Genomic DNA, 70454 nt, shown 5'->3' with positions numbered 1-70454 from the left:
AGATAGGTGTAAGGGGCAGAAAGCCGGATGGAAGGTGCCATTTGGGAGATGAATTCGTTCAAGAATCAGAGAGAGAGAAAAACCTGGAGGGTTGATATCACTCCAGACCTGTCCCCTGGAGCTCACATCAGGAGGAAATCATCAGTGGCATGTGCCAGGTTGGCAACATAATAATTGCCTTTAGAAACTTTTGTAAGGAATCATGTACAACTTTGTATACCACATAAGTCAGACCAATCTTGGAGTATGCAAGATTGGTCTGATATGCTTACATTGGTATGACATGGAGCTTCAGGCTCCAAGCGCGGAGTCTGTTTAATCAAGTACAAGACTTGATTGGAGAAAGGTTCAAAGGTATGCGAACAGACCAGTAACCGAACTGATGGGTGTGACCTACGAGTTGAGACTACAGGAACTAAATCTCACGTCGCTGGAAGACAGGAGAATTAGGAAAGACATGATCACCACATACAAGATTCACAGAGGAATTGATCGAGTACATAAAGACAGTTTATTTAACACTGGTGGTACACGCACAAGGGGACACAGGGGGAAAATGAGTACCCAAATGAGCCACAGAGACATTATAAAGAATTTTATTTGTTTCAGAATAGTTAACAATAGAATGCATTAGGCAGTGATGAGGTGGAGGCAGACTTCATACACAGTTTCAAATGTAGATATAATAGAGCCCAGTAGGCTCAGAAACCTGTACACCAGTTGATTAACGGTTAATAGGCGGAACCAAAGAGCCGAAGCTCAACCCCCGCAAGATTGAGTTGAGCTTCGAAATAGAATAGGTCCAAGGACTGATCCCTGTGGGACTCCGCAGGTGATGCCTCGCCACTCCGAAACCTCCCCCTAACAGTGACTCGCTGTCTCATATTGCTTAGGTACTCCATTTCCAGTGGAATACCTTTCCTTTCACTCATGTCTGTATCTCCAGCTTGTGCAATAGTCTCTTATGTGGTACTGTGTCAAAGGCTTTCTGGCAATTCAAAAATATGCAGTCTCCCCCCTCCCCTCTCTTTCTTGTCTGATTTTTATTGCCTGGTCGTAGAAATCAATTAATCCTGTGAGGGAAGACTTGCCATCCCTGAACCCATTTTGATGCTGTGTTACAAAGTTCCTTCACTCCAGCTGTTCCACTAGCTTTTTTTCTCACAATCTTCTCAATTAACTTGCATGATATCCAAGCTAGGGACACTGGCCTGTAGTTCAGTGCCTCCTGCCTATCACCCTTCTTGTATATTGGGACTACACTGGTCGTCTTCCAAATTTTTGCCAGTTCTCCTGTTACCAGTGATTTGTTATACATCATGGAGAGTGGCAGGCACAGAGCTTCTGCTCCTTCCTTCAGTGTCCAAGGTGGAATTCCATCTGGGTCTATAGCCTTTGCCACATCCAACTCTAGCAGATGTTTCCTCACCTCCCCACTGGTAATCCCAAACTCCTCTAGTGGTGATTGGTTAGATATTTCCTCTCATATCTCAGGGACTTCTCTTTGATCTAATGTGAAGACCTTAAATTTCTTCTTGCGTTCCTCACACACTTCCTTGTCGTTTGTAGTGAATCTGTCTGCCCCTATCCTCAATTTCATTACCTGTTCCTTTACTGTTGTTTTTCTCCTGATGTGGTTGAGCAACAATTTAGGCTGAGTCTTTGCCTTGCTTGCGATGTTATTTTTTTTCGTATTGCCCTTCAGCCTCTCTTCTCATCCTGACATATTCATTCCTGGCACTCTGGTATCTTTCTCTGCTCTTAAGAGCCCTGTTATTTCAATCGTTTCTCTACGCCTTCTTAGTTTGTTGTTTTGTTATCTTACATTGATTAAACTCATCTAGTTTCTCATCTGCATTTCCTTTTTTTCCTTTTGTGTGTGTGTGTGTGTGTGTGTGTGTGTGTGTGTGTGTGTGTGTGTGTGTGTGTACTCACCTATTTGTGCTTGCGGGGGTTGAGCTTTGGCTCTTTGGTCCCGCCTCCCAACTGTCAATCAACTGGTGTACAGGTTCCTGAGCCTACTGGGCACTATCATATCTACATTTAAAACTGTATGGAGTCAGCCTCTACCACATCAATGCCTAATGCATTCCATCCGTTAACTACTCTGACACTGAAAAAGTTCCTTCTAACGTCTCTGTGGCTCATGTGGGTACTCAGTTTCTACCTGTGTCTCCTTGTTCGCTTCCCACCAGTGTTGAATAGTTTATCCTTGTTTACCCGGTCGATTCCTCTGAGGATTTTGTAGATTGTGATCATGTCTCCCCTTACTCTTCTGTCTTCCAGTGTCGTAAGGTGCATTTCCCGCAGCCTTTCCTCGTAACTCATGCCTCTTAGTTCTGGGACTAGTCTAGTGGCATACCTTTGGACTTTTTCCAGCTTCGTCTGGTGCTTGACAAGGTACGGGCTCCATGCTGGGGCCGCATACTCCAGGATTGGTCTTACATATGTGGTGTACAAGATTCTGAATGATTCCTTACACTGGTTCCTGAACGCTGTTCTGATGTTAGCCAGCCTCGCATATGCCGCAGACGTTATTATTTTTATGTGGGCTTCAGGAGACAGGTTTGGTGTGATATCAACTCCTAGATCTTTCTCTCTGTTCGTTTCATTAAGTACTTCATCTCCTATTCTGTATCCTGTGTCTGGCCTCCTATTTCCACTGCCTAGTTTCATTACTTTGCATTTACTCGGGTTGAACTTCAACAGCCATTTGTTGGACCATTCACTCAGTCTGTCTTGGTCATCTTGTAGCCTCCTTCTATCGTCCTCAGTTTCAATCCTCCTCATAATTTTTGCATCATTGGCAAACATTGAGAGAAACGATTCTATACCCTCTGGGAGATCATTTACATATATCAGAAACAGTATAGGTCCAAGGACTGACCCCTGCGGGACTCCACTCGTAACGTCTCGCCAATCTGAGACCTCACCCCTCACACTGACTCGTTGTCTCCTGTTGCTTAGGTACTCCTGTATCCAACGGAGTACCTTCCCTTTCACTCCAGCCTGCATCTCCAGCTTTTTCACTATCTCTTGTGTGGCACTGTGTCAAAAGCTTTCTGACAATCCAAAAATATGCAATCTGCCCACCCTTCTCTTTCTTGCCTTATTTTTGTTGCCTGGTTGTAGAATTCAAGTAACCCTGTGAAGCAGGACCTGCCATCCCTGAACCCATGTTGATGCTGTGTTACAAAGTTCTTTCGCTCCAGATGCTCCACTAACATTCTTCGCACAATCTTCTCCATCAGGTTGCATGGTATGCAGGTTTGGGACACTGGCCTGTAGTTCAGTGCCTCCTGTCTATCCCCTTTCTTGTATATCGGGACTACGTTAGCTTGTGTGTGTGTGTATTCACCTAATTGTGTTTGCGGGGGTTGAGCTTTGCTCTTTCCGCCCGACCTCTAAACTGTCAATCAACTGTTTACTAACTACTTTTTTTCCACACCACACACACACACACACCACAGGAAGCAGCCCGTGACAGCTGACTAACTCCCAGGTACCTATTTACTGCTAGGTAACAGGGGCATTCAGGGTGAAAGAAACTTTGCACATTTATTTCTGCCTGGTGCGGGAATCGAACCCGCGCCACAGAATTACGAGTCCTGCGCGCTATCCACCAGGCTACCAGCCCCCCCCCCCCCCCGTGTGTGTGTGTGTGTGTGTGTGTGTGTGTGTGTGTGTGTACCTCCACCGGTACACACTACCCCAGCGTGTGTTTATGATGTTGGCTTGCATGCGTGCGTGCGCCTGCGCGCGTGTTTGAGCAGCTTCTGGCAGCACCAGTGCGTTGGGATCATCAAGAGAGAGAGAGCGAGAGAGAGAGAGAGAGAGAGAGAGAGAGAGAGAGAGAGAGAGAGAGAGAGAGAGAGAGAGAGAGAGAGAGAGCACGTTGAGAGACGCGTCTGGCGTAGGTATAGCGATGAGGTAGGGTGGGGGTGGGGGTCAAACAGGCCCCATCCCCCCACTCCTCCCTGTGTGTTCGCGTTAAGAGCTCTGTAATCGAGGAGAATCAATAGCAAGCACAGGAGGAGCGTACTCACCAGTGTAACAGGTAGGTGACTCCGGGGGTCGAGGCCAGACGACGGTGGAGGACGACTTGGAGAAGGTCGACCTTCACTCCACGTACCTGGTGAGTCCTCCTTTCAAGAAGTCGCTGGTTACTACACCAAAAAAAAAAAAAAACTGCTTGGAATGTCCTGTTTTTTCTCTCTATTTCTCACTGTGTCTCTCTCTCTCTTTCTCTTTTTCTCTTTCTTGTATCTCACTCTGTAATCCCTCTCGAGGTGTCACTCATATACTGAACACTTGTCAAACACCTCCGAGGTTACCTGATTTCATACCTGGAAGGCTAACTCTTTATTTTATTAATTTTTTATTATTTTTTATTTATATTTTGGTATTATAATTAACACTTTCGTGCTTTACGCTTGACAATTGTTGTGCTCACTTGTGTTTCAGCTTAAGCGCGCAAACATAAGTTTGGGAAGGTGTTGTATGAGGCTTAGAGGAGCGTGGAGGAGCGGCCACCGCCCCCTGGTGAAGCAGAGGAGTTGTGTGACGAGGGCGCAGCAGGGGGTGACGGGACGGGGTGCAGAGACACCAGGGGCGTGTGTGTGTGTGTGCTCGGCTCGGGCCGTGAGCCTGTACTGGGGGCGGCGGGCCACTACACTCTCCCACGGCTCTCCCACACTCTCTCTCTCTCTCTCTCTCTCTCTCTCAGCAAGCATCATCGCCTGCTCTCACTCTGCCTACCTACCTTCCTACCTACACACGCTCTCTCTCTCTCTCTCTCTCTCTCTCTCTCTCTCTCTCTCTCTCTCTCTCTCTCTCTCTCTCTCTCTCTCTCTCTCTCTCTCTCTCCCCGCCCCCCTGGAAGCACACATACAGGTATATATGTGCGAGGGGCCGAGCCACGCACATATAGATGAGACACTAAAGAAGAGTTTAACAATTTTATTAAAAACACAACACGAGGGAAAAACACATAACTATGAGCACGACCTTTATTGGGTCGTCACTACCAGTGTCACTACCAGTGTCACTACCAGTGTCACTGCCAGTGTCACTACCAGTGTCACTACCAGTGTCACTGCCAGTGTCACTACCAGTGTCACTACCAGTGTCACTACCAGTGTCACTACCAGTGTCACTACCAGTGTCACTACCAGTGTCACCACCAGTGTCACTACCAGTGTCACTACCAGTGTCACTACCAGTGTCACCACCAGTGTCACTACCAGTGTCACTACCAGTGTCACTACCCGTGTCACTACCAGTGTCACTACCAGTGTCACTACCAGTGTCATTACCAGTGTCACTACCAGTGTCACTACCAGTGTCACCACCAGTGTCACTACCAGTGTCACTACCAGTGTCACTACCAGTGTCACCACCAGTGTCACTACCAGTGTCACTACCAGTGTCACTACCAGTGTCACCACCAGTGTCACCACCAGTGTCACTACCAGTGTCACTACCAGTGTTACTACCAGTGTCACTACCAGTGTCAGTGTCCCTACCAGTGTCAGTGTCACTGCCAGTGCCAGTGTCACTACCAGTGCCAGTGTCACTACCCGTGCCAGTGTCACTACCAGTGTCACTACCAGTGTCAGTGTCACTACCAGTGTCAGTGTCACTACCAGTGTCACTACCAGCGTCAGTGTCACTACCAGTGTCATTACCAGTGTCACTACCAGTGTCAGTGTCACTACCAGTGTCACTACCAGTGTCAGTGCCACTACCAGTGTCAGTGCCACTACCAGTGTCAGTGCCACTACCAGTGTCAGTGCCACTACCAGTGTCACTACAAGTGTCACTACTAGTGCCAGTGTCACTACCAGTACCAGTGTCACTACCAGTGCCAGTGTCACTACCAGTGTCAGTGTCACTACCAGTGTCACTACCAGTACCAATGTCACTACCAGTGTCACTACCAGTGTCACTACCAGTGTCACTACCCGTGCCAGTGTCACTACCCGTGCCAGTGTCACTGCCAGTGCCAGTGTCACTACCAGTGCCAGTGTCACTACCCGTGCCAGTGTCACTGCCAGTGCCAGTGTCACTACCAGTGTCAGTGTCACTACCAGTGTCACTACCAGTGTCACTACCAGTGTCACTACCAGTGTAGTGACAGTGTCACTACCAGTGTCACTACCCGCGCCAGTGTCACTACCCGTGCCAGTGTCACTGCCAGTGCCAGTGTCACTACCAGTGCCAGTGTCACTACCCGTACCAGTGTCACTGCCAGTGCCAGTGTCACTACCAGTGTCAGTGTCACTACCAGTGTCACTACCAGTGTCACTACCAGTGTCAGTGTCACTACCAGTGTCAGTGTCACTACCAGTGTCACTACCAGTGTCACTACCAGTGTCACTACCAGTGTCAGTGTCACTACCAGTGTCAGTGTCACTACCAGTGCCAGTGTCACTACCAGTGCCAGTGTCACTACCAGTACCAATGCCACTACCAGTACCAGTGTCACTACCAGTGTCAGTGTCACTACCAGTGACAGTGTCACTACCAGTGCCAGTGTCACTACCAGTGCCAGTGTCACTACCATTGTCAGTGTAACTACCAGTGTCACTACCAGTGTCAGTGTCACTACCAGTGTCAGTGTCACTACCAGTGCCAGTGTCACTACCAGTGCCAGTGTCACTACCAGTGTCAGTGTCACTACCAGTATCAGTGTCACTGCCAGTGCCAGTGTCACTACCAGTGCCAGTGTCACTACCATTGCCAGTGTCATTACCAGTGCCAGTGTCACTACCAATGTCACTACCAGTGCCAGTGTCACTACCAGTGTTACAACCAGTGCCAGTGTCACTACCAGTGCCAGTGTCACTACCAGTGCCAGTGTCACTACCAGTGTCAGTGTCACTACCAGTATCAGTGTCACTACCAGTGTTACTACCAGTGCCAGTGTCACTACCAGTGCCAGTGTCACTACCAGTGTCAGTGTCACTACCAGTATCAGTGTCACTGCCAGTGCCAGTGTCACTACCAGTGCCAGTGTCATTACCAGTTCCAGTGTCACTACCAGTGTCACTACCAGTGTCAGTGTCACTACCAGTACCAGTGTCACTACCAGTGTTACTACCAGTGCCAGTGTCACTGCCAGTGCCAGTGTCACTACCAGTGCCAGTGTCACTACCATTGCCAGTGTCATTACCAGTTCCAGTGTCACTACCAATGTCACTACCAGTGCCAGTGTCACTACCAGTCCCAGTGTTACAACCAGTGCCAGTGTCACTACCAGTGCCAGTGTCACTCCCAGTGCCAGTGTCACTACCAGTGTTACAACCAGTGCCAGTGTCATTACCAGTGCCAGTGTCATTACCAGTGCCAGTGTCACTACCAGTGCCAGTGTCACTACCAGTACCAGTGTCACTACCATTGCCAGTGTCACTCCCAGTGTTACAACCAGTGCCAGTGTCACTACCAGTGCCAGTGTCACTATCAGTGCCAGTGTCACTACCAGTGCCAGTGGCACTACCAGTGCCAGTGTCACTACCAGTGCCAGTGTCACTACCAGTGCCAGTGTCACTACCAGTGTCAGTGTCACTACCAGTATCACTACCAGTGTCACTACCAGTGTCAGTGTGCATGCACATCCGGTACATCGTCCACGGCTCTGTAGAAGAAGGTGGACGATGTACCGGATGTGCATGAAACATATTTGAACAATCTTCTCTCGTACATACAGCAATGAAGCGCGTTAATGACTGGGCAAGTACAACTCAAACCGAACTTGCAGGCATATACCTTGCCACTGATGTTTTAAAAGACAAAGGCAGTAGACTTATATACTGTGACTCGCAGAGTTCACTCCTGGCATTGAACGCACATAGTAGTTACACCCAAAAAATAGTCAGTGATATTCGAATGAATGTTTTAGCTGCTAAAGAAAACAGATTTGAAATTAAATTCCTATGGATACCATCACATGTTGGCATGTCAAGGCATGACACTGTTGATATGCTTGCAAAGACAGCCTGCAGAAAACTAGTGATAGAAATTGATATGGATGTTTCATTAGCAGTGACAAAGAGAATACTTAAACAAATATCTAATGAAGATCTCACAGACCTAACAAATTCACAAAGACCGGAAAGTTGTAGCACTAAATATTATGATAGATATCGTGAGGAGATATTCACATATGGGACTAATAGAACAAGAACCCGGCAATGTGATGTTATAGTGGCCAGAATACGCCTGGGATATAGACGTATCTAGCAGCTTTCTCAAAACCCAAATGTCGAGTACACAATGTGTCAACTTTGTGAAAGAGAAAACATGCACTCTCTTGAACATTATATTGTAGAATGTCCCATATTGACTGACTTTCGCCCTCCTGGGCTAAGGTATGCTGAACTCTGTAATTACTATATGAGTACTGGAACACTTTACGATACCAGTAATTGTACTGGTATCGTACTTGGACTTGTACCCAAGATTAACCATGTAATGTATCAATTATATAATGTATGTATGTGATGTAACTATATAACCTGAGCTTGTAAAAGCACCTTCATCACCTTCAGTGATTAAGTGCTTAATTGCACACTAGTTTCTCTATCAGCTATCTCACTCTGTCAGAGTAAAAGAGACAAATGTATGTGAATGCATGTGTGTGTGTATATATGTGTGTATACATGTATGTATATATGTATGTGACGTATATATGTGTGTGTGTGAATGAATATGCATGTGTATAAAGTATATATGGAAGCTGATCAAAATTACATTTCACCTTTGTAAGTGCACAGTAATGACACTATGTAAAAGACACATCGAACACTTTATGTAGGGCATACGTAAATCTGTGTATCTATGTATTTACGTATGTAGGTTAACTTAGCATTTTAAAAGCACCGAATCACCTTCTGTGGTTGATTGTTCAATAAACCCTTGAACTATATGTTTAACACATCTCTCACCCTGTCCATGGAGAACAGAAGGAAATGTATATATGCTGGTTAGCATTGTAAATGTGTGGCCACGTCTGTGGTAGAAAATAATAAAAAAGAAAAAAAAAAGAAAAACAAGTGTCACCACCAGTGTCAGTGTCACCACCAGTGTCAGTGTCACCACCAGTGCCAGTGTCACCACCAGTGTCAGTGTCACCACCAGTGCCAGTGTCACCACCAGTGTCAGTGTCACCACCAGTGCCAGTGTCACCACCAGTGCCAGTGTCACCACCAGTGTCAGTGTCACCACCAGTGCCAGTGTCACCACCAGTGCCAGTGTCACCACCAGTGCCAGTGTCACCACCAGTGTCAGTGTAGTGAGGAGATGACCACCTTCATCAACACCGCGTGAGTGTTTGCGTGTGCCAGCTGGCAGACTCTTTCTCCTCCCCCTCACACTCCACCTACTCATCCCCCTCCCCCTCACACCCCACCTACTCATCCCCCTCCCCCTCACACCCCACCTACTCATCCCCCTCCCCACCACACCCCACCTACTCATCCACCTCCCCACCACACCCCACCTACTCATCCACCTCCCCACCACACCCCACCTACTTATCCACCTCCCCCTCAAAACCCACCTAATCTTCCTCCTCATTCCACCCCATTCACATCCCCTACCACACATCCATCTCGAAATCACCTTAGGTAACCTCGAAGTCACCTTAGGTAACCTCGAAGTCACCTTAGGTAACCTCGAAGTCACCTTAGGTAATCTCGAAGTCATCTTAGGTAATCTCGAAGTCATCTTAGGTAATTTCAAAGTCACTTTAGGTAACTTCGAAGTCACCTTAGGTAACCTCGAAGTCACCTTAGGTAACCTCGAAGTCACCTTAGGTAACCTCGAAGTCACCTTAAGTAACCTCGAAGTCACCTTAGGTAACCTCGAAGTCACCTTAGGTAACCTCGAAGTCACCTTAGGTAACCTCGAAGTCACCTAAGGTAACCTCGAAGTCACCTAAGGTAACCTCGAAGTCACCTTAGGTAACCTCGAAGTATCTTGAAAGTATCATGTGGATGACTTCAAATGAGCCTTTGGGATTTTGATGAGAGAAGACAACATAGAAGACACAGCCAACTATCGTCAGATGCAAGTCAGCCCTGGCAATGGGGGCACAGAAAGATGTTTAATAAAGATGAGTTCCAGCTCCCGCAGTATGATAGCTAGAGCAGATAACAACTTTAAGCTTGTAGTAAGATAACAACTCTAAGCTTGTATTAAGCTAATAGTTTTAAGCTCTTTAACATGCATGTACACGATACAACCATTAATACTAATATCTAAGGGGGGCTCAAAGGAGACAGAGAGAATGACAGAGTGAGAAGGATGAAGAGACAGAGACAATCAGAGAGAATGAAAGGCAGAAAAGCAGATAAAAGTACATGGAAAGAGACAGACAAGGAGGCGCAAAAAAGAGAGAGAGAGAGAGAGAGAGAGAGAGAGAGAGAGAGAGAGAGAGAGAGAGAGAGAGAGAGAGAGAGAGAGAGAGAGAGAGAGAGAGAGAGAGACAGACAGACAGACAGGCTATTGGATCTCCGAAGGCATGTGTCTGTCAGGAGGGAGAGAGACGGGAGGCTTGAGGGATTAAGACGCAGGAGAGAAGAGCTTTTAAGAGGATAAGCCGGAGAGCAGGAGATGATAGATGCGTGGGAACTACCAAACCACTCCTACTTGTCTTGAGGTTACCGGGATGAGGGAGAGAGAGAGAGAGAGAGAGAGAGAGAGAGAGAGAGAGAGAGAGAGAGAGAGAGAGAGAGAGAGAGAGAGAGAGAGAGAGAGAGACAGACAGACAGACAGACAGGCAGACAGATAGACAGACAGACAGACAGACAGACAGACAGACAGAGAGACAGACAGACAGATAGACAGATAGACAGAGACAACATTACATAAATGTTTACAACACAATTTCATGTCAGTATGAGGCTGGTACCAGCCAAACAGTTCAGTTGTTGGACATTTGGCAACTTAACTTTTGTAGTGATCAATCCTTTATTGTTCTGAATGGTGTTAAAACTATATATAAACACACACTGTAGGCGGGACTAAAGAGCCGAAGCTCAACCCCCTCCCCCACGCAACTAGGTGAGTACACCATGGCTTCCACTATCTCATCCACTTTGACTGATCGGCACAACGTTGACCTTGCTTCTTGCAGGGTCGGCGTTTGAGTTTAATTAGCCCTAGTGGTTAGGTGTTGGCCCTACACTCCATGTTCATATCTCATCACTTTGTCATCATATCCCAGCTCCGTGGCGTCAATTCCCAGCTTATTTACATCAAATCCCGGCTCATTGTCCTCATATCCCACTCACTCACCTCATATTTCACCTCCTTGTACTCATATCCTAGCTCATTGACCTTATATTTCGGGATCCTTGTTCTCATATCCCAGCTCGTTTTCCTAAAATCCCAGCTGATTGTCCTCATATCCCTTCCAAGGGCAGGATATTCACACTGGCTCAGCGATTTTTTCTCATTTTGTTTGCTCCATTATTCGGTTTCTACGAAATTATTACGAAAGTAAACTTTGCCATTATTTTTCCCCTACTTCTATCCTGCCTGTGTCATATTGTCCCCCTAATTATCTCCGTCTTTATTAAGTCTCCTCAACATTTTCTTCCGGTTTTTCTGCCCCCTATCTTTATTATGTCTCTGCTAGTCCTTCCCTTCCTATGTCATAATTCTATTTCTCCTTTCATACCTCAATCTTATTTCTCTTGATTTCTTTCCCTGTGTTTTCGTATACCCCTTCAACACCTCGTCAAATGAATTCCTTCTTTTTTCTGATTTTTAATTGGAAGAGGATTTCGGGGGAATCCTCTTCCAATTAAACAGCAAGGGCACTAGTCAGAGGGATAGAAGCCCTAAACCAGGAAATAATCAACACGTTATGTGCGGTCATTTTCAATGAAATATGTCTCGATGAAAACCTGCTGCCAGTATCCCCCCAGTATATATATATATATATATATATATATATATATATATATATATATATATATATATATATATATATATATGATCGATGTTCCCTTCGGGAATCTTAATTTTAAGATGAATAGGAAAACCAGGGATATACTGAACATCTTGTATCAGAATCTTTACTTTAAAAAACATAACGTTTCGAATACTTCTCGTATTCATCATCAGATCTAAAAGAAAAAACAGAAATCACAATCAAATAACTGGTAAACAAAGAACTCATACTGAATATAATTGCCTATCAAAGAAAGGAAAATGCTTAAAAAACAAAACACTTAAGCGCACTTGAAGTGATCAATACAAATAAAACTTATTAACTGTCACATATATTAAAACTAATTTAAAATCCATTAAACTACAAGATGAAATTTATAACTACTAAAACAAACCATTCCATTAAACTTACGTGAAGTGATCAGAAGTGAAACTTGATACCTAACACATAGATACTAAACACTATAACAAATATTTATATAATGACTACAAATATACAAAAAATGTATGTAAAATACAAACAGAATAAACGACAATTATAAAGTACTAACCAAAATCTTATAAAAATCTCAAATATTAAATAAAATTAAATACCAAAAAATGTATTATATATCCTAAATAAAAGATTATATTAATGTACAATGTTAAGACTTGAAATAAGTAAGAAAGGGCAAAGACATGGTAAACTAAACAAAATTAAACTACCAAAATAAACTAAAAATCAAATTACAGGACCTACTGTGCACTATACAGTGTACAATTGAACAGCTGAAAGGTTGCTATTTAACAGAGGCCGCAGCTCCTTTATATATAAGGATTCCATTACTCTCAAATCTATTAGCTTGTAGCTAATACTCAAGAGTATTAGCTTTTCTGTAAGGAGTCGTTTGAGGAGACTGTTGCAGCAGTGTTATCCTCAAGTAGACTTTAGATTTATTTTTGTCAACACAAATACCATAGGCTCTTATTTTAAATTTAAAGATAAAGTGCCTACCCCCTTGTGCTCAAATGTCGTATATATGTATAATTGTTCCAGCTGTAATGCTGGATATGTCGGGAGTTCCATTCGGAACTTTAAGATTAGGATACTTGAGCACCGGGGATTATCTTTTAGGACTGGATTACCATTGTCTAAACCAGCATTTTCGGAGATTAGAAACCATTGTTATGAGTTTGATCATTCTCTGCTGGAATCTGATTTTAAAATTCTGGACACTTGTATGAATGGCCAGTCAGATTTGAGAGTAATGGAATCCTCTGGCTCTCTGTTGCTTATGCATTGTTAGTCGCCTAGAAAGAGACGTTGTTGTCTTGCCTATATACTGAGTTCTTTGGGGCTTACAGTCCCCAAGTGGGCATTTAAAGGCATAGACGACGTTGGTCTCCTTCAAAGCGTTCTGCTTGGTGTCTGGCAAGTTTTTATGAGTAGATTGGCCGTTTTTTTTTATTTTATAATAAATTATCAATTATATTTTCTCAATCAGAAAATCAGAAAATGCAATTGATAATTTGTTGTGTGTGTGAGTGTATATTTCTATATTCCTCATCATCAATATATTTTTGTTCTATTTTCCAATCCTTATCAGATTCTTCCCCAAATTTCCCTCCCCAAACTCCCCTGTAAAGTTTATCATATTTTCCTCAACTTTGCCAATATCTCCCCATTTTCTAGGGAATCCAATGGGTAGGGCGGGGACTAGTCCCTCCCCCACACACACCCTCCTTCCTCATGCTTGTTCATTTAAATTTGCAATTCCGCTTACGGAACCTGTACATCTTTTCTTAGCCATGGAAGGATGGGGTGTGTGTGTGTGGGTGGGGGGGGGGGGAGGGTAATGCATATGTATTTAACAGTGTGGGAGATGTGAAGGACTACGAGGTTAGGTGATCCTTGGGTCGAGGATCACCTGGCCCTGGTCGACCTGGTCGTGGTCGACCTGGCCCTGGTCGACCTGGCACTGGTTGACCTGGTCCTGGTCGACCTGGCCCTAGTCGACCTGGCCCTGGTTGACGTGACCCTGGTCGACCTGGCCCCTGGTCGACCTGGTCCTGGTCGACGTGACTCTAGTCGACGTGGCTATGGTCGACCGCTTGAGTGTACTTAGGTTTCTCCTCCTAATTACATGTTTGGTGGGTCTTGTTTCCCCTTGTGTGTAGCGCTAACATCCTCCGTGTTTGGCCAAGACCCCGGCGGCCCTCACTCCTGATGGAGATAGGAACAGTTAATTTAGAGATGTGCTGGAGATAGGAACAGTAATTTAGAGATGTGCTGGAGATAGGAACAGTAATTTAGAGATGTGCTGGAGATAGGAACAGTAATTTAGAGATGTGCTGGAGATAGGAACAGTAATTTAGAGATGTGCTGGAGATAGGAACAGTTATTTAGAGATGTGCTGGAGATAGGAACAGTAATTTAGAGATGTGCTGGAGATAAGAACAGTTAATTCAGAGATGTGCTGGAGATAGGAACAGTAATTTAGAAATGACCTGGAGAAAGGAACAGTAATTTAGAGATGAGCTGGAGATAGGAACAGTAATTTAGAGATGTGCTGGAGATAGGAACAGTAATTCAGAGATGCGCTTGTGGCAGGAACAACCAGTTCAAGGATGCGATGAAGACATGAAGAACATATTTAGAGACACGCTATAGAAAGGAACAACCAAGAATATATGATCTTCAGAAAGCAACACTCACAGGGAGACACGCTTAGTTATTGTTCAGTTATTGCTGTAAACAACCTATGGCTAGAAAGGCGGGATCCAAGAGTCAATGCTCGATCCTGCAAGCACAAATAGATGAGTACACTGCCAGGAGGATGGTCGAGCCTTGACTGTCATTGGTGGGGAATGGGGGAAGGGGGGGGGGAAGGGGGGAGAGGGGGGGGGAAGGGGAAGGGTTGTTGAAGGTATATTTTGAGGAGTGTTGTGGTGAGGGGGTGGGGAGGGGGGGAGGGGGGATCTTCTCAGATGGACGAGGCTTCGGGTGAGGAATGGCGTCTCACCTCTGAATAATTGGGCTGGTGGTGTTATCCGGCTCCCAATATCTCATCTCATGCCGGAGGCGGAGCCAGGGTGACAGATCCGGCCCAATCCCATCAGGCCCTGAGAGTCGCAATGTTCGGTCTTCTGGATTACGGGTCCTGTACATGATAAGATTTCCTGTTGCGTCGCCCAGAGTACTCAAGTTAACCAAAGACTCGCACAGTTACGAGTAATCTTTGATTTGTGGCACTGTAGCTGGGAGGCAGCCAGTGCCAGTGCCACCTGCACGTACACACAGTCAGGGCTTAGTGCCTGCTCATCCCGGATTGCCTCTTCTCTTGATGCCTGCTTCCCAACGTGAGCCACTCCAAGCTTCCAGAGAAGAGAGAATTCCGCTTTCCAACGTGATCATCCCGCAGCTGGAGACACAGATGAGGCAGGACAAGAGGACACGGGTGGAAGCAGGAGACACAGATGAGGCAGGACCAGAGGACACGGGTGGAAGCAGGAGACACAGATGAGGCAGGACCAGAGGACACGGGTGGAAGCAGGAGACACAGATGAGGCAGGACCAGAGGACACGGGTGGAAGCAGGAGACACAGATGAGGCAGGACCAGAGGACACGGGTGGAAGCAGGAGACACAGATGAGGCAGGACCAGAGGACACGGGAGGAAGCTGGAGACACAGATGAGGCAGGACCAGAGGACACGGGTGGAAGCAGGAGACACAGATGAGGCAGGACCAGAGGACACGGGAGGAAGCTGGAGACACAGATGAGGCAGGACCAGAGGACACGGGAGGAAGCTGGAGACACAGATGAGGCAGGACCAGAGGACACGGGAGGAAGCAGGAGACACAGATGAGGCAGGACCAGAGGACACGGGTGGAAGCAGGAGACACAGATGAGGCAGGACCAGAGGACACGGGAGGAAGCTGGAGACACAGGTGAGGCAGGACTAGAGGACACAGGTGGAAGCTGGAGACACAGATGAGGCAGGACCAGAGGACACGGGAGGAAGCTGGAGACACAGGTGAGGCAGGACTAGAGGACACAGGTAGAAGCTGGAGACACAGGTGAGGCAGGACGAGAGGACACAGTTGGCAGCTGGAGACACAGATGAGGCAGGACCAGAGGACACAGGTGGAAGCTGGAGACATAAAATGAGGCAGGACCAGAGGACATGGGTGGAAGCTGGAGACACAGGTGAGGCAGGACCAGAGGACACGGGTGGAAGCTGGAGACACAGATGAGGCAGGACCAGAGGACACGGGTGGAAGCTGTAGACACAGATGAGGCAGGACCAGAGGACACAGGTGGAAGCAGGAGACACAGGTGAGGCAGGACCAGAAGACACAGGTGGAAGCTGGAGACACAGATGAGGCAGGACCAGAGGACACAGGTGGCAGCTGGAGACACAGATGAGGCAGGACCAGAGGACACAGGTGGCAGCTGGAGACACAGGTGAGGCAGGACCAGAGGACACAGGTGGCAGCTGGAGACATAAATACGCCGGCGAGACGTATCATTAAAAACTTTTTTAACGCGAAGCAAAAGTAAATAGAACGGGTTGAAAGTGGAGCTCTTTTAGGCACATTCAATAAGCGGCGTCTAAAGCTTGTGTCTGTCCGAACACTGACTGTCGAGGCGCTGTCCGAACACTGACTGTCGAGGCGCTGTCCGAACACTGACTGTCGAGGCGCAACACATTTGCTGGTATTGACACTGCTGGGCGTGGTGCCTGACAGAGTGTGAGGAAGACCTTCTGCTTCTCGCTGAAAATCTAATCTTCGTGAGGTATATTCATCTTAATAGTGTGAACATACAAGCTTAAAAGTAGAAATGAAGGTCACCCGTTAATTTGCACCAGTTTTGTCCTCTCATGCGTTCTCTATATTAACATATTACACGAGATGGAGACACTCTCTCTCTCTCTCTCTCTCTCTCTCTCTCTCTCTCTCTCTCTCTCTCTCTCTCTCTCTGTCTCTCTCTCTCTCTCTCTGTCTCTCTCTCTCTCTCTCTCTCTCTCTCTCTCTCTCTCTCTCTCTCTCTCTCTCTCTCTCTCTCTCTCTCTCTCTCTCTCTCTCTCTCTCTCTCTCTCTCTTTTTAGAAGACAATTAGTGAAGCCAACTTTATATATATATATATATATATATATATATATATATATATATATATATATATATATATATATATATATATATATATATATATATATATATATATATATACATATATATATATATATATATATATATATATATATATATATTTATATATATATATATATATATATATATATATATATATATATATGTATATATATATATATATATATATATATATATATATATATATATATATATATATATATATATATATATATATATATATATATATGTCGTACCTAGTAGCCCGAACGCACTTCTCAGCCTACTATGCAAGGCCCGATTTACCTAATAAGCCAAGTTTTCATGAATTAATGTTTTTTCGACTACCTAACCTAACCTAACTTTTTCGGCCACTTAACCTAACCTAACCTATAAAGATAGGTTAGGTAGGGTTGGTTAGGTTCGGTCATATATCTACGTTAATTTTAACTCCAATAAAATAAAATTGACCTCATACATAATGAAATTGGTAGCTGTATCATTTCATAAGAAAAAAATTAGAGAAAATATATTAATTCGAGAAAACTTGGCTTATTAGGCAAATCGGGACTTGCATAGTAAGCTGAGAACTGCGTTCTGGCTACTAGGTACGACATATATATATATATATATATATATATATATATATATATATATATATATATATATATATATATATATATATATATATATATATACATATATATATATATATATATATCGCTCTCTCCATCTCGTTAACTCACGTTAGCTATCTTCATTTCTCTCGCTATCTCTCTCTCCTCTTCTCTCCTCCTCACTCTCTCTAACTCAGGCTGACGATGCCCGTGTCTCTCACTGTCTCTCTCTCCCCTTCCTCTCTTATATTTTAGCTGCAGCTTCATTCTCACAAAGATTTATCGTTGTTTCCGTAAAAGTTGTGAATCACAGCAACCTTCCCTGTGATCATGTTATCTTGACAGGACACCAAACACAGTGTTCTGGTCCCTTCTTCTCATCTCTCTCTCTGTCTTGTCTTGATCAGTCTTCCTCCTTCACGCTATTCATCTTGTCGTGAGCTATTTCCTCATCACTTGGGTCTTGTATAACATTGAGGAGATACGAGATATTGGTTTGGATATGTCTGTCTCTGCGTTTGTGAATTATTCCAGTAACTTATATCTGTGTGTGTGTGTGTGTGTGTGTGTGTGTGTGTGTGTGTGTGTGTGTGTGTGTGTGTGTGTGTGTGTGTGTGTGTGTGTGTGTGTGTGTGTGTGTGTGTGTGTTTGTGTGTGTGTGTGTACTCACCTAGTTGTGCTTGCGAGGGTTGAGGTCTGGCTCTTTGGTCCCGCCTCTCAACCGTCAATCAACAGGTGTACAGGTTCCTGAGCCTATTGGGTTCTACCATATCTACACTTGTGTGTGTGTGTGTGTGTGTGTGTGTGTGTGTGTGTGTGTGTGTGTGTGTGTGTGTGTGTGTGTGTGTGTGTGTGTGTGTGTGTGTGTGTGTGTGTGTACTCACCTACTTTGTACTCACTTATTTGTGCTTGCGGGGGTTGAGTTTTGGCTCTTTGGTCCCGCCTGTCAACTGTCAATCAACTGGTGTACAGGTTCCTGAGCCTACTGGGCTCTATCATATCTACATTTAAAACTGTGTATGGAGTCAGCCTCTACCACATCTCCGCCTAATGCATTCCATCCGTTAACTACTCTGACACTGAAAAAGTTCCTTCTTACGTCCCTGTGGCTCATGTGGGTACTCAGTTTCCACCTGTGTCCCCGTGTTCGCGTCCCGCCAGTGTTGAACAGTTTATCCTTGTTTACCCGGTCGATTCCCCTGAGGATTTTGTAGGTTGTGATCATGTCCCCCCTTATTCTTCTGTCTTTCAGCGTCGTAAGGTGCATTTCCCACAGTCTTTCCTCATAACTCATGCCTCTTAATTCTGGGACTAGTCTAGTAGCATACCATTGGACTTTTTCCAGCTTCGTCTTGTGCTTGACATTGTATGGGCTCCATGCTGGGGCCGCATACTCCAGGATTGGTCTTACATATGTGGTGTACAAGATTCTGAATGATTCCTTACACAGGTTCCTGAACGCTGTTCTGATGTTAGCCAGCCTCGCATATGCCGCAGACGTTATTCTTTTTATGTGGGCTTCAGGAGACAGGTTTGGTGTGATATCAACTCCTAGATCTTTCTCTCAGTTTCATTAAGTACTTCATCTCCTTTTCTGTATCCTGTGCCTGGCCTCCTGTTTCCACTGCCTAGTTTCATTACTTTGCATTTACTCGGGTTGAACTTCAACAGCCATTTGTTGGACCATTCACTCAGTCTGTCTTGGTCATCTTGTAGCCTCCTACTATCATCCTCTGTGTCATTCCTCCTCATAATTTTTGCATCATCGGCAAACATTGAGAGGAACGAATCTATACCTTCTGGGAGATCATTTACATATATCAGAAACAGTATAGGTCCAAGGATTGGCTGTGTGTGTGTGTGTGTGTATGTGTGTGTGTGTGTGTGTGTGTGTGTGTGTGTGTGTGTGTGTGTGTGTGTGTGTGTGTGTGTGTGTGTGTGTGTGTGTGTGTGTGTGTGTGTGTGTGTGTGTGTGTGTGTTGGTGTGTGTGTGTGTGTTTGTGAATGTTAATTTCGTCATGGGCCTTGAACGTGCATTCGATGAACTCTCTTTAACCTATTTTCATTTCTGTTATAGTTCTCCCTTCCTATTTATCTTTCTACCTATGTGATAAAACTTAATATATGACGCCCCGATGCTGTAAAGCATATATTCGATTTAAATATATATTTTCCTCTTTTTAAGTCATTAATATACTCGTATCTAACCTTCAGCTCCCCGGGCAAGCTCTCTCTCTCTCCCCGAGAGAGAGAGAGAGAGAGAGAGAGAGAGAGAGAGAGAGAGAGAGAGAGAGAGAGAGAGAGAGAGAGAGAGAGAGAGAGAGAGAGAGAGAGAGAGAGAGAGAGAGAGAGAGAGAGAGAGAGAGAGAGAGAGAGAGAGAGAGAGGGGGGGGGGAAGAGAGAGCACACAGTAAAGCGTAAGGGGAAGCCCACACTTCAGGCCCTGAACGATTGGGTGGTGTTGTTTCCTGCTCCATGGGATAGGGGAGAAGATGGGAGGGGAGGGCAGGGGAAGATGGGAAAGGAGACGAAGGAAGGGAAGGCGAAGAGAAGATTAAAGAAGAAAGATGAAAAGCGAAATGGAAAATAATGGAATGACGAGAAGGAAAAGGAGGAGCAAGTGAACAGTAGGAGCAGGAGGTGGAGGGAGAAAGGGGAAACGGAAGGAGGAGAAGGAGAAGGAGAAGATGGAGGAGGAGAATAAGAGGAGGAGGAGGAGGAAACACGATCGAGCTAAGTGGTGGGCAAGACAAATGGTTCTTAATGGAAGCCGGATTGTTTTGTCTCCCTTCTAATATATTTTATAATTGAGATCATTCTTTAATGTGTTTCTTATGTCTCATTCTTCCCTCCTTCGTCTCTGGCTGCCCCCTACCCCTGGCCCTTGTCTCTGGCTGCCTCCTACCCCTGTCTCCTTGTCTCTGGCTGCCCCCTACCCTTGTCCCTTGTCTCTGGCTGCCTCCTACCCCTGTCTCCTTGTCTCTGGCTGCCCCCTACCCTTGTCCCTTGTCTATGGCTGCCCCCTACCCCTGTCCCTTCTCTCTGGCTGCCCCCTACCCTTGTCCCTTGTCTCTGGCTGCCCCCTACCCCTGTCCCTTGTCTCTGGCTACCTCCTGCCCCTGGCCCCTTAATTGTCACTGGCTGCCTCTTACCATTGGCCACTTGTCTCTGGCTGCCCCCTACCCCTGGTCCCTTGTCTCTGTCTGCCTCCTACCCCTGTCCCTTGTCTCTGGATGCCCCCTACCCCTGGCCCCTTGTCTCTGGCTGCCCCCTACCCCTGGCCCCTTGTTTCTGGCTGCCCCCTACCCCTGGTCCCTTGTCTCTGGCTGCCTCCTACCCCTGTCCCTTGTCTCTGGCTGCCTCCTACCCCTGGCCCCTTGTCTCTGGCTGCCTCCTACCCCTGGTCCCTTGTCTCTGGCTGCCTCCTACCCCTGGTCCCTTGTCTCTGTCTGCCTCCTACCCCTGTCCCTTGTCTCTGGATGCCCCCTACCCCTGGCCCCTTGTCTCTGGCTGCCCCCTACCCCTGGCCCCTTGTTTCTGGCTGCCCCCTACCCCTGGTCCCTTGTCTCTGGCTGCCTCCTACCCCTGTCCCTTGTCTTCGGCTGCTCCCTACCCCTGATCCCTTGTCTCTGGCTGCCTCCTACCCCTGGCCCCTTGTCTTCGGCTGCCCCCTACCCCTGGTCCCTTGTCTCTGGCTACCTCCTACCCCTGTCCCTTGTCTCTGGCTGCCTCCTACCCCTGGTGTCCAGGCCCAGCCAGGCTCGAGTCCAGGCCAAGCGAGGCCCGGCCCGTGTCCAGCTATAGCCAGGCGCTGCCCGAGTCCAGGCTTAGCGAGACCCAGCCCGTGTCAAGTAATAGCCGGGCCCTGCCCGGCTATTACTTGACACGGGCTGTGTTAGTTAGCTGTTAGCGGCAGCTGTGTAAGTGGCAGCAGTGTTAGTGGCAGCAGTGTTAGTGGCAGCAGTGTTAGTGGCAGCTGTGTTAGCGGCAGCTGTGTTAGTGGCAGCAGTGTTAGCGGCAGCTGTGTTAGCGGCAGCAGTGTTAGCGGCAGCTGTGTTAGCGGCATCAGTGTTAGTGGCAGCAGTGTTAGTGGCAGCAGTGTTAGTGGCAGCAGTGTTAGCGGCAACTGTGTTAGTGGCAGCAGTGTTAGTGGCAGCAGTGTTAGCGGCAGCTGTGTTAGTGGCAGCAGTGTTAGTGGCAGCAGTGTTAGTGGCAGCAGTGTTAGTGGCAGCTGTGTTAGCGGCAGCTGTGTTAGTGGCAGCAGTGTTAGCGGCAGCTGTGTTAGCGGCAGCAGTGTTAGCGGCAGCTGTGTTAGCGGCATCAGTGTTAGTGGCAGCAGTGTTAGTGGCAGCAGTGTTAGTGGCAGCAGTGTTAGCGGCAACTGTGTTAGTGGCAGCAGTGTTAGTGGCAGCAGTGTTAGCGGCAGCTGTGTTAGTGGCAGCAGTGTTAGTGGCAGCAGTGTTAGTGGCAGCAGTGTTAGTGGCAGCAGTGTTAGTGGCAGCAGTGTTAGTGGCAGCAGTGTTAGTGGCAGCAGTGTTAGCGGCAGCAGTGTTAGTGGCAGCAGTGTTAGCGGCAGCAGTGTTAGTGGCAGCAGTGTTAGCGGCAGCAGTGTTAGTGGCAGCAGTGTTAGAGGCAGCAGTGTTAGTGGCAGCTGTGTTAGCGGCAGCAGTGTTAGCGGCAGCTGTGTTAGTGGCAGCAGTGTTAGTGGCAGCAGTGTTTGTGGCAGCAGTGTTAGCGGCAGCAGTGTTAGTGGCAGCAGTGTTAGCGGCAGCAGTGTTAGTGGCAGCAGTGTTAGCGGCAGCAGTGTTAGTGGCAGCAGTGTTAGCGGCAGCAGTGTTAGTGGCAGCTGTGTTAGCGGCAGCAGTGTTAGCGGCAGCTGTGTTAGTGGCAGCAGTGTTAGTGGCAGCAGTGTTTGTGGCAGCAGTGTTAGCGGCAGCTGTGTTAGTGGCAGCAGTGTTAGTGGCAGCAGTGTTAGTGGCAGCAGTGTTAGCGGCAGCAGTGTTAGTGGCAGCAGTGTTAGCGGCAGCAGTGTTAGCGGCAGCTGTGTTAGCGGCAGCTGTGTTAGTGGCAGCAGTGTTAGTGGCAGCAGTGTTAGCGGCAGCTGTGTTAGTGGCAGCAGTGTTAGTGGCAGCAGTGTTAGCGATTTGTATGATGTTAAGTGGACTGTATTTCTGCAACAATCTCACAAATCGATCCTCTACACATTAGGGGGGGTTTATATTGAATTTATATATATGCAGCGAATCAAATTACAGTATTAGACTACATACATACATTGAAGAGGTTCCTTATCTATTTTTGTACAGCAGGCCTTAGTCCACCAGATATAACTAGGATGTAGACACCAAATTATCCTCTTTGAGGTAGCTTCCATCACCCTGGTAACTGATGCACAAAGCATGCTTCCTCGTCTTGACCTGTCAAAAGGGCGCTAGCTGTAAAGCCAGAATCCTAATATATGACTGTTATATCAGAGAAAACACTGTACAAGGAACCATAAAGACCTAGGCTTAATTATCTTTAGTATGAGGCGATCTCGTATTCTAACCGGCTCACCCTATCTAATGACATTAATGGCCATAAATGATAGATAAATGGGTTTCGGCAGAACACTTAACTTGTATTTGTTGACAGCGTGTTGATGATGGTACACCTTTGGTTTCCATAACACTTCGTCCAAGTAAAATTAACAGGAGCCGTATTTGCTCCCGTGAGCCTCTGTGGTCTAAGTACAATAACAATGGCTGGCCACTCCCTCACAACTGACGCTACTGGCCTACATTGTCCAGATGACAGTAAGTGATAGAAGGGTCACATTTACTCTATTTTAATTCTGATAATTTAGTTAATTTATATGAGATGTTTTTATTATGGTAAAGTCCAAAGACTAATGTATTTAAAAATAATTCCCACCATAATAGGTGGTGGATTTATAATAGTATGTGGTAATGATATCCCGTTTTCTATAGACGGAAATTCCACTACAAGTTACATTTTCTATGGGTTAACTTGTTTATACAACACTGCAATATTATCTGCCTGTATGATATTATTAAATGGTGTCGGATTTTCCGACAGCAATGTTAGCGGCAGCAGTGTTAGCGGCAGCAGTGTTAGCGGCAGCTGTGTTAGCGGCAGCTGTGTTAGCAGCAACTGTGTTAGCGGCAGCTATGTTAGCGGCAGCAGTGTTAGCGGCAGCAATGTTAGCAGCAGCTGTGTTAGCGGCAGCAGTGTTAGCAGCAGCAGTGTTAACAGCAGCTGTGTTAGCGGCAGCTGTGTTAGCGGCAGCAGTGTTAACAGCAGCAGTGTTAGCGGCAGCTGTGTTAGCGGCAGCAGTGTTAGCGGCAGCTGTGTTAGCGGCAGCTGTGTTAGCGGCAGCAGTGTTAGCAGCAGCAGTGTTAACAGCAGCTGTGTTAGTGGCAGCTGTGTTAGCGGCAACAGTGTTAGCGGCAGCAGTGTTAGCGGCAGCTGTGTTAGCGGCAGCAGTGTTAGCAGCAGCTGTGTTAGCGGCAGCTGTGTTAGCGGCAGCTGTGTTAGCGGCAGCTGTGTTAGCGGCAGCAGTGTTAGCAGCAGCTGTGTTAGCGGCAGCTGTGTTAGCGGCAGCTGTGTTAGCGGCAGCTGTGTTAGCGGCAGCTGTGTTAGCGGCAGCTGTGTTAGCAGCAGCAGTGTTAGCGGCAGCTGTGTTAGCGGCAGCAGTGCTAGCGGCAGCAGTGCTAGCGGCAGCAGTGCTAGCAGCAGCTTAGCTTGACCACAATGTATTTCCTTAACGGAAAAAATAACTAATATTGGGTTTGAATAAATATGATTTCTCAAATCAGGTTTCCAAAATATCTCTTCTAGTGAGCAAAACGAGTCGGCTGGAGTTGGGTAAAACTGCCGTGATCTTGTTAAGGAGAGTCCCGCGCACCCACGGTGACGGAGGGGTGACGGGCGTCAGCACTCCCGTCACGGCCCTCACACATTCCCGTCAGCTTTAGGTTACTAAAAAGCAGCACAAGGGGAAGGGGACGAGGGGGGGGGGATGGAGAGTTTTCGTCGTCTTTATATTTTTATTATTTTCCAGAACCAGTCTTGTCACTTGAGAGGCTTGGGCGAGGAAGGAATATTTCCCCCGAGAAAGGAAGAACGCTGAAGAAGGGAGAGGTCGACTGAACCTCGGCTTTGAATGTGCGTCGTTAGTCGTCCCATTATCCTGAAGATGTCTGCTCTCTGCTACAGGAGTGGCAGACAATTTCCCCTCTGGTCCACACATTCTCTTGCGCCGGCCGCCACGCCAACCACACACACACACAAGTTACCCCTTTAAATATTCTATTGTGATGCGGCGGGATTGCTTCCCAAACGAATTCTGGAGCCACTTGGTTCTGCTCCTCTTCTTGAAGGGCCTCTTGTGCCGCCCTTCACCAGAGTCGAGGCGGACGGGCAGCGTCTCAGAAGTCGTCTCGCATGTCTCCTGCTGCAGGCAACGTTGCTGCTCCAGAGATGACACGAATTAGCTTTGACTGTAGTTGTCGACGACTTCGCTATCTTTCAGGTCGGCGTTCGATTCCCCGTGGTCCAAGTGGTTGGGTAACGTTCCTTCATTCCGTCCTCCTCTCCCACCTGCTTTTTCAGACCTCATATTTCGTGAACAATTCCACAGGAGCCGTGATGAGGGCTCGAACGTATGGGCTGGGTGTTCCCAGGCATAGTCTCAAATGTGCTATATAGCACATTCCTTCCATGTGCTATATTGTCTCAAAGGCTCGCTACTCTCTCCTCATAATGTCCTTCCGTCTAGTCTCCTCCTGTTTCTTCTGTGTTCGGGGGAAGAGATACGGTTGAAGAGCTTAAGGATGAGGATTTTACTTGCTTTGTCGGTGTATTAGTGGTGGGCAGAGGACGTGGTGACGATGGTGGCAAGGGGGTGTAGAGAAGAGGGCAGTGTTAGTGGCTGTGACCCCGGACACTGGATGATGTGTACTGGAGGTGGAGTCCTCATGGATACACTCTCTTGGCCTCACTTACACAGAGGCAGCCTTAGTAATATGTGATCTTTGCTCGTCAATATTCTCACATCTACTCTTTCCTAGTAGATATGCTGACCTCTACTCTTTCTTCGTCATTATGTTGACATATATTCTTTCCTCGAAGATATGCTGACATCTACTCTTATCTCATCAATACAAATATTTACCCCTACCTCATCAATATGCTAATATCTTCTCTTTCCTCATGAATATGCTCACAACTAGTTCCTGATCAATATGCAGACACAACTCTTTCCATCAATTTGGTGACATCTTTTTCAACGTGAATACTGACATCTTTTTCCTAGTCAATACACTATAACTACCTTCGAGTGCAGTCATCAATATGCTGATATCTACCATATAATCATCAATATCCTTTGTAATCACTAAAAAGCTGACACCTACTCAAGAGTCATCAATATGCTTTTGAAGAAGCCATAGACAGCATGACTATGCACTCTGCACCAGGCCCTGAGTCTTGGAACTTTATATTCAACAAGAACTGTAAAAAAAACACTATCGCAGGCCCTTCACATTCTGTGGAGACAAAGCCCAGATACTGGCGTTATCCCTGATATACTGATACTGGCGTTATCCCTGATATACTAAAAACAGCAAAGAAGACACCACTCCATAAAGGAGGAAATAAGGCAGAGGCAAAAAATTACAGATCGATAGCACTAACATCACACATCATAAAAACTTTGAAAGAGTGCTAAGTAGTAAGATCACATAATACTGTATATGGAATCACAGCATCTCCATAACCCTGGACAACATGGTTTCAGAACAGGGCGCTCTCACCTATCACAGTTGCTGGACCACTATGACATGGCATTAGATGCCATGGAAGACAAACAAATCGCCGATGTAATTTACACAGATTTCACAAAAGCCTTCGACAAATGTGATCATGGTGTTATTGCACACAAAAAAGCGTTCAAAAGGAATTACCGGAAAAATAGGCAGATGGATCCACAATTTCCTGACTAACAGAACCCAATGTGTAATAGTCAACAAAATAAAATCCGGACCATCAGCCGTGAAGAACTCAATCCCCCAGGGACTGTACTACTGTATCATTCTTTGCAGATGACACTAGGATTTTCATGAGAGTAGACAACATAGAGGACACGGCAAACCTCAAATCAGATGAAATCAGGTCTTTCTATGGGCTACAAAAAATAATATGGTGTTTAACAAAGATAAGTTCCAGCTCATGCGCTACGGAAAAAAATATAAAAACGGAAACCATGTACAAAACTCAGTCAAATCATAACATAGAACGAAAAGGCAATGCAAAGGATTTGGTTATACTCATGTTAGAAGACCTTACCTTTAAAGAACACAATAAAGTAGCCGTCACAACTGCAAGAAAAAGGACAGGTTGGATAACAAGAACCTTTCACACTAGAGATGCTGTACCGATGATGATACTCTTCAAGACGCTAGTGCTCTCTAGAGTGGAGTACTGCTGCACAATGACAGCCCCTTTGAAAGCTGGAGAAATTACTAACCTGGAGAGCGTGCAGAGATCCTTTACTGCTAGAATCCACTCAGTAAAACATCTAAACTATTGGGACCGACTAAAGAGCCTAAATCTGTATTCTCTTGAGCGCAGGCGGGAGAGATACATAATTATTTACACGTGGAAATTAGTAGAGGGGCTGGTCCCAAACTTGCACACAGAAGTAACATCACATGAGGCCAGAAGGCATGGCAGGATGTGCAGAATAGCAGAATACCCCCGTTGAAGAGCAGAGGTGCAACAGGTACTCTGAGAGAGAACTCTATCAACATCAGAGGCCCGAGACTGTTCAACACGCTTCCACTACACAAGGGGCATAACTGGCCGACCCCTCACAGTGTTCAAAAGAGAACTGGATAAACACCTCCAAAGAATACCTGATCAACCAGGCTGTGACTCATACGTCAGGCTGCGCGCAGACACGTCCAACAGCCTGTTTGTCTAGTCCAGCAACGAGGAGGCCTGGGGGATGACCGGGCCGCGGGAACGCTAAGCCCCGAAACCATCTCAGGTAACCTCAAGGCATGCTGACATATACTCCTAAATCAGCAAATATCCTGACATCTACCAATCATCAATATGCTAATAGCCACTCTAATAAAAAAAAAACGCTGACATCTACTCTTTATTCATCAATATCCTGACTTTTACTCCCTAATTTTTTTATTTTATTTTATTTTATTTTATTTTATTTTATTTATATATACAAGAGTTCTTACATTCTTGTACAGCCACCAGCACGCGTAGCGTTTCGGGAAAGTCCTTAATCCTAATTTAGACCGGAATACGACCCGCCAAATCGTTTAACAACCAGGACTCTACAACCCTACTAAGTGTTGTAGAGTCTTAGTAGAGAGGGTCTACTAGACCCGCAGGTCAATCCCTCGCACCCCAGGTCAACCCCTCGCACCCCAGGTACCCATTCACTGCTGGGTGAACAGAGGTTACAGTTCAAGACTGGTGCCTAGTCAATCCTCCCCGGCTAAGATTCGAACCCAGGCCAAATCGCTCGCGAAACGCCCCCCGGGGCGAGTGTTTTACCACTGCGACATGTGAACTGTGGCGCAGTAATCAGCATATTGATTAATCATCAATATGCTGAAATCTACTTGTTACTCAATATGCTGACATATACTATATAATTATCAATATGCTGACATATACTATATAATCATCTATATGCTGACATATACTATATAATCATCAATATGCTGACATATACTATATAATCATCAATATGCTGACATATACTATATAATCATCAATATGCTGACATATACTATATAATCATCAATATGCTGACAAATACTATATAATCATCAATATGCTGACATATACTATATAATCATCAATATGCTGACATATACTATATAATCATCAATATGCTGACATATACTATATAATCATCAATATGCTGACATATACTATATAATCATCAATATGCTGACATATACTATATAATCATCAATATGCTGACAAATACTATATAATCATCAATATGCTGACATATACTATATAATCATCAATATGCTGACATATACTATATAATCATCAATATGCTGACATATACTATATAATCATCAATATGCTGACATATACTATATAATCATCAATATGCTGACATATACTATATAATCATCAATATGCTGACAAATACTATATAATCATCAATATGCTGACATATACTATATAATCATCAATATGCTGACATTTACTATATAATCATACAGAATATCTATAACCTGCTCACACATAAATTAGAGACTGGACAGATTTAAATAATAAAATGTCATTAATTAATGTAGATTATAAATAACATTTTGCCTTATCTGCTCCTTCCAACCTTCGATCTTCAAACTATTCAAACTGCTTGTTATCACTCTCCTAATTTGTTTATTTTGTTCACTCCACTCAGCTCGTCCTTCTAAGGTTTCTAAACTTCAAGAAACTGTCGTGCTAAAGTGCCCTAATCCCAACCTACCAGAGGACCAAAAATAGAAAACTGGACAGTACGTCACTTTCGCGAGCCGCTTCCATTTTCTAGTAGGATAATTTTTGCCCTTAGGTGGAGTATAGGTCAAAATGCGACGTTTCCGTAAGAGCCAAGCGACGAGTCTCCAGGTCATCACCAGGAGACTCTCCTGGGTGTACTATACGACCAGGTCATCACCAGGAGACTCTCCTGGGTGTACTATACCACCAGGTCAACACCAGGAGACTCTCCTGGGTGTACTATACGACCAGGTCATCACCAGGAGACTCACCTGGGTGTACTATACGACCAGGTCATCACCAGGAGACTCTCCTGAGAGTACTATACGACCAGGTCATCACCAGGAGACTCTCCTGAGAGTACTATACGACCAGGTCATCACCAGGAGACTCTCCTGGGTGTACTATACGACCAGGTCATCACCAGGAGACTCTCCTGGGTGTACTCTACGACCAGGTCAACACCAGGAGACTCTCCTGAGAGTACTATACGACCAGGTCATCACCAGGAGACTCTCCTGGGTGTACTATACGACCAGGTCATCACCAGGAGACTCACCTGGGTGTACTATACGACCAGGTCAACACCAGGAGACTCTCCTGGGTGTACTATACGACCAGGTCATCACCAGGAGACTCACCTGGGTGTACTATACGACCAGGTCATCACCAGGAGACTCTCCTACGTGTACTATACGACCAGGTCATCACCAGAAGACTCACCTGGGTGTACTATACGACCAGGTCAACACCAGGAGACTCTCCTGGGTGTACTATACGACCAGGTCATCACCAGGACACTCACCTGGGTGTACTATACGACCAGGTCATCACCAGGAGACTCTCCTGGGTGTACTATACCACCAGGTCATCACCAGGAGACTTTCCTGGGTGTACTATACGACCAGGTCATCACCAGGAGACTCTCCTGGGTGTACTATACCACCAGGTCATCACCAGGAGACTCTCCTGGGTGTACTATACGACCAGGTCATCACCAGGAGACTCTCCTGGGTGTACTATACGACCAGGTCAACACCAGGAGACTCTCCTGAGAATACTATACGACCAGGTCATCACCAGGAGACTCTCCTGGGTGTACTATACGACCAGGTCATCACCAGGAGACTCACCTGGGTGTACTATACGACCAGGTCAACACCAGGAGACTCTCCTGGGTGTACTATACGACCAGGTCATCACCAAGAGACTCACCTGGGTGTACTATACGACCAGGTCATCACCAGGAGACTCTCCTACGTGTACTATACGACCAGGTCATCACCAGAAGACTCACCTGGGTGTACTATACGACCAGGTCAACACCAGGAGACTCTCCTGGGTGTACTATACCACCAGGTCATCACCAGGAGACTCACCTGGGTGTACTATACGAGTCTTAGTAGAGAGGGTCTACTAGACCCACAGGTCAACCCCTCACACCCCAGGTCAACCCCTCGCACCCCAGGTCAACCCTTCGCACCCCAGGTCAACCCCTCGCACCCCAGGTCAACCCCTCGCACCCCAGGTCAACCCCTCGCACCCCAGGTCAACCCCTTGTACCCCAGGTCAACCCCTCGAAACCTAGGTCAACCCCTCGCACCCCAGGTCAACCCCATGTACCCCAGGTCAACCCCTCGCACCCCAGGTCAACCCCTCGCACCCCAGGTCAACCCCTCGCACCCCAGGTCAACCCCTCGCACCCCAGGTCAACTCCTCGCACCCCAGGTCAACCCCTTGTACCCCAGATCAACCCCTTGTACCCCAGATCAACCCCTTGTACCCCAGGTCAACCCCTTGTACCCCAGGTCAACCCCCCTTGTACCCCCAGGTCATCCCCTTGTACCCCAGGTCAACCCCTTGTACTCCAAGTCAACCCCTCGTACCCCAGGTCAACCCCTTGTACCCCAGGTCAACCCCCTTGTACCCCAGATCAACCCCTTGTACCACAGATCAACCCCTCGCACCCCAGATCAACCCCTTGTACCCCAGGTCAACCCCTTGTACCCCAGATCAACCTCCTTGTACCCCAGATCAACCCCTTGTACCCCAGGTCAACCCCTTGTACCCCAGATCAACCTCCTTGTACCCCAGATCAACCCCTTGTACCCCAGGTCAACCCCTCGTACCACAGATCAACCCCTTGTACCCCAGGTCAACCCCTCGTACCCCAGATCAACCCCTTGTACCCCAGGTCAACCCCTCCTACCCCAGATCAACCCCTTGTACCCCAGATCAACCCCTTGTACCCCAGATCAACCCCCTTGTACCCCAGATCAACCCCTTGTACCCCAGATCAACCCCTTGCACCCGAGATCAGCCCCTTGTTCCCCAGATCAACCCTTGTACCCCAGGTCAACCCCTCGCACCCCAGGTCAACCCCTTGTACCCCAGGTCAACCCCTTGTACCCCAGATCAACCTCCTTGTACCCCAGATCAACCCCTTGTACCCCAGGTCAACCCCTTGTACTCCAAGTCAACCCCTCGTACCCCAGGTCAACCCCTTGTACCCCAGGTCAACCCCCTTGTACCCCAGATCAACCCCTTGTACCACAGATCAACCCCTCGCACCCCAGGTCAACCCTTGTACCCCAGGTCAACCCCTTGTACCCCAGATCAACCTCCTTGTACCCCAGATCAACCCCTTGTACCCCAGGTCAACCCCTTGTACCCCAGATCAACCTCCTTGTACCCCAGATCAACCCCTTGTACCCCAGGTCAACCCCTCGTACCACAGATCAACCCCTTGTACCCCAGGTCAACCCCTCGTACCCCAGATCAACCCCTTGTACCCCAGGTCAACCCCTCGTACCCCAGATCAACCCCTTGTACCCCAGATCAACCCCTTGTACCCCAGATCAACCCCCTTGTACCCCAGATCAACCCCTTGTACCCGAGATCAACCCCTTGCACCCGAGATCAGCCCCTTGTACCCCAGATCAACCCCCTTGTACCCCAGATCAACCCCTTGTACCCCAGATCAACCCCTTGCACCCGAGATCAGCCCCTTGTACCCCAGATCAACCCTTGTACCCCAGGTCAACCCCTCGTACCCCAGATCAACCCCTTGTACCCCAGGTCAAAGATCAACCCCTTGTACCCCAGGTCAACCCCTCGTACCCCTGATCAACCCCTTGTACCCCAGGTCAACCCCTCGTACCCCAGATCAACCCCTTGTACCCCAGATCAACCCCTTGTACCCCAGATCAACCCCCTTGTACCCCAGATCAACCCCTTGTACCCGAGATCAACCCCTTGCACCCGAGATCAGCCCCTTGTACCCCAGATCAACCCCCTTGTACCCCAGATCAACCCCTTGTACCCCAGATCAACCCCTTGCACCCGAGATCAGCCCCTTGTACCCAAGATCAACCCTTGTACCCCAGGTCAACCCCTCGTACCCCAGATCAACCCCTTGTACCCCAGGTCAACCCCTTGTACCCCAGGTCAACCCCTTGTACCCCAGGTCAACCCCTTGTACCCGAGATCAACCCCTTGTACCCCAGATCAACCCCTTGTACCCCAGATCAACCCCTCGTACCCCAGATCAACCCCTTGTACCCCAGGCCAACCCCTTGTACCCCAGATCAACCCCTTGTACCCCAGATCAACCCCTTGTACCCCAGGTCAACCCCTCGTACCCCAAATCAACCCCTTGTACCCCAGATCAACCCCTTGTACCCCAGATCAACCCCCTTGTACCCCAGATCAACCCCTTGTACCCCAGGTCAACCCCTTGTACCCCAGGTCAACCCCTTGTACCCGAGATCAACCCCTTGTACCCCAGATCAACCCCTTGTACCCCAGATCAACCCCTCGTACCCCAGATCAACCCCTTGTACCCCAGGCCAACCCCTTGTACCCCAGATCAACCCCTTGTACCCCAGATCATCCCCTTGTACCCCAGGTCAACCCCTCGTACCCAAATTCAACCCCTTGTACCCCAGATCAACCCCTTGTACCCCAGATCAACCCCCTTGTACCCCAGATCAACCCCTTGTACCCCAGATCAACCCCTTGTACCCGAGATCAACCCCTTGTACCCCAGGTCAACCCCTTGTACCCGAGATCAACCCCTTGTACCCCAGATCAACCCCTCGTACCCGAGATCAACCCCTCGTACCCGAGATCAACCCCTTGTACCCCAGATCAACCCCTTGTACCCCAGATCAACCCCTTGTACCCCAGGTCTCCCCAGCAGAGCAGGAGGCCAGTTACCATGATAATGAACGGGTCTGAGCAGAGAGTTAGGCCTCGCTAAGTCTGCATCACACTGATTAAACCACTTCCTCTGCCTGATGATCTCAGCAGTTCCCCCCTTGTTAGACACTCGCGTTGGGGAACTAATCTTCCGCCATCATCTTTCTTAATAATCTTCCTCTATTCTTCTATCAGCCTTGGATAATTGTTCATCTATTCCTCTATCTGCCTTGGATAATTGTTCATCTATTCCTCTATCAGCCTTGGATAGTTGTTCATCTATTCCTCTATCTGCCTTGGATAATTGTTCATCTATTCCTCTATCTGCCTTGGATAATTGTTCATCTATTCCTCTATCTGCCTTGGATAATTGTTCATCTATTCCTCTATCTGCCTTGGATAATTGTTCATCTATTCCTCTATCTGCCTTGGATAATTGTTCATCTATTCCTCTATCAGCCTTGGATAGTTGTTCATCTATTCCTCTATCTGCCTTGGATAATTGTTCATCTATTCCTCTATCTGCCTTGGATAATTGTTCATCTATTCCTCTATCTGCCTTGGATAATTGTTCATCTATTCCTCTATCTGCCTTGGATAGTTGTTCATCTATTCCTCTATCTGCCTTGGATAATTGTTCATCTATTCCTCTATCTGCCTTGGATAATTGTTCATCTATTCCTCTATCTGCCTTGGATAATTGTTCATCTATTCTTCAATCTGCCTTGGATAATTGTTCACATATTCCTTAATAAACTTTCTGTATTAGAAAATTTCTTCCTCTATTCTTCCTCATATGTCTTGACTGACCTTCCTCTATTTTTCTGTCAGCCTGGAACACAATTTTGTTTCTTTGATTTCAGGGTTCCGGGTCCAGGGTGGCCAGCAGGAGACTGGATCAGACGCGGCCGCTCACTCACCTCAAAAGGAATGAATCCAGAGATCTTCCTGTGGTCAAAGGGCTGCGGGCGGGGGACCGGGAGACTACTCACAGATATATATATCTGTCTGCTTCAGGAGGGACAGGTCCGTCTGACCGTCTCCCTCCGTCGCTGGCCGTCCCTGTCACTCCTCGCCTCGCTCTCTCCTTGAACGGGACGTCACAGTCTCTTCCCTGAGCGTCACAGTCTCTCCACAGCGTCACAGTCTCCCCACAGCGTCACAGTCTCTCCACAGCGTCACAGTCTCTCCCCACAGCGTCACAGAGTCTCCCGACAGCGTCACAGTCTCTCCACAGCGTCACAGTCTACTCCTTCAGATCTGAGGACTGATTGAAAGAATGTTCAATAAGTGGCGAAACGTTTATAACTGCAGGAAGTGGAAGGTAACGAAGCTTGGTACCGGAAAGTGGAGGCCGAAATCAAGGTACCAAATGGGCAAGGAAATCCTCTTGGAGATACTTAAAGCAAAAGACCACGGAGAAGGACACAGAAAAAGACAAAGGAATTAAACAGACAAGAAAAAGACCTGGAATGGAATGGAATAAGGGAATGACCGAGGCGTTACCATAACATTGGGTCTGTCCCAGAAGCATCAACCGAATAACATCAATGTACGGAGCCATTAAAGACTACTTCTACAATAGGCAAATAATTTTTTTCCCAGATAATTTTTCCCCATGTGATGTTTAATTTGCTGTTCTACGGACTATAGAAATTCTTGGTGGATGCTGGAGACTTACAGAACATATATTGGAACGATACTTGACCTTGCAACGATATATTGGAACGATACGTGACCTTGCAAATCCTGCAAGGTCATACCTCTCCTGGCATGGCGGCATATGGGAAGGCAATTCAATATCTACTCAACAAAACTCTTTTGATCTAAAATTACAATGTCTTCGCTGGTAATCCATCAGGAAGAAATCTTATTTGTCTTTTGACAACAAAATTGCTAAACCCCAATATTTTTGCTGCCCGAATCGTTCAACAATCTTTCACGAGATAAAATTAGCTCTTTTCAGCTTCATGAAAGATTGGGTAGTGAGTTTCTGAAGCTGAAGGATACCAAGACAATTGGGTCTCCGAAGCTGCACGATACCAAGACAATTGGATCTCCGAAGCTGCACGATACCAAGACAATTCGGCCTCCGAAGTTGCATGATACCACGACAATTGGGTATTCGAAGCTGCACAATACTAAGACAATTGGGTCTCCGAAGCTGCACGATACCAAGACTAGCACGGTGCCTGGCCAGGACCATAGCTCGTGAGAGAAGAGTCACGAGGTTACCAGTACTCTTAGTTCTCATTGATATCTACATTGAGCTTCACCGGAATTGATGTTCTCACAGACTATCAGAGAAGCTGCTGGCCTCACATAGAACACCCTCGATGGTTCCTACCCAAAGAGTCTTGTAGCGACATAGAACTGCAAGTTTGGTGTTTCAGCAGCTCGCGTTCATCGCTACACAGGAGGGAAATTCTGTTTATTATTGTTGAGTATTGACCTGTTTTGAAGCAAATTATTTATGAAGTGGTGTGAGTCTGAGTTTCTCTCTCTCTCTCTCTCAGAGAGAGAGAGAGAGAGAGAGAGAGAGATCTGTAAGGATGTCGAGGTATTGGTGTTTCTCCATTGGTCGGTAGCATGAAGTAGTTGCGTTTTGCTATCGTACAAACAACAGGGCTCCATCAAGGAACATATAATCTCTTTTCACAACCAGACCATCACCAGAGAAATTTTAACAAGCAACACAGAAATCATCGATAAATACAGCGATAGCAGAAGACTCGACATCACCGAGGCACTACACATCAAACAGTCAACACCAGCAGTCAACAGACAATTGATGCACAACTATATTCTACCCACTTCAAGACCCCGAACAGACATAGAAGCAGCAAGAGGTAGTATGGGCCAATAGTCCTTCTGCAGTTACTTCCATTCTTATGTTTTCATACCCATTGATTCGTGTTCTGGCATAGCTTTGTCACCTAACCCTAAACTTTTGTGCCATATTACCTCACCCAAAATGAGTATATTTATGATGTATGTTATATGTAAACTAGTCTTTGAAAAATGTAATAAGCATTACGAAACGCGTTCAGGCGTGAGACCAAAAATAAAAGAATGAATTTTGGAGAGTTAATTCCCTCAGAGATGTTAATTATTCTTCTGTTCATGCCAACCTTTGGATGATGTCAGAAAGTTGTTTAAAATCACCTATTTAACTCACTATCATTCACGTGTGAGAGGTCTGTGATCTCTTCAGCTTGAAGAGCTGGACGTATTGGTGGTGTATGTTGTGAGAACTCGTCTGACACATAAGTTAATGGTCTCTTGTTAACTGGTGGTTCAGTCTCACCAACCACCATCTGGAGTTCAGTACAGTTAATGGTGTGACAGTGTAACGCCTTTCTCAAACATCGTTTGACGACCTCGACCACTCTCTCGTAGAATCTTAATTGCCAGGGTGCTCGGGGCGGTTGGAATTTCCACTGACACTGGCACTGTTCCTGTGCAGTACAGACTGTTGGGTGGGATTACATATCTAGAGGACAAGCTGCTGCATTATGTGGTCTGCGGTTCGAGGCTCTGAAGGTGCTAGTGAATATAATATTATTATGCATGATATGGTGGTTAGTATTTGGTATATAAGAGGGGGAAGGTTGTGATGCCTGGCAGTGCCCAGGATATTGTATGTCTCCTCTCTCCCACTCCTTATTCCATCATACTTTGTTTGTCCCTCTCCCCACATTCCTCTCTACTTGCCCATCTTCCTACCTCCCTTTACCCATTCCCTCTCTCCTCCATTTCCCCTACCCTTGCCCTTTCCCTCCTCCCCTCTCCTTTGTTTTCCCCTCTCCCTCCCTTCACCCTCCCCTCTCCCCTTCTCCCTTGCCCTCCCCTTCTCTCAGAAAATTTATTTTATGAAGCACAGACACAACTGTATTAGTTTCTCAAATGATAAAATATTACAATCACAAAAAACTCTAAGGAAACACACAAATATTTCACACTTAACTCCATGAAACTTGAAAGGGGTTTCTAGAACTTCTAATATTTCTTTAAGAATTTAACTTAGCTTAACCCCGACCTGCCTATGTCTGTCCCATATTTCAGACCATTTTCTCTGTAAAGTTGGATGAGGCTATCCTCAAGCGTCTGACGCTCAGCTTCGGACAGACAGACAGACAGACAAGCAAACAGACGAATAGACTGTTTGAAGACCCTAAGCCTTGGAAAAGAGAATAAATGACATTCGAGGGACTCATTTTAGACCTAAGGTATGCACTTGGATATTGTCTTATCCAGCCCCACTTATCCTTCATCTTCGACTACGTCTCCTTGGAGACTGTGTCACGTGTCCAGAAGTATGTATCCTCCCTGACAACTTATTCAGAGGAATGTATTCTCCTGCACGACGTGTCCTGGGGTGTGTCTCTCCCCTCACCACGTGTCCTGGGGTGTGTCTCCCCCTCACCACGTGTCCTGGGGTGTGTCACCCCCTCACCACGTGTCCTGGGGTGTGTCACCCCCTCACCACGTGTCCTGGGGTGTGTCTCCCCCTCACCACGTGTCCTGGGGTGTGTCTCCCCCTCACCACGTGTCCTGGGGTGTGTCCCCCCCTCACCACGTGTCCTGGGGTGTGTCTCCCCCTCACCACGTGTCCTGGGGTGTGTCTCCCCTTCACCACGTGTCCTGGGGTGTGTCACCCCCTCACCACGTGTCCTAGGGTGTGTCTCTCCCCTCACCACGTGTCCTGGGGTGTGTCTCTCCCCTCACCACGTGTCCTGGCGTGTGTGTCTCCCCATCAACACGTGTCCTGGGGTGTGTCTCCCCCTCACCACGTGTCCTGGGGTGTGTCTCCCCTCACCACGTGTCCTGGAGTGTGTCTCTCCCCTCACCACGTGTCCTGGGGTGTGTCTCTCCCCTCACCACGTGTCCTGGGGTGTGTCTCCCCTTCACCTCGTGTCCTGGGGTGTGTCACCCCCTCACCACGTGTCTTGGAGTGTCTCTCCCCATCAACACGTGTCCTGGGGTGTGTCTCCCCCTCACCACGTGTCCTGGGGTGTGTCTCTCCCCTCACCACGTGTCCTGGGGTGTGTGTCTCCCCTCACCACGTGTCCTGGGGTGTGTCTCCCCCTCACCACGTGTCCTGGGGTGTGTCTCCCCTCACCACGTGTCCTGGGGTGTGTCTCTCCCTCACGACGTGTCCTGGGGTGTGTGTCTCCCCTCACCACGTGTCCTGGGGTGTGTCTCCCCCTCACCACGTGTCCTGGGGTGTGTCTCTCCCCTCACCACGTGTCCTGGGGTGTGTCTCCCCTCACCACGTGTCCTGGGGTGTGTGTCTCCCCTCACCACGTGTCCTGGGGTGTGTCACCCCTTCACCACGTGTCCTGGGGTGTGTCACCCCCTCACCACGTGTCCTGGGGTGTGTCACCCCCTCACCACGTGTCCTGGGGTGTGTCTCCCCCTCACGACGTGTCCTGGGGTGTGTGTCTCCCCTCACCACGTGTCCTGGGGTGTGACCTCACCCTGAAACAATCATAGAATAACAGGCAAGCACACATCAGAAGAGGGAGACTCGACGACGTTTCGGTCCATCCAGGACCATCATCACGTGGTGTGAAAGAAGAGAGGATGTTGTTGCTGGTGTTTTAGATTCAGCTGCTCAGAACAAAACGTTCCAAGTAGCACGGGCTATGGTGAGCCCGTAAGAAGAGAGGAAGGTGCAAGCAGATAAATAAGGTGAGTGAGGTGAGATGTGAGGAGAAGGTAAGAGAAAACAGGAGTAAAATGAAAGGTAATAATAGGATGAAAGGTAAGAATTTAAAAGGACACATTGAGATGACGGTAAGAATAGGATGACGTAAGAATAAGAAGAAAGGTAAGAAAAACGTAAGAACGTAAGGTAAGAAAATGGGGGAAGAAAAAGGGTAGGCTTATTTTGGGTAACGTTTGTTAGGAAAGTTGGAGCACATGAGTATGTAGTGTGAAAGGGAAGAGTCAACAGCAACAGAGCCAGGACAGAGGTTCATGTTGGGAAGGTTATGTATCAGAGCCGTGTCGACAAGACGGCGTCTGTGTAGAGTAGAGGCAGGAAAGATTATTTTAGGAGAAGACCAATCAATAGGATGATTAGAATCCCTAACGTGACAGAAGAGAGAAGTGTTTGTGTCTGCAGACTTAACACTTCTTGTGTGTTCCTTACGTCCTGCCATTTAGTGTAAAGCAAGTTTCCCCAAAAAGTATTGATGCAACAATCTTGGAATTACACGTGATCTCAACCTGACCCAATCATACGATAACGTGCCCTCGCCCTAAACTAATAATAACACATTCACGTGACCTCGCACTGAACCATTCACAGAACCAGACACGTGACTTGGCAACATCGACCAGCAAAGTGTCCCAGCATTAAAATTTCGCCGCCGGCGCTGCAGCTGTTCAGGACAACTTTGCCTGAATGGTCGACGCTATATCACCGTGGCAATAGCGGGCGTCTGGGGGTCTGGGCGGAGCTTACAGCGGATGTGGCTGTAATTCAAAGTGGCGGCAATGGTGGTGGACTGTACCAGAGAAGCAGACTTTACTAACATACGAATTATTTTCTCCTCTTTTTCTCGTTCCTTGGTAATATTCTGCCCCCTCCTTATTCCCTGGTAATATTCTGCCCCCTCCTTATTCCCTGGTAATATTCTGGCCCCCTCCTTGTTCCCTGGTAATATTCTGGCCCCCTCCTTGTTCCCTGGTAATATATATATATATATATATATATATATATATATATATATATATATATATATATATATATATATATATAATCTTTGTGTTTAGATAGGAGATGCCTCGTATGGGCCAATAAGCCTTCTGCAGCCCCTATGTTTATCCCTTATGTATCCCCCCATGTTTTCACCTTCATTGTATTATCACCTGACCTAATGCGGGTATAAAATCAACTATATATATATATATATATATATATATATATATATTGGTGTATACTGGCAGCAGGTTTTCTTTCAAACATGTTTCATTGAATATGACCGCATATTCTGTATTTATTATTTTCTGGTTTAGGGCTTCTATCCCTCTAACTATTTTCTTAGCATCAGGGCTTAATTGAAATAGGAGTTCTCCAAAACTCATTTTCGTACTTTTAAGGTGAAGAAAAGAAGTGATTTACTATAGAGTGTATTACACTTATTTGTATAATTTGCACGACGTTTCGAACCTCCATGGTTCATTCTCAAGTGAACAGATCTTACAATACTAGTTATATTTATACCCGCATTAGGTCAGGTGATAATACAATGAAGGTGAAAACATGGGGGGATACATAAGGGATAAACATAGGGGCTGCAGAAGGCTTATTGGCCCATACGAGGCATCTCCTATCTAAACACAAAGATTAATCCAGTGTAATTGGCCTGTTATGTTGGACATTGTCTTCTGTGTTGGCATCGATATGTTCTTGTCAAGACAAGAACATATATATATATATATATATATATATATATATATATATATATATATATATATATATATATATATATATATATATATATATATATATATATATATATATATATATATTGGTAGCAGTCTTTCTTGTAAACATATGTTGTTGAATATGACCGAAAGAGTAAGATTAATAATTCTAACACGAATCTTTTCAATATTTCTTACGATTTTCTTCACTGTCGAGGGTATTTGAAAAATGAACTCTCCAAAGTTCCTTTTTCACATTTTTATTTACGGTCTGACGCCTAGAAGCGTTTCCGCAAGACTTCTCACATTTTCAAAGACTGATTTTTATGTACTCTGTTTCATGCTTATATATGTTTTTGGGTGAGGTTATAGGATACAAATGTTTTGGGTGAGGTAACAGGAAACAAATCAATTGGGAAAGACAGAACACGAAACAATGGGTATAAATGTGGTATATAACCATGGGTATACATTTTATCTGCTTCCTTCTGTGCTGGTTCGGGGTCTTGTAGTGGGTAGAATGTAATTATGTGTTAATTGGCTGTTGATTGCTGGTTTTGACTTTTTGATGTGTAGTGCCTCGCTGATGTCGAGTCTCCTCCTATGGCTGTATCTATCGATGATTTCTGTGTTGCTTGTTAAGATTTCTCTGGTGATGGTCTGGTTGTGTGAGAAGATTATATGTTCCTTGATGGAGCCCTGTTGTTTGTACATTGTTAATCGCCTAGAAAGAGACGTTGCTGTCTTGCCTATATACTGTGATCTTTGGGGCTGATAGTCCCCAAGTGGGCATGTGAATGCATAAACGACGTTGGTTTCTTTCAAGGCGTTCTATTTTGTTTCTGGAGAGTTCTTCAAGGGAGTCCTCCATTTCATGGAGGAAAGTCGAAACTTTCTTTCTCCATCGAAAAGAAGTTCCTGTAAAATAGTCTAATTGGGGCGTACAAATGTTGTGTTAGTTGACTCTTCCGATGCTACATAGTGTTTCACCTATCATTTTATGACGTCTTCAACATAATCATTAGAGAAGCCATTGTTGACTAGGACCTTCCTTACCCTGCAGAGTTCTTCATCGACCTGCTTCCAACCAGAGCTGTGAGTGAGAGCACGGTCGACATAAGCGTTGACAACGCTCCTCTTGTACCTGTCTTTGCAGTCACTATTGACATTAAGGCTCATTCCTATGTTTGTTTCCTTAGTGTAGACTGCAGTGTGGAAGCCACCATTCCTTTCCGTGATTGTTACATCTAGAAAGAGCAGCTTCCCATCACTCGCCATCTCGTAAGTGTTACTTAACACTGAATTTTGCTCGAATGCCTCCTTCTGCTGCTGCAGACGTGTGACATCAGGTACCTGCATAAAAATGTCGTCAACATACCTGCAGAATATGGCGGGGTTTCAAGTCCAAATTAACTAAGACCCTCTGCTCTGTGGTACCAATGTAGATGTTTGCAAACAGGACATCTAGGGGAGAACTCATGGCGACCCCATCTACTTGCTTATACGTGTGCCCATCGGGACTCAAGAAGGGTGCCTCTTTATTGCAGGCTTGGAGTAACTTTCTCAGTATGCTCTCTGGTATGTCAAGAGGAGTACAAGCCAGATCACGATACACTCTGTCCATCATCATCCTGATTGTTTCATCCACAGGCACGTTGGTAAACAGCGACTCTACATCCAAAGAGGCTCTTATCCCTGTGGCTCGTTCTCCTCGCAGTAAGTCAACGAATTTCATTGGAGACTTCAGGCTAAAGGCACAAGGTACATAAGGAGTCAGCAGGCAGTTGAGTCGCTTAGCCAGTCTGTATGTGGGTGTGGGTATCTGGCTGATGAATGACAGAAGTGGGTTTCCTGACTTGTGGGTCTTGACATTCCCATACGTATACTCAGGTTTGTATTCCCCAATATCCTTTGGCAGGTGGAGTCCGGATTTCTTGGCGTTCAGAGTTTCGATCAATCTGTTTACCTTCGTTTTTAATTCGGCTGAAGTGTCCTTAGTTACCCTATGGAATTTAGTTTGGTTCGGTCTGTAATATGCAGTCTGCTCAATCTCTCTCTCTCTCTCTCTCTCTCTCTCTCTCTCTCTCTCTCTCTCTCTCTCTCTCTCTCTCTCTCTCTCTCTCTCTCTCTCTCTCTCTCTCTCTCTCTCTCTCTCTCTCTCTCTCTCTCTCTCTCTCTCTCTCTCTCTCTCTCTCTCTCTCTCTCTCTCTCTCTCTCTCTCTCTCTCTCTCTCTCTCTCTCTCTCTCTCTCTCTCTCTCTCTCTCTCTCTCTCTCTCTCTCTCTCTCTCTCTCTCTCTCTCTCTCTCTCTCTCTCTCTCTCTCTCTCTCTCTCTCTCTCTCTCTCTCTCTCTCTCTCTCTCTCTCTCTCTCTCTCTCTCTCTCTCTCTCTCTCTCTCTCTCTCTCTCTCTCTCTCTCTCTCTCTCTCTCTCTCTCTCTCTCTCTCTCTCTCTCTCTCTCTCTCTCTCTCTCTCTCTCTCTCTCTCTCTCTCTCTCTCTCTCTCTCTCTCTCTCTCTCTCTCTCTCTCTCTCTCTCTCTCTCTCTCTCTCTCTCTCTCTCTCTCTCTCTCTCTCTCTCTCTCTCTCTCTCTCTCTCTCTCTCTCTCTCTCTCTCTCTCTCTCTCTCTCTCTCTCTCTCTCTCTCTCTCTCTCTCTCTCTCTCTCTCTCTCTCTCTCTCTCTCTCTCTCTCTCTCTCTCTCTCTCTCTCTCTCTCTCTCTCTCTCTCTCTCTCTCTCTCTCTCTCTCTCTCTCTCTCTCTCTCTCTCTCTCTCTCTCTCTCTCTCTCTCTCTCTCTCTCTCTCTCTCTCTCTCTCTCTCTCTCTCTCTCTCTCTCTCTCTCTCTCTCTCTCTCTCTCTCTCTCTCTCTCTCTCTCTCTCTCTCTCTCTCTCTCTCTCTCTCTCTCTCTCTCTCTCTCTCTCTCTCTCTCTCTCTCTATCTCTCTCTCTCTCTCTCTCTCTCTCTCTCTCTCTCTCTCTCTCTCTCTCTCTCTCTCTCTCTCTCTCTCTCTCTCTCTCTCTCTCTCTCTCTCTCTCTCTCTCTCTCTCTCTCTCTCTCTCTCTCTTGTTTGAGGTCAGTCATCTTGTTGTAGAACTCCAACACGTTTGTAAGCAAGATTTTCCTTTACTAAAACCATGCTGGTGCCTTGAGACAAAATTGGTCTGTTCCAAAATGTTCCACACGCCTGCTTCGGACCAGTCTCTCTAGCAACTTGCAGGGGATACTTGTTAGTGAACAAGTAACGATAAATTACAAGTCTGCAATTGAACGGTTTCTGTCTCTCCCCTTTCTTGTAGATTGATACTACATTAGCCATTTTCCCGCTGTCAGGAAGTTATCCAGTTTGTAGGGAGGAATTCAATATTATGGCAAGTGGGCTGCACAATGCTTCAGCTGCCTCTTTTAGTATCCATTACGATATTTTTTTCTGGTCCGATGGCTTTTGTCACATCCAGTTCCTGCAGTTGCTTCTTTACTTCTTCTGGTGTCACTGTTATTTTAGTGAGGCATTCCTGAGTAAATGTCCATTCAGTTTGGGCTCTAAGTTCTAGTGGTAAATCAGGTTCAAGTTTGAATTCTTCCTGAAAATTTTGGTTAAGTTCCTCACATACTTCCTTACCAATTTCCTTGTGTCTTGCCTCACTCTTGGCAAGTCTGATAACCTGCTCATTCACAGTCATCTTCTTCCTGATATGTCTATAGAACAGTTTGGGCTGGGATTTAACCTTGTATGCGACGTCATTCTCGTACTGCTTCTCTGCCACTCTCATACTTTCTGTGAACTCATTTCTAGCCTCTTTGTACACATTGTGATTTCCTTCTGTTCCGTGTTCTCTATATTTCTTCCATGATCTTTTGCTTCTCCTCTGTGCTTGCAGACACTGGCTGCTGAACCACGGGGGAGGGGGGGGGGGTAATGCTCGTCTTGCTTCCCTTAACCCTTAGTGGTGGAATATATCTTTCTTCACTTTGTGTGAGTTTGTCCGTTGCGTAGCCCATCATGTCCTGTGTTGATGCTCCTCTGAGTACTCTCCTCCATTCTGTCCTCTCCAGGAATTCTCAGGCCTTCTGATAATCCCAGAGAGAGAGAGAGAGAGAGAGAGAGAGAGAGAGAGAGAGAGAGAGAGAGAGAGAGAGAGAGAGAGAGAGAGAGAGAGAGAGAGAGAGAGACAGACAGACAGAGACAGAGAGAGAGACAGAGAGGAACAGATATGTAGTAGATATATGATAAAAATTGACCGGGAGTCTAGATAAGACAATCGACAGCGAGAAAGGCAGGACCCAAGAACTATAACCAGCTGGGATAGATCTAGCCTAGCTGGCTGGTCACCATCCCTTCTCCTTGGCTGCTCTCTAGCGTGTTGCATCATATAAACGTGTGACTAAGAACTTGTGACTATAACCAAGTGACTAAAAACATGTGACAATCGGTAAGGAAATATAAAAGCCATCATTACGTGCCACAAATACTTTCAGACATGCCATAGTGCCATATTTAATGGCACTTTACGATGGATGTTTGCTCTCTGTCGTTTGATTTGGTGAACGCTGAAGGGCGGCGTTCACAGTCATCCAGTGTTCCGTCTTGATGATTGTGAACGCGGGAGAGTGGCGTTCAATACCCAGTGGTCCGTCCTGATGACTGTGAACGCGAGAGAGTGGCGTTCAACATCCAGTGTTCCGTCCCGATGACCGTAAACGCGGAAGGGCGGCGTTCGAGGTCACGTCGGGACCAATTTACAAGGAATTTGTTTTCAGATGTGAAATTTATCTGCAAAATTGACAGAGAATTCTGCGCGGCAATTTTCTTGTTTTATCTTGTTTCTTGCTGCCTGTTTCACTCTTTTACTCTCTCCGTCTCCCTCCTTTTCTATCTTTCTGTTTGTCTTTCTCTGTGTCTTACATTATATATATATATATATATATATATATATATATATATATATATATATATATATATATATATATATATATATATATATATATATATATGTATATATATATATATATATATATATATATATATATATATATATATATATATATATATATATATATATATATATATATATATATTATATATGACCAAAAAAGTAAGATTAATAATTCTAACACGAATTTGCTCAATATTTCTTATGTTTCTTTTTACTGTCGATGGTAATTGAAAAATCAATTCTCCGAAATTCATTTTTATTTCTAGTCTGACGCGATGCTTGAACGCGTTTCGTAATAACTTATTACATTTTCAAAGACTTTAGTTTACACACACACAACTGTAACCTGAAAACACTAAACAGAGTTATAAACAGCTTGTCTTATATACTCGCATTTGGGTGAAGTGATATGTTGCAACAGTTTTGGATGAGGTGAACAAACTTTTGACCATCACAAGACAGAACACGGTACAATGGGTATTAATTGGATAAATGAGAGTGAAGAATGGAAGTAACTGCAAAGAGCCTATTGGCCCATACTTCCTCCTGATGCTTCTATATTGGTACGGAGTCTTGAAGTGGGTAGAATATAGCTGTGCATTAATTAGCTGTTGATTGCTGGTGTTGACTTTTTGATGTGTAGTGCCTCGCAGATGTCAAGCCGCCTGCTATCGCTGTATCTATCGATGATTTCTGTGTTGTTTACTAAGACTTCTCTGGTGATGGTCTGGTTGTGGGAAGAGATTATATGTTCCTTAATAGAGCATGTTACTTATGCATTGTTAATCGCCTGGAAAGAGATGTTGTTATCTTGCCTATATACTGAGTTATTTGAGGCTTACAGTTCCCAAGCGGGCATTTGAAGGCATAGACGACGTTGGTCTCTTTTAAGGCATTTTGCTTTGTGTCTGGGGAGTTTCTCATGAGCAGGTTGGCCGTTTTTTTTGTTTTATAGTAAATCGTCAATTGTATCTTCTGATTTTTGTCTGTAGGGATAACGTTCCTATTAAGAATATCTTTCAGGACCCTTTCCTCCGTTTTATGAGCTGTGGAAAAGAAGTTCCTGTAAAATAGTCTAATAGGGGGTACAGGTGTTGTGTTAGTTGACTCCTCAGAGGTTGCATGGAGTTTCACCTTCCTTTTTATGATGTCTTCAACGAAACCATTGGGAAAGCCGTTGTTGACTAGGACCTGCCTTACCCTACAGAGTTCTTCATCGACTTGCTTCCATCCTGAGCTGTGGCTGAGAGCACGGTCGACGTAAGCGTTGACAACACTCCTCTTGTACCTGTCTGGGCAGTCACTGTTGGCATTGAGGCACATTCCTATGTTTGTTTCCTTAGTGTAGACTGCAGTGTGGAAACCTCCGCTCCTTTCCATGACTGTTACATCTAGAAAGGGCAGCTTCCCATCCTTCTCCATCTCGTAAGTGAAACTCAACACAGAATTCCGCTCGAATGCCTCCTTCAGCTCCTGCTCCAGACGTCTGACATCAGGAGCTGATTCCGTTCCACGAAACCACCACAATTCGTAATGCTTTTTGCCCCATTCCAGTTAATTGTGTGATCACACAAACTCGTGTGTAGATACAATGCATTAGACGTTTGGGCAGTTCTAATACTATAAGCATGTTGTGACAACCGCAATTGTAAGGACTTTCCTGTTTGTCCAAGGTACACAGAAGCACAATCATTGCAGGGAATCGAATACACACAACCTGCTGTACCAGGGAAGTTTTTTTTATTAAATTGGACTTAATCGTACTATTAGTGAACACCAAATTGATATTAAGTTTCTTAAAAACCGGAGACAGTTTTTCAAGTCCAATCGCATAAGGTACCACCAATGAGTTACTGATTTCTGGTTTCGCTTTGGGGACGTGATTATAAAACATACGCTTGGCTTGTTCGAACGAGCAATCCAAAAACATTGATCAGTGTTTTGTGATCGTCAATTGCATATATATATATATATATATATATATATATATATATATATATATATATATATATATATATATATATATATATATATATATATATATATATATATATATATATATATATATATATATATATATATATATATATATATATATATATATACATATATATATATGAAAATTATTTTGAGGCAATGAAAGGACTGACTTAAACTCGCGACCAACCCAGAACTCTATTAAGTTCTCTAGGAGGTTCTGAAGAACCTCGATTTATTAATTCTTATTGATAATTACAGATTATAAGTTACTCACTTAGAGAATCACTTGAAAAATCCAAAGCAAATCAGCTCAAGATGTTTACTCAAAGATCAAAGAGAGGAAAAACACACTAAAATGTCAATTGGTTCTGGCGTGCCCTGGGGGATGGGCACGCCAGAACCAATCACTCACTGAGACCTGCCCGGGGCGTGATTACCCCGTGAGGACTTGGGGCACTGGAAACTCTGCCTTACAAGACAAATTTATCACAGTCGTAACATAGAGGAGAGACTGGGGCCGGCGGTCGAGCCGTTTATGGCCTCCACTCTGTCGTAACCTGAGACATCTGGGAGAGAAGGTAGACGACTCAGGGTGGAAGAGGGAAGGGTGAAAGAGGGGGGGGAGAGAGAGAGAGAGAGAGAGAGAGAGAGAGAGAGAGAGAGAGAGAGAGAGAGAGAGAGAGAGAGAGAGAGAGAGAGAGAGAGAGAGAGAGAGAGAGAGAGAGAGAGAGAGAGAGAGAGAGAGAGAGAGACACAGAGAGGGGGGGGGGAGGGAGAAGAACGGGAGAGAGAGAGAAATAATAACAGAGAAAGTAAATAACATAGAAGCGTACTACAAAAATGATCTTAGCCGTTACAGCATGCTGACATTTGGACAACATCTGCCCTCCTCCCCGTGACCCGCTGGAGGGCAGCTGACTTACTTGGCTGGTGGGGGGAAGGCAGCTATAACAGTGCCTCTTACTGCTCCAAAACAATACAAACAGTTGATAAATGGATGGATAGATACATAGATGGATGTATAGCTGGACAGACACATGGATAGATTGATGGATAGATAGAGGTACCTTGTGATGGTTTCGGGGCTTAGCGTCCCCGCGGCCCGATTCTCGCTCAAGTCTCCTCGTTGCTGGACTGGGTCAAATAGGCTGTTGGACGTGTCTGCTCGCAGCCTGACGTATGAGTCACAGCCTGGTTGATCAGGCATTCTTTGGAGGTGCTTATCCAGTTCTCTCTTGAACACTGTGAGGGGTCGGCCAGTTATGCCCCTTATGTGTAGTGGAAGCGTGTTGAACAGTCTCGGGCCTCTGATGTTGATAGAGTTCTCTCTCAGAATACCTGTTGCACCTCTGCTCTTCAACGGGGGTATTCTGCACATCCTGCCATGCCTTCTGGTCTCATGTGGTGTTATTTCTGTGTGCAGGTTTGGGACCAGCCCCTCTACTATTTTCCACGTGTAAATAATAATGTATCTCTCCCGCCTGCGCTCAAGAGAATACAGATTTAGGCTCTTTAGTCAGTCCCAATTGTTTAGATGTTTTACCGAGTGGATTATAGCAGTAAAGGATCTCTGCACGTTCTCCAGGTCAGCAATTTCTCCAGCTGACCATTGTGGGGCTGTGACCATTCTCCATTGACCAAAAGGGTCTGTCGTTGTGCAGCAGTATTCCACTCTTGGGAGCACTAGCGTCTTGAAGAGTATCATCATCGGTGTTGGTACAGTCATATGAGCGCATTGATGGATGAATAGACAAATAAATATATGGATACATAGACGGACAGATATATGAATACATAAACGGGTAAATATATGGATACATAGATGGATGGATAGATATGGAAAGAAAGATTAGTTGTTGGATGGATCGATGGAGGTGGATGGATAGACAGATGGCTACATTGATGGATAGAAGGATGGATAGATAGATGGATTGACATATGAGAAGATTGATGAATATGTATATAAATATGAATATGTATGTGTATATGTATATATAAATATATATATATATATATATATATATATATATATATATATATATATATATATATAACTGAAAACTCACACCCCAGAAGTGACTCGAACCCATACTCCCAGGTGCAATGCAACTGGTATGTACAAGACGCCTTAATCCACTTGACCATCACGACCGGACAAAATGAGGTGATAGCCGAGGCTATTTGAACCACCCCACCGCCGGCACTCGGATAGTAATCTTGGGCATAGCATTTTACCAAATCACCTCATTCTTTGGGGCACACGTGAGGAACACAAATGCGAACAAGCCTGAATGGTCCCCAGGACAATATGCAACTGAAAACTCACACCCCAGAAGTGACTCGAACCCATACTCCCAGGTGCAACGCAACTGGTATGTACAAGACGCCTTAATCCACTTGACCATCACGACCAGACAAAATGAGGTGATAGCCGAGGCTATTTGAACCACCCCACCGCCGGCACTCGGATAGTAATCTTGGGCATAGCATTTTACCAAATCACCTCATTCTTTGGGGCACACGTGAGGAACACAAATGCGAACAAGCCTGAATGGTCCCCAGGACAATATGCAACTGAAAACTCACACCCCAGAAGTGACTCTGGGGTGTGTCCGGTCCATTTTGTCCGGTCGTGATGGTCAAGTGGATTAAGGCGTCTTGTACATACCAGTTGCGTTGCACCTGGGAGTATGGGTCGCGCTCAGCCGACGAGTGTGAGCAACTTGAATGGTCTGCGAGTCAATAAATCACTATAAGAACTCCACGACGAAATCAGGGTTCGAACCTGCATTACCAGGGCGTTTGTGTGGCAGCACGGCCACGTACTGTCACTTGTAGGCCATCGCTGGTGGGATGGTATCGACGATTCGTATGCCAGTAGGGTGAGTGCTGGTAATACAGGTTCGAATCGTAGTCGGGGTCGTAGATTTCTTAGTTATTTATTGGTTTGGGAATCATTGAAGTTTTTCTCACACATTCACACACACACACACACATTCACAAATACACATACACACACACATTCACAAATACACACACACACACAAACACACACACACACACACACACACACACACACACACACACACACACACACACACACACACACACACACACACACACACACACACACACACACACACACACACATATATTCCCGATGGAATCTCCCGATGGATACTAAAGAAAGGAGCAGAAGCACTGTGCCTGCCACTCACCAAAGTGTATAACAAATGTAACAGGGGAATTGCCAAAAATTTGGAAGACGGCTAATGTAGTCCCGATATACAAGAAGGGGGATAGACAGGAGGCACTGAACTACAGGCCAGTGTCCCTAACTTGCATACTATGCAAGATGATGCATACTATGCAAGATGATGCATACTATGCAAGATGATGCATACTATGCAAGATGATGCATACTATGCAAGATGAAGATTGTGCGAAAAAATCTAGTGGAACATCTGAAGCGAAAGAACTTTGTAACACAGCAACCAACATGGGTTCAGGGATGGCAAGTCCTGCCTCACAAGATTAATTGAATTCTACGACCAGGCAACAAAAATCAGGCAGGGAAGAGAGGGGTGGGAAGACTGCATATTTTTGGATTGCCAGAAAGCCTTTGACACAGTACCACACAAGAGGCTAATGAAAAAGCTGGAGATGCAGGCTGGAGTGAAAGGGAAGGTACTCCATTGGATAAAGAAGTACCTAAGCAACAGAAATCAGCGATTCACTGTGAAGGGTGAGGTCTCAGATTGGCGAGACGTCACCAGTGGAGTCCCGCAGGGTTCAGTCCTTGGACCTATACTGTTTCTGATATATGTAAATGATCTCCCAGAGGGTTTAGAATCGTTCCTCTCATTGTTCGCTGATGATGCAAAAATTATGATGAGGATTAAAACAGAGGATGATAGTAGGAGGCTACAAGATGACCTAGAAAGACTGAATGAATGATCCGACAAATGGCTACTAAAGTTCAACCCGAGTAAATGCAAGGTCATGAAACTAGGAGGTAGAAACAGGAGGCCAGACACAGGATACCGAATGGGAAATGAAGTACTTCAAGAAACGGACAGAGAAAGATCTGAGAGTTGATATCACACTAAACCTGTCTCCAGAAGCCCACATAAAATGAATTACGTCTGCGGCATACGCAAGGCTGGCTAACATCAGAACAGTCTTCAGGAACCTGTGTAAAAAATCATTCAGAACCTTGTACACAGCATATGTAAGACCAATCCTGGAGTATGTGGCCTCGGCAAGGAGCCCGTACCTTGTCAAGCACAAGACGAAGCTGGAAAAAGTTCAGAGGTATGCCACTAGACTAGTCCCAGAACTAAGAGGCATGAGTTACGAGGAGAGGCTGCGTGGGAAGCACATCACGACACTGGAAACAGAAGAGTAAGGGGGGGGGGACATGATCACTACCTACAAAATTCTCAGAGGAATTGACAGGGTAGATAAGGATAAACTTTCTAACACTGGTGGTACGCGAACAAGGGAACACAGGCGGAGACTGAGTACCCAAATGAGCCACAGGGACGCTAGAAAGACCTTTTCCAGTGTAAGAGTAGTTAACAAGTGAAATGCATTAGGCAGTGATGTGGTGGAGGCTGGCTCTATACACAGTTTCAAATGTAGATATAATAGATCCCAGTAGGCTCAGGAACCTGTGCATCAGCTGATTGACAGTTGAAAGGCGGGACCAAAGAGCCGGAGTATATGTATATATATCAATATATATATATATATATATATATATATATATATATATATATATATATATATATATATATATATATATATATATATATATATATATATATATATATATATATATATATATATATATATATATATATATATATATATATATATACTTATATTAGCGGTTATGAGAGTATCTATGTAGAAATTTACATTCGCTGGTGAACCAATATATGAAAGCAATTAATATTTGTATTGACAAATGTAAATTACGCCAACTCTAGTGTGTTATATGCAATTAAATTTCATATTTTTGGATGGAGCTCCATATTAGATTTACAAAATAATTAGTGATGCTTTTCTTTCCAGTTTTAATTCCATTAAAACAGATTCTTTTTATATTATTGCTTAAAATCGAATTTGTGGTTTTAGAAAAATGGGAGAGAATGAGAGAGAGAGTGAGAGAGAGAGACCCTTTAAAGCGCGCTTAATTTATCTATATATATAATGTCTGTCCAAGGATGGAAGCCAGACACTTGGGCCTAGTCTCAACCAACTTTGCAGGGTGAATGGTCAGGTATACGGGACGGATATAGGTTGTACGGGTCTTACTGGTATTATTAAGAGGGGGTCGGGCATAATAGTAACCCTCCACTAATAGTTGAAAGGTGGCTAGCTAAGTCCCTAGAGTTCTTCACTGCTGTATATGTACAGTATGAAAAACAGCACAAAACGTCCGCTAGACTGTGCGACACAGTGGTTGCCAGGATCAGGTTGGGTTACCATTACCTGTGGCAGGTGGCTACAGGTGACGGGTCTCCCAATTCTGAACACTCCAGGTGCAAACTCTGTGAGCAGGAACTACGGCACGATCTCCCACACTACATCACTGAATGCCCAGTTATTAGACCTTTCAGACCTGTTGGCATGAGGTACCTGGAGCTTTGCAATTATTTTATTCACTCCTGTGTTCATGATAATATCACATAAACCAGAGTCTGCCAGTGCAGACTACTTGTCACATGCCTCTCTATGACTAACCGTCCTGTGTGATGGCGATTTTAGCATCACGTAGCATATTTTTATTATTATATATACACTCTGTACTCCATATAGTCTAAGGAAGGTGCACAAATGCAGATGTACCTAAATGTTTTAATAAACAAAAGTGAACTGAGAGAACCTGGCACAGCTGGGTAAATCCCAAATATTTAGATCTAGAAGATATAAGACTCATTTATTGTAAAGATTAACGAGTCAGAAGAGTCCCAGAAGAGTCTCAGTCTCAGAAGAGACTCAGAAGAGTCTCAGTCTCAGAAGAGACTCAGAAGAGTCTCAGTCTCAGAAGAGACTCAGAAGAGTCTCAGTCTCAGAAGAGACTCAGAAGAGTCTCAGTCTCAGAAGAGTCTCACCAACTGAGCTGCAAACTGCGAGCCTGAACCAGGAGGGGCGGGAATGAGAGGGAATTATCAGAGGAAAACCCTAATCCATTACGACTATATAGCACTTGGAAGGGGTCAGGATATGGATTTGGGATGAGGCGGAAGGAAAGGAATGGGACCCAACCACTTGGACGGTCCGGGATTGAGCGCCGACCTGCATAAAGCGAGACCGTCGCTCTACCGTCCAGCCCAAGTGGTTGGGCATTAACCAGGGGGGGGGAGGGGAAGAAGCTGCACCTCTAGGTATTAATTGAGTCACGACAGGTGAGCTTGTGACGTCAGGTGAGCTTGTGACGACAGGTGATCTTGTGACGTCAGGTGAGCTTGTGACGTCAGGTGAGCTTGTGATGTCAGGTGAGCTTGTGACGTCAGGTGATCTTGTGACGACAGGTGAGCTTGTGACGTCAGGTGAGCTTGTGACGACAGGTGAGCTTGTGACGACAGGTGAGCTTGTAACGACAGGTGAGCTTGTGACGTCAGGTGAGCTTGTGACGACAGGTGAGCTTGTGACGACAGGTGAGCTTGTGACGACAGGTGAGCTTGTGACGACAGGTGAGCTTGTGACGACAGGTGAGCTTGTGACGACAGGTGAGCTTGTGACGTCAGGTGATCTTGTGACGACAGGTGAGCTTGTGACGACAGGTGAGCTTGTGACGTCAGGTGAGCTTGTGACGACAGGTGAGCTTGTGACGTCAGGTGAGCTTGTGACGTCAGGTGAGCTTGTGACGTCAGGTGAGCTTGTAACGACAGGTGAGTTAATCTACGTATTAAGGGCGAGCTTCAAGAGATTTATCAGTTCCCCCTTTGACCTCGGACGCTGTGGGGGGGGGTTATCTTAGGTAACGAGAGCAGTGTTACAAGAGCTCTTAGGTAACGAGAGCAGTGTTACAAGAGCTCTTAGGTGACGAGAGCAGTGTTAAATAGCTCTTATGTAACGAGAGCAGTGTTACAAGAGCTCTTAGGTGACGAGAGCAGTGTTACAATAGCTCTTAGGTGACGAGAGCAGTGTTACAAGAGCTCTTAGGTGACGAGAGCAGTGTTACAAGAGCTCTTAGGTGACGAGAGCAGTGTTACAATAGCTCTTAGGTGACGAGAGCAGTGTTACAACAGCTCTTAGGTAACGAGAGCAGTGTTACAATAGCTCTTAGGTAACGAGAGCAGTGTTACAATAGCTCTTAGGTAACGAAAGCAGTGGCTGCGACCACCACTTGACAATGTTCACGTTTGCTTCATGTATTTTTGATCTTGTGGGAGAGGTGGAGACCAGGTGGTGCTGAGGGCCTCACATTAGTACTGTATAAGCTGGAGGGACTCGGAGCCTCCAGGATAAGTGCCAAGTTGAACTCACTCTAGTCCATACGTTCCTAACAGTTCCCGCTGTTTCTCATTTTTTATATTCCTACTATTTCCCATTCTTATATTCTTACTAGTTCTCATTCTTATATTCTTACTAGTTCTCATTCTTATATTCTTACTAGTTATCATTTTTATATTCTTACTAGTTATCATTCTTATATTCTTACTAGTTATCATTCTTATATTTGTCCTAGTTATCATTCTTATATTCTTACTAGTTATCATTCTTATATTCTTACTAGTTATCATTCTTATATTCTTACTAGTTATCATTCTTATATTCTTACTAGTTATCATTCTTATATTCTTACTAGTTATCATTCTTATATTCTTACTAGTTATCATTCTTATATTCTTACTAGTTCTCATTCTTATATTCTTACTAGTTATCATTCTTATATTTGTCCTAGTTCTCATTCTTATATTCTTAACATTTCTCATCCAGATTTTCGTGTTATTTCCCATTCATATAGTTCATATTCTCCTAATATTTCTCATTCTCATATATTTACTCCTTTTTACGTCTCTAATATATAAATGACGGAAAAAATGCAACTGCATTAATCTGGAAAATTAAAACTTGTTTTAAAAATGTTGTTAATTACGGCCGTGTTTCTGAACAATAAACTCTCCTGATGTCACGCGTGAGAAGTCACTCCGTGACGTCATGTATGTAAATTATTCTGTTTGACATTTATTTACTGACAAATTGAGAGTGGCATAATTATTATGTATTGAAATAAAAATTGATGTTATTATTAATATTGAGAAAATCCACTCTAGGACTATGGGGTGGACGCGAACCTGTCACCCCGGCATTGCCAGTCGTGTACGAGACCACTAGACCACCGAAGGACTTGTTGAAAGTCCTATAACCCCGAGGGCTTGTGGGTCAGAAGTAAGGGACTGGCTTCAGTAGCGGCCTCTAGACTTCCTGCGATTTCAGTAGAAATCCGGTTGAAGGACTTTTAACAAGTCCCTTTGGTGGTACAGTGGTGGAGTACGCGACTGGCCAAAGCCGAGTTCGTAGATTCGCGCCCAACTACAGTGTTAGTGGACTTTCTTATTGATTTATATCACATTAATGTAATTTCTGTGTGATTATTATTTTATTATTATTATTATTATTATTATTATTATTATTTTTATTATCATAATTATTATTTGTATTAATAGGATTATTAATAATATTATTTCCTACTTTTTTGTAGTACTGTTTTAGGAAAGACTTTAATTTTCACATTTCCAAAGGCTGGATCACAGTGGGCGATGGCCTCCGATGGCTTCCTGTCCCGTGGGAATTAAATAAGAGACGAGACTTGGTTTTGAGAACAGAAAGTCCCCCCAGGCCATCTTAAATAAAAGTTTGAGCAGAAAAGAACAAACTAGATCTTAAAACGCATACACAAAAAACGGAGAGGAAAGGGGGTATAAAAAATGAGTGTGGAGGGGAGACTCGCAGAGACCGAGGCCACATGGGTGCCCGGATGTTTCTGGGTCTCGTGTGGCCCATTTTACTGAGTGGATAAAAGGGGCGAGTGATGCTGGCTGGACAAAAAGGGGCGAGTGATGCTGGCTGGACAAAAAGGGGCGGGTGATGCCGGCTGGACAAAAGGGGCGGGTGATGTTGGCTGGACAAAGGGGGCGGGCGTGGGGGGGGGGGTGATTTAAAATTATCTTTTCGCTATGAAATTAAAATGTTTGGAAAGAATTGTTGCCCTCTGGCGAGCGTATTGCTATTGTTGCTGTTGTTACTGCTGCTGCTCCAGCTGCTGCTGCTCCAGCTGCTGCTGCTGCTGCTGCTGCTCCAGCTGCTGCTCCAGCTGCTGCTGCTGCTGCTGCTGCTGCTCCAGCTGCTGCTGCTCCAGCTGCTGCTGCTGCTGCTGCTGCTGCTCCAGGTGCTGCTGCTCCAGCTGCTGCTGCTGCTCCAGCTGCTGCTCCAGCTGCTGCTGCTGCTGCTGCTCCAGCTGCTGCTGCTGCTCCAGCTGCTGCTGCTGCTGCTGCTCCAGCTGCTGCTGCTGCTGCTGCTCCAGCTGCTGCTGCTGCTGCTGCTGCTGCTGCTGCTGCTGCTGCTGCTCCAGCTGCTGCTGCTCCAGCTCCTGCTCCAGCTGCTGCTGTTGCTGCTCCAGCTGCTGCTCCAGCTGCTGCTGCTGCTGCTGCTCCAGCTGCTGCTGCTGCTGCTCCAGCTGCTGCTGCTCCAGCTCCTGCTCCAGCTGCTGCTGCTGCTCCAGCTGCTGCTGCTGCTGCTGCTGCTGCTGCTGCTCAATGCTACTTCTGCTTGTGCTGCTGCTCCTCCTCCTTCTACTACTGCTGCTGCTCCTCCTCCTTCTTCTACTACTGCTGCTGCAGCTGCTGCTACTCAATGCTGCTTTTGCTGCTGCTCAATGCTGCTTTTGCTGCTCCTCTTTCTACTACTGCTGCCGCTGCTGCTGCTGTTGCTGCTCCTGCTGCTGCTGAAAATCTTCCTCCTACTGCTACTGCAGCTACTGCCTGCGTCCAGACCCAGCAGGACGCTGTGGAGGATACATGGGCTCAGGACAGCTGTGGTACGAGGCGGTGCAGTCTACACGGAGGCCAGAGCAATGCTGCTCCAATTTACCCAGAGAAAAAAATGAAAAAGAGAGAGAGAGAGAGAGAGAGAGAGAGAGAGAGAGAGAGAGAGAGAGAGAGAGAGAGAGAGAGAGAGATGTATGAAGGGAGGGGTGAGAGTGGGGTGTGTAGATGGAGGGGTGAGAGTGGGGTGTGTAGATGGAGGGGTGAGAGTGGGGTGTGTAGATGGAGGGGTGAGAGTGGGGTGTACAGATGGATGGATGAGAGTGGGGAGTATAGATGGAGGGGTGAGAGTGGGGTGTATAGATGGAGGGGTGAGAGTGGGGTGTATAGATGGAGGGGTGAGAGTGGGGTGTATAGATGGAGGGGTGAGAGTGGGGAGTATAGATGGATGGATGAAAGTGGGGGTGTATAAATGGAGGGGTGAGAGTGGGGTGTATAGATGGAGGGGTGAGAGTGGGGTGTATAGATGGAGGGGGTGAGAGTGGGGTGTATAGATAAAGGGGGTGAGAGTGGGGTGTATAGATGGAGGGGGTGAAAGTGGGGTGTATAGACGGAGGGGGTGAGAGTGGGGTGTATAGATGGAGGGGGTGAGAGTGAGGTGTATAGATGGAGGGGTGAGAGTGGGGTGTATTGATGGAGGGGTGAGAGTGGGGTGTATAGATGGAGGGGTGAGAGTGGGGTGTATAGATGGAGGGGTGAGAGTGGGGTGTATATATGGAGGGGTGAGAGTGGGGTGTATAGATGGAGGGGTGAGAGTGGGGTGTATAGATGGAGGGGTGAGAGTGGGGTGTATAGATGGAGGGGTGAGAGTGGGGTGTATAGATGGAGGGGTGAGAGTGGGGTGTATAGATGGAGGGGTGAGAGTGGGGTGTATAGATGGAGGGGTGAGAGTGGGGTGTATAGATGGAGGGGTGAGAGTGGGGTGTATAGATGGAGGGGTGAGAGTGGGGTGTATAGATGGAGGGGTGAGAGTGGGGTGTATAGATGGAGGGGTGAGAGTGGGGTGTATAGATGGAGGGGAGAGAGTGGGGTGTATAGATGGAGGGGTGAGAGTGGGGTGTATAGATGGAGGGGTGAGAGTGGGTGTATAGATGGAGGGGTGAGAGTGGGGTGTATAGATGGAGGGGTGAGAGTGGGGTGTATAGATGGAGGGGTGAGAGTGGGTGTATAGATGGAGGGGTGAGAGTGGGGTGTATAGATGGAGGGGTGAGAGTGGGGTGTATAGATGGAGGGGTGAGAGTGGGGTGTATAGATGGAGGGGTGAGAGTGGTGTGTATAGATAGAGGGGGTATTAGATTAAGTATAGTATAGAGTATAGATTCTATAGAGTATAGAGTATAGAATATAGAGTTTATATAGAGTATAGATATAGATAGAATATAGTAATCTAGGAGTATTGATTAATTTTTCTCTTCATTATTATAGTTAACAGTAATAACTCTACAATTATCACTGTTGTCAATCATTCCCGCTGATGAGACCCCGTATGATCAGACCTTTCTGTTTGTTCGAGGACGGGCGCTGACCACCGTCACCTCCCGTCTGAGGTGCCCGTCTCCAGCATCATATTGGACAGTGTTTTGAACTTCCCTGTGCCCGTACTTTCGATATACGGCAGCTGGAGTCTTTCCTGGGATTTTTAACTGTCCAGAGCGCGGAGCTGATTGACTGGGTTTGGGTGTACGGTTTCTAGACCTTTTTTAGAAGGTTTCCGATACCGAGCTAAATTTACCTCGCGTGTGTTGGTCCGCCGTTTTCAGGACCCGGATGCTGCCTGGTAAACATTCGCCAGAGGTGTTTGTTGATCTAACCGGTGGCGTTCGCCGGGAGTGTTGAACTTTTGGTCCAGGTCGCGTCTTGCCTCGGACTAACTCACTCAGCTTCCTGCGTTAGTTGGAAATAAATGGGAGGACATGCGCTGGGATACGGACTTAATTCTAGTTAATTATCAACGATTCTGAAGCTATTAATGTCACGTGAGAAATAACCCAATCTAGGCCCCTCCCGCTAAAATGTCTTAGCGCCCGCGTAAGTCTTTCGCTTAATGATCGAAAATCAGAAACAAAGACGATTAGGCACTATGGGGTTGTAACTGGTGGTTAGTGCCGTCTTCCGCAGTGTCCCGGTGACATCTTGCCACAGCTTCATGTTCTGGGTAGTAATCTCTCTCACTACTCCGCTGTCTGGCCATTGTTACTGGAAATCGCTTCAGTTTATCCTTCAAAAGATCGTTTAGAGATAACGAAAAAGAAATAGGGACATACACAAAGGGATACAGAGGTACAGAGAGACACAGAAAAATACAGAGGTACAGAGAGACACAGATAAATACAGAGGTACAGAGAGACACAGATAAATACAGAGGTACAGAGAGACACAGATAAATACAGAGGTACAGAGAGACATAGCAACACGTAGAAATACACAGAGACTCGCTTTAAAGACACACCGACACTGACACACACATACACATACATGCACACACACATACACATACATGCACACACACACACTCACAGGGGCCTCGCGGCTGAGTGGACAGCGCTCGAGGGTCGTAGTCCTAAGGGCCCGGGTTCCTTTCACTATGATGCACCTGTTCACCTAGCAGTAAATAGGTACCTGGTAATTAGACGGCTGCTTCCTGGAGATGTGTGTTAAATATATATGTAGGATACATAATAATGGAAAACAAATTGATTAGAAAGGCGGGGTCCAAGTGCTAATAGCTCGATTCTGCAGGCACAAATAGTAAACACACACACACACACACACACACACACACACACACACACACACACACACACACACACACACACACACACACACACACACACACACACAGAGGAACGCATGATTGGCGAGCAAGGGAAAGCTATAAGCATAGTAGAACTTTGGGAAAGCATAGATAAACTAGTGAGAGGGAATGCAAAAATGCAGGGAAAGTTGGAGGAGGAGAGAAGGACAAGGGGGAATCGAAATACTGACACTGACAGAAAAGGCAGCTTCCCTGGGAAGGCAGCTTTAAGAATTACAAGAGATGGTAGGCAAAAAAGATGAGGTTATTGAAGGTCTACAGGTCAAACTTGACAGGAGTGACGAGGTCCGCGTTGCAACATTCAACCAAATAGAAGAACTAAAGGAAATAAATTACATATGGGAGGCAAGTGTGAATAGGTTACAGAACAGAAGAGAAACAGTGGAAGAAGAAAGGAAGTGAGAGAATGAATTAATACAAATAAGGAATGTAACCGAGATTTGTGGAGTAAGACCAGATAAAACTTTAGATAAGGCAGTAAAGAGTTCAGAGGGAAAGAAGATAAAGAAGATATGGAAATATAGCCAACACTCTTCGGGGGGAAAATAAAAACATCCTAATTGTCATGAGTAGCATACAAGTAATGTACACAAATGCAGATGGAATTACTAATAAAGGAACAGAGTTACAGGAGAGAGAGAGGGGCGGAAGCACAATCGCACATGACTGCGATAATGGAAACGAAACTGACCAGCGTTATAGGAAATGCAATCTTCCCAAGAGGGTATCAAGTTATATGGAGAGATAGCACAGACGGGGAAGGGGGAGTGTAGCTCTGTTGTTATAGTTACACTGGAGTTTTCAAGAGCAAAAATAGCAGAGGGAGCTTACCAGCAAGAGTATCGTTACGACCTCACTTGTCCCGTAACTTGGGGTCTTTTCGTCTCTCATGCTATTGGGCCTTAATGCCTCTAATCCTCACAGGTCCAACCCTCAAGTCCGGGTGAAGTTATCAGGAACTGAACAGTAATAGACAACCAACACGGACAAAGGGAGAGTTAAACAACACTAGACAAATCCATAACGAAAATGTACTTCATTATTATTTACAAGTAACTATTTACAGGAAGTATAAATATATATATATATATATATATATATATATATATATATATATATATATATATATATATATATATATATATATATATATATATACATATATATATTAGTATATTTTGGTAGCAGTCTTTCTTGTAAACATATATTATTAAATGACCGAAAAAGTCATATTTATAAGTCATAAGAAGGAAGGTGAAACGCCATGCAACCTCTGAAGAGACAACTAACACTACACCTGTACCCCCTATTAGACTATTTTACAGGAACGTCTTTTCCACAGCTCATAAAACGGAGGAAAGGGTCCTGAAAGATATTGTTAATAGGAACGTTATCCCTACAGACAAAAATCAGAAGATACAATTGATGATTTACTATAAAACCAAAAAAACGGCCAACCTACTCATGAGAAACTCTCTAGACACAAAGCAGAACGCTTTAAAAGAGACCAATGTCGTCTATGCCTTCAAATGCCCACTTGGGGACTGTAAGCCTCAAAGAACACAGTATATAGGCATGACAACAACATCTCTTTCCAGGCGATTAACGATGCATAAGCAACAGGGCTCCATTAAGGAACATATAATCTCTTCCCACAACCAGACCATCACCAGAGAAGTCTTAACCAAAAACACAGAAATCATCGGTAGATACAGCGATAGCAGACGGCTTGATATCTGCGAGGCACTACACATCAAGAAGTTAACACAAGCAATCAACAGCCAATTAATTCACAACTATATTCTACCCACTTCAAGACTCCGCACCAATATAGAAGCATCAAGAAATATGGGCCAATAGGCCGTTTGCAGATACTTCCAGTCTTCCCTTTAACTTACCCAATATTATACCCATTGTTTCGTGTTCTGTCTTGTGTTGAAAGTTTGTTTTCACCTTATCCAAAACTGTTGTAATATATCACCTCACCCAAATTCAGGTATATAAGATAAAAGGTTAAGATAGGTTTATATTATAGCATAGTAGAACTCTGTTTAGTGTTTGCAGGTTATAGTTGTGTGTGTGTAAACTATAGTCTTTGAAAATGTAATAAGTTATTACGAAACGCGTTCAAGTGTCGCGTCAGACTAGACATAAAAATGAATTTTGGAGAATTGATTTTTGAATTACCATCGACAGTGAAAAGAAACATAAGAAATATTGAGAAAATTCGTGTTAGAATTATTAATCTTACTTTTTCGGTCATATTTAATAATATATATATATATTATATATATATATATATATATATATATATATATATATATATATATATATATATATATATATATATATATATATATATATACACACACACACACAACACCGAAGACACCATATGTGCCACTTTCACACAGGACACCATAAAAATATCTGCGATCTTCAGGGTGAGGTCCTCCTGCTAACACCACACTCAGGGCTCCCTCCCTGTGTGGTCTGCTCCTGAGGTACTCACGCCGGCGAGTTCACCTTTCCAACACTTCCCGGGCCAGTCCTCCACAGTATCATCACACAGTCTCAACACTAACTGCAGCAACACGCTGGCTGGCTTCCTCTCAAGGCTTAACCGCTAACAAGCCTTAACTTAGTGGAAAGCCAGACGTGCAATCCGTCTACGAACACAACTTTCCACCCCGGGATACGCCATTTCAACTCCAATTGCTCGCTTGCTATTACACACAATTCACTGTCGTCAACGACCAGACCCTTCTTGTTCGGACGGAAACAAACCTTGCGTTCTTCAGGACTGACCTTGCTGGCCACTCCACGTGGACTGCTTTCAATAGTCCCATGTATCTCTCATATCACCTCAACCCGTTCTCGCAAATTCGTAAAGTCAATATTGACTTATTAACTACGTGCATAGGTGATATACTAAACATAATAGATACCCTTAAAAAGCTTCATAGAAAACACCGACCTTACCTAACCTTGTTAGTATCTTAAGATAAGCATCTTATAGCTTCGTAATTACAATTGTTACTTAACCTATTATAGGTATAGGTTAAGTAATAATTGTAATTACAAAGCAATAAGATGCTTATCTGAAGATACTAACAAGGTTAGGTAAGGTCGGTGTTTTCTATGAAGCTTTTTAAGGGTATCTATTATGTTTAGTATATCACCTATGCACGTAGTTAATAAGTCAATATTGACTTTACGAATTTGCGAGAACGGGTTGGTCAGAGGCCACAGTCTTCCACCGGGGAACAGAACTGGGGGTCAGGTGCGGTCAACAGATGGCGTTAACAGCGTCACAGTATATACGAGGATTAGCAACAGTCGAAGGTATGAAAATTGTGGTAGCAATAATATATATTTCCCCACCAAACAATAGAAAGCTACGGAACAATCATAGGTGTTTTATAGCCATACAAGGAGAGAAACGACCGTGTTGTCCACGTTCTCAGACTGAGGAAAGAAGGGGGAGCTCTCATAAAGAATAAGATGGCATGTGAGGAATTCAACGAAAAAGTTCAAGTCCTTATATTAGAACCAGCGTGAAGTCCTACAATACTGGGTGGCATTGTAGTCACTGGAAGAGGTGGAAAAAATCCTGGGGGGGGGGGGGATTAGATGTGACTAAATCAATGGGGGGCAGACCTAATCTTACCGTGGCTGCTGAGGGAAGCTGCAGAAGCACTCTGCCACATGTTGTCTAATTTGTTTAATAATACTCTTGTGACAGGAAGTCTCCCAGATGTCTGGAGAATGGCAAACGTAGTCCCAGTATTAAAAAAAGTGGACAGTAAGGAGGCACTAAATTACAAATCAGTGTCATTGACAAGTATTCCTTGTAAAGTGCTGGAGAAAGTAATCAAGTCGAGAATGGTGGAGCATCTTGCATGGATCGCCTTTGTGACAAAGGTTCAGCATGGATGGAAAATCTTGCCAGACAAACACGATTGAGCTTTATGACAAGGTTACTAGAATAAGGCAGAAAAAAAGAAGCTTGAGTAGAGAGTGTTTTTCTACACTGTCAAAAGGCATTTGACACTGTTCCCTTATGAAAGACTGATGTACAAGATGGAGAACCAGGCTGAAATAACTAGGAAAACACTGAACTGGGTAAGGGAGTACCTGAAGGACAGAATGGAAAAAAAGAGTCACAGTCAGAAAGGCGGTTTCAAGCTGGCGGAATGTAACAAGTGGGGTCCCACAAGGCTCTGTCCTGGGACCACTGCTGTTCCTAATGTATGTAAACGATCTTCCCGAGGGAGTGACCTCAGACACGTCAATGTTTGCAGATGATGCAAAGCTGACTAGGAACGTTAAAACAGATGAGGACTGCAGAAAGTTACAGGAAGATCTTGACAAACTCTAGGCGTGGTCAGAAAAATGGGTGCTGGAATTCAAACCCAAAAAATGTACGGTAATGAGGATGGGAAAGGGAAAGAGAAGCCCGGAAGGCAGCCACGGGAATCAGAATTAGAGAAGAATCTGCGAGTGGATATAATTCAACACTCACACCAGAGGCACACATGAACTGGACATCGGCAGCATATGGGACGCTGGCAAAAATTTAAAATCGTTTAGAAACCTGAATCAGGACTCCTTAACGCAATCTACACAACATTTGTTCAACCAATACTAGAATACGCATCACCGCTATAGTATCCGCACCTTCTGAAACACGAAACAAAAACTGAAAAAGTACAAGAGTTTGCAACAAGATTAGTGCTGGAGCTAAGAGGTCTAAGTTACGAACATAGGCTTATGGAACTAAATCTCACAACCATAGAGGATAGAAGGAAGAGAGGGGACATGATTACAACTTACAAGATACTGAGGGGAGAATAGATAAGGTGGACAAGGCTTGCTTCTTCAGACTGAGAGAAAGCAGGACAAGAGGACACAGCTGGTGGAAGCTGAGGCACAAATGAGCCGAAGGGACGTAAGAAAGTACTCGTACCCTGTACGGGTTACTAACAAGTGGAATGCTCTAAAAGAGGAAATGGTGGAAGCCATCTCCATCCTCAACTTTAAGGTTCGATTCAACAAAGTTAAGTAGTTAAGCTGAAACCCAACAGATACAAGGCTAGTACGGGGCTAGTACGGGGCTAGTACGGGGCTAGTAGTGGGCTAGTAGTGGGCTAGTACGCATAAAGAGCTAGACCCCGTTGACACTGATAGGTAGGTACTCATAGGTATGCACACACACACACACACACACACACACACACACGCGCGCGCGCGCGCACACACACACACACACACACACACACACACACACACACACACACACACACACACACACACACACACACACACACACACACACACACACACACAGAAAGTTGCAGGAACTAAGCCAGAGCTAACCGCCCTGTTGATTGACGGTTGAGAGGCGGGACCAAAGAGCCAGAGCTCAACCCCCGCAAACACAACTAGGTGAGTACACACACGCACACACACACACACGCACACACACACACACACCACACACACACATAGGGGTCTCGTAGCCTGGTGGATAGCGCGCAGGATTCGTAATTCTGTGGCGCGGGTTCGATTCCCGCACGAGGCAGAAACAAATGGGCAAAGTTTCTCTCACCCTGAATGCCCCTGTTACCTAGCAGTAAATAGGTACCTGGGAGTTAGTCAGCTGTAACGGGCTGCTTCCTGGGGTGTGTGTGTGTGGAGTGGAAAAAAAAAAAGTAGTTAGTAAACAGTTGATTGACAGTTGAGAGGCGGGCCGAAAGAGCAAAGCTCAACCCCCGCAAAAACACAACTAGTAAACACACAACTAGTAAACACACACACACACACACACACACACACACACACACACACACACACACACACACACGCACGCACGGGGACAGACGAGCGTCCGAGCACCACATAAATCACACCATATTTACGACACGATATTAAGAGATTAACATTCCTACAGAACGTTGCGGCTTCCCACTGAAGGTTCCTCCCTCAGTGAGGTATTTACCACACTGTACCCTCACACTGTGTACCCCCACACTGTGCCCTCACACTGTGTACCCCCACACTGTGTTATGGGAGCCGGTCGGCCAAGCGGACAGCACGCTGGACTTGTGATCCTGTGGTCCTGGGTTCGATCCCAGGCGCCGGCGAGAAACAATGGGCAGAGTTTCTTTCACCCTATGCCCCTGTTACCTAGCAGTAAAATAGGTACCTGGGTGTTAGTCAGCTGTCACGGGCTGCTTCCTGGGGGTGGAGGCCTGGTCGAGGACCGGGCCGCGGGGACACTAAAGCCCCGAAATCATCTCAAGATAACCCTCACACTGTGTACCCTCACAATATACCCTCACACTGTGTACCCTCACACTGTACCCTCACACTGTGTACCCTCACACTGTACCCTCACACTGTGTACCCTCACACTGTACCCTCACACTGTGTACCCTCACACTGTACCCTCACACTGTGTACCCTCACACTGTACCCTCACACTGTACCCTCACACTGTACCCTCACACTGTACCCTCACACTGTGTACCCTCATAAACAATTACTTACACTTTGCTATATATCATATACATTTTTATATGATTAAAATACAATTTAAATTTATTCAAACACTAGCAGTACCCGGGCACGCGTTTCTGTGGCTCATGCGTTGCTGTGCCACAGTAACCTTCCCTGTCCCCCCAGCCCTCCCCAAAATTTTCTCCTCACCCGTCTACTCGTCCTCCCCACCATTCCCCACTCAACCATCCCCTCTTCCTTCCCAACATGCCCCACTCCCCTGTCCTTTTGTCCTCCCCACCATTCTCCATTCCCCAATCCCCTCGATCCCACTATCCCAAACTCCCTTGTCCCCTCGTCCTCCCCACCATCTCTCACTTCAGTCCCCTCGTCATCCCCACCATTCCCCACTCCCTCGTCCGATGCCTTCCCAAATGGTCTGATGTTCCCTTTAAAAAATTGGGAACATCAAGTGATCTAATGATGTTCCCATCACTGAAATATAAGAAAAACAGTAAAAAAAGAAATAAAAATATGAAAAAATAAAAAAAATAAACTATACTCACGAAATGAACGGTATGGTAAACAACACAGCTCAATTCCAACTCAATTCACACAAAATAAATCAAAATGAAAAAAAAATTCAAAATCTATGAAATTTCAATTTACCAATGCTATTAGAAACATTGAAATGGAATTGTAACATATTTAGTATAGCATGTGTGTTGCTATTACATGCTATGTTGATGGCGCTGTTTATCAAGAAAATCATAGTTTTACCTGTCACAGGTGTGGCATCTATACTTATACTTACGAAATGAACGGTATGGTAAACAACACAGCTCAATTCCAACACAATGTCACACAAAATAATTCAATAGAAAATAAAATAAATCGAAATCTATGAAAATAAAATTTATCAATGCAATCGGAAACATTAAAATGGAATTCGTGACATGTTTAGTATAGCGTGCATGTTGCTATTATGTGTAACAGACGGCGCTGTTTTTCAAAAACTCCTGTTTTTATCTGTCACAGGGGTGGCATCTATATAGTAGGTATATAAAAAGACGCGCCTATTCGAATGAAACGTTGTGTCAAAATTTCAAAGCAATCGGTAAAGAGGTTTCAAAGATTTCCTTTACATGAAAAACACAGTTTTTCAGAAAAGTATGTTTTTTTACCATCACAAACGTGACAGCTATATAGTATGTAAATAAAAAATCTGGCCGGATGCAAATGGAACATTCTGTGAAAATTTCAAAGCAATCGATAAAGAACTTTAGGAGATTAGCCATTTAGAACAAACGAACATTTCCATTTATATATATATAGATTATATTTTTGTTCATTTAGATTTTATACAATAAATAAAAACAATTTATATATTTCAAATACATTTTATTTCACTTACAAACATTTCATATGACAAAAATACATGCCATATTACAAATATACATTTCATATTACAAATGTATTTCACGTAACTCAATTACATTTCATTTGCCAAATAGACACTTCATATGAATTAAATATTTTTCAGATGACTAAAAACAGTTCAGGTAACCCAAATAAATGTCCTATAACCAAAATTCTTTTCATGGAACTCGTATATATTTCCTCTGACGCAAATACAATTCATGTGACGCAATATTGTATGGTTCAGTTGTATTATTTTGAAATTATAACACCATTAAAATCAGTTTAAATGAATTAGTGGCAATTAGAAATATTATACATGCGTATCAGAATGAGTCAACATTACATGGTGTGACCCCACTATGTGGTGTGACCCCACTACATGGTGTGACCCCACTACGTGGTGTGACCCCACTACATGGGGTGACCCCACTACGTGGTTTGATCCCACTAAGTGGTGTGACACCACTGCATGGTATGACCCCACTACATGGTGTGACCCTACCAAATGGTGTGACCCCACTAAACAGTGTGGCCCCGCTACACAGTGTGACCCCACTACATGGTGTGACCCCACTACATAGTGTGACCCCACTACATGGTGTGACCCCACTACGTGGTGTGACCCCACTACATGGTGTGACCCCACTATATAGTGTGACCCCACTACATGGTGTGACCCCACTACGTGGTGTGATCCCACTACATGGTGTGACCCCACTACGTGGTGTGACCCCACTACGTGGAGTGACCCCACTACGTGGTATGACCCTACTACATAGTGTGACCCCACTACGTGGTGTGACCCCACTGCATGGTGTGACCCCACTACGTGGTGTGACCCCACTATATAGTGTGACCCCACTACATGGTGTGACCCACTACGTGGTGTGACCCCACTACATGGTGTGACCCCACTACGTGGTGTGACCCCACTACGTGAAGTGACCCCACTACTTGGTGTGACCCCACTACGTGGTGTGACACCACTACGTGATGTGACCCCACTATATAGTGTGACCCCACTACATGGTGTGACCCCACTATATAGTGTGACCCCACTACATGGTGTGACCCCACTACGTGGTGTGACCCCACTACGTGGTGTGACCCCACTACATGGTGTGATCCCACTACATGGTGTGACCCCACTATATAGTGTGACCCCACTACATGATGTGACCCCACTACGTGGTGTGACCCCCCTACGTGGTGTGACCCCACAACGTGGTGTGACCCCACTACATTTTGTGACCCCACTACGTGGTGTGACCCCACTACACAGCGTGACCCCACTACACAGCGTGACCCCACTACACAGTGTGACCCCACTACACAGTGTGACCCCACTACACAGTGTGACCCCACTACATAGCGTGACCCCACTACATAGCGTGACTCCTCAACATAGCGTGACCCCACTACATAGCGTGATCCCACTACATAGCGTGACCCCACTACATAGCGTGACCCCACTACATAGCGTGACCCAACTACATAGCGTGACCCCACTACATAACGTGACCCCACTACATAGCGTCACCCCACTACATAGCGTGACCCCACTACATAGCGTGACCCACTACATAGCGTGACCCACTACATAGCGTGACCCCACTACATAGCGTGACCCCACTACATAGCGTGACCCCACTATATAGCGTGACCCCACTACATACCGTGACCCCACTATATAGCGTGATCCCACTACATAGCGTAGCTCCACTACATAGCGTGACTACACAGCGTGACCCCACTACATAGCGTGACCCACTACATAGCGTGACCCACTACATAGCGTGACCCACTACATAGCGTGACCCCACTACATAGCGTGACCCACTACATAGCGTGACCCCACTATATAGCG

At 45.5% G+C, this 70454-nt stretch overlaps 4 protein-coding genes across 4 annotated transcripts in view; 1 reads left to right on the top strand and 3 right to left on the bottom strand.

The window, feature by feature from the left end:
• LOC123748987 (putative per-hexamer repeat protein 5) overlaps nucleotides 1-7679 on the bottom strand; it is an 11202-nt gene extending 3523 nt beyond the window's left edge. Inside the window, exon 1 of the mRNA XM_069322452.1 lies at nucleotides 6126-7679. Within this exon, the coding sequence (XP_069178553.1) occupies nucleotides 6126-7679 (1554 nt within the window). The remainder of the gene's footprint in view (nucleotides 1-6125) is intronic.
• A 2345-nt stretch (nucleotides 7680-10024) lies between these two features.
• On the top strand, nucleotides 10025-24450 carry LOC138363406 (mucin-21-like). The gene is made up of 3 exons (XM_069322447.1): nucleotides 10025-10171; nucleotides 21607-22840; nucleotides 23786-24450. Exons 1-3 carry the CDS (start codon nucleotides 10025-10027, stop codon nucleotides 24448-24450), a joined length of 2046 nt encoding a protein of 681 aa, XP_069178548.1.
• A 9155-nt stretch (nucleotides 24451-33605) lies between these two features.
• LOC138363402 (uncharacterized) lies at nucleotides 33606-35214 on the bottom strand. Its single transcript, XM_069322440.1, has 2 exons — nucleotides 35203-35214; nucleotides 33606-34130 (listed from the first exon to the last, which is right to left on the bottom strand). The coding sequence occupies exons 1-2, from the start codon at nucleotides 35212-35214 to the stop codon at nucleotides 33606-33608; spliced, it is 537 nt and encodes a 178-aa protein (XP_069178541.1).
• Nucleotides 35215-54195: 18981 nt separating this feature from the next.
• LOC138363397 (uncharacterized) lies at nucleotides 54196-55401 on the bottom strand. Its single transcript, XM_069322432.1, has 2 exons — nucleotides 55289-55401; nucleotides 54196-54700 (listed from the first exon to the last, which is right to left on the bottom strand). The coding sequence occupies exons 1-2, from the start codon at nucleotides 55399-55401 to the stop codon at nucleotides 54196-54198; spliced, it is 618 nt and encodes a 205-aa protein (XP_069178533.1).
• Nucleotides 55402-70454: the final 15053 nt, after the last annotated feature.

This window comes from Procambarus clarkii, chromosome 1 (genome assembly GCF_040958095.1).
Source record: "Procambarus clarkii isolate CNS0578487 chromosome 1, FALCON_Pclarkii_2.0, whole genome shotgun sequence".
NCBI lineage: Eukaryota > Metazoa > Arthropoda > Malacostraca > Decapoda > Cambaridae > Procambarus > Procambarus clarkii.
This window is presented reverse-complemented; position numbering and strand designations above follow the sequence as displayed.

What these genes read in the sequence shown, in the direction of transcription:
- LOC138363397 (XM_069322432.1), bottom strand. Translation starts at nt 55,401, where the DNA reads ATGAGAACTAGTAAGAATATAAGAATGAGAACTAGTAAGAATATAAGA. An exon ending in TTAGGAACGTATGGACTAGA is followed by an intron (nt 54,701 to 55,288) that starts GTGAGTTCAACT and finishes CTTAATACGTAG; the next exon opens with ATTAACTCACCTGTCGTTAC.
- LOC138363406 (XM_069322447.1), top strand. Translation starts at nt 10,025, where the DNA reads ATGAGAGAAGACAACATAGAAGACACAGCCAACTATCGTCAGATGCAA. An exon ending in ATAACAACTTTAAGCTTGTA is followed by an intron (nt 10,172 to 21,606) that starts GTAAGATAACAA and finishes GGGCTGTGTTAG; the next exon opens with TTAGCTGTTAGCGGCAGCTG. An exon ending in CAGCAGTGTTAGTGGCAGCA is followed by an intron (nt 22,841 to 23,785) that starts GTGTTAGCGATT and finishes ATTTTCCGACAG; the next exon opens with CAATGTTAGCGGCAGCAGTG.